This window comes from Sesamum indicum, linkage group LG6 (assembly GCF_026168435.1).
Source record: "Sesamum indicum cultivar Baizhima isolate 11 linkage group LG6, ASM2616843v1, whole genome shotgun sequence".
NCBI lineage: Eukaryota > Viridiplantae > Streptophyta > Magnoliopsida > Lamiales > Pedaliaceae > Sesamum > Sesamum indicum.
Genome location: NC_142662.1, coordinates 3727022 through 3798818, shown reverse-complemented (window position 1 = coordinate 3798818; position 71797 = coordinate 3727022). Strand labels below are relative to the sequence as shown.

Below are 71797 nucleotides of genomic sequence, written 5' to 3'. Positions count from 1 at the left end.
CTGGGCCTGAAGACAAAATAGTATAGTTAAGCTAGTTGAGTTCGTCCCAACGACGACACTCTGATGCTTAAGTTAGTTGAGATCGAAGGAAAAATATGTGATCTAAGTTTGCGATTAAGGTAATTGAAGTGATCCTACCTCTTCTCATTGTGGCCTGGAGTATTCATAGGACTTACATGTATCCCACCACTTGATGTGTGTCGTCACCTGGACTATTCATGCAGCGACTAAGCGTCATCATGTGATTCCACCTGTCCGAGTCAGTTTACAGGTCGGACCTGGACAACTTGACCCGGCTACCATGACCATGACCTAATGTAACCAGCGACCAACTTTGCGACCTCATAATTTTAATAAAATCTCTATCAAACAGAATATGCTTGATCCATTCCACCTGAGCTGCACATAATGTACATTCCCTATTTACATCTGCTCGGCAGCGAGATAGTTCCCCGTCGTTGGGACACCCCCAAATTATAGCCTTCGAATTTGCAGCTTTACTCTTGGAGGAACAACAGGGTGCAGTGGCGAAGCGAGAAAATTGGGTTAGCTCTATCAAAATTTAATCAATTAATTTAAATAAATATTAAATTCAACAAAAATTTTAAGTTACTATAGTTGCTTTACAAATTAAATACAAAATATAGTGACATAAATTGTTCATTTTTCTCTGTGATTGAGCAAGTCAAACCTACGATTTGAGTATAAATATATTTTCTTGTGCCAATATTAGTCCTCTATTTTATAAGTTTATGAAACCAAATAGTCAAGTTCTTTTAATTTTGGAATCATTTTAAAATCTCGTAAAGTATAGGACTGAATGTGCCGAATTTTCTCCATTTTAATACTATTTTAAAAAATTCGTAAAGCAAAGGACTAAAAATGTTGAACCTTCTATTTTATGGGACTAAAACACTCTAAACGCTACAATCATTTCTTCTAGCATCAGAAGGTACTTATAATTTTTTAAACAACGAGAAAGTATTCGTAAATATATCAAATTTTAGAAAGATCGATATAATTTACCTTTATAAATTTATAAATAATAGGTTAGCCCTCTAAAAGGAATAATAATAGACTAAATGCGTTCTAATCCTGACATACTTAATAAAGAGTAGTGATTTTGAGAACTTGACCACATCAGAAACAAGCCTGATGATGATAGGCAGAAGCAACCGCCATTGACTTACTACACTTTTGATTGTTGTGTTGTTTTTCCAAGTCATGGACCTAATGATACATTCCAACGTTGAAGTTACAAATCACAACTGTCCGCCTTTTTCTTTCTTTTCAATATACAGGTCAAACAAGTATCACATAACTTTTTAACAAAAAAAAAAATGATATATGATTAATATGGACGAAAATAAAAAATAAATATGACAGTATATTGATGGTTGAAATATTATATTGGATATTGAAAAAATTAATAAATAATTATCTTGATATAAATATTTAAAAATATAATGTAATAATATTTTTTTATAATAGTATAAATATATGAAGCTCCACATAAAAAACAAGACATCAAAGAAAAAAATAATCGTAAATAGTCATTTTTTTTATTGGTGTAGACATCACGTTATGTTCAACTTTGAGTTGGGTGTGGCCCATTGACATGTGGGTTCAAAGTCGTGCTTTTTCAACTTTTTTTCCTCTACTCTTGTGAGTATTGCTATATATTTACATATTCTATGTATTTGACACCAAATCTTAATTATAATAGATTTGGTTGAATTTTGTAAATTAAATTTGAGTTTAATATATAATATCAATTCCCCATGTTAAAGAATAAAAGATATAGTTATTTGATGTTGGCTAATCGATGCAACAGGTCCAAAAATAAAAATATTTTTGCTAATGAAAATGAAAATACAAAACGCGATAAATTCAACAATGACTTTAAAATATCATTCTAATTGGTATTTTAATAAAATCAATATAAAATAATATTTCAGTGTTTGTTGAAATTACCTAATACTTATGTAGAAAAGTTGCATTTGTTATTAACTCATTACCAAAAAAGAAAAAAAAAATACTTATTCTTTACTCATCTAGAAAAGAGCACTATTGTGAATAAAAAAATAAAAAAATCCTAAATCAAAACATAAAAAATCAAGTTAAATACAATTTTAAAGAACTCAATAAATATCAATTGGATGGGCACCTGCCGACCGAGCCCTTTGATGCGAGCAAAAATTACTTCAAAATATTTCGAGCAAGATTTTTGGACTTTTAGCAAAGTTTTGTGGACTTAAACCTGTAAAAAAATAGGTTAATATTCTGAAATCTAAGTTAATAAACAGATTAAGGGTTGATTGGATCTAAATAGAGAAAAAAGGATGTGAAAGAAGGAATTGAAATGGGGAGGAAAGGGAAAGAATAATAGTTCACATTCCATTGGAAAACTGAACCATCTCATCTCTTCCAACTGGGGTTTGTTGATGATATATTTCTGTTCTGCAAGGCTGACTTGAAATTTATTAATGTGTTTAAATAGGGGTTCGATCTATTTTCATCCTTGTCAGGACTTCAAGTTAACATGCAGAAAAGTCACCTTATTTTTTCTCGGTCGGCTCATGGGATGAGAGACCAGTTACTTGCAGTGCTCGGGTTTCAGGAGGCCATCTTCCGATGCGGTATTTGGGACTTCCACTCTTGTCCTCTAGACTATCATTCGCCGATTGTCAGCCATTGCTTTAGAAGATTGATCAGCGCATTAAAGGATGGGAAGGCTTAGCCTTATCTTATGCAGGTTGTATTCAAATCATTAAATCTATTCTCATGGCATTAAGCGTCTATTGGGCCTCCACTTTTATCCTTCCTAAAGCGGTTATTCAGGAGATTGAGAGGAGGCTGTGCACATTCCTATGGAAAGGAACGACGAATCAGGGATATGCAAAAGTCGCTTAGAGGGATGTTTGTAAATCAATTGAGGAAGCCGGTCAGGGATTGCGTGATATTTCCACCCTAAACTGTGCACTCATGTGCAAAAAACAATGTGATGTGATACGCTGTAATAAAACATCCATTGGGTAGAGTGGTTGCATAATGGGCGTCTACGAGAAGCGTCTATTTAGAAAATCCCCGAGCGCGGAGCTTCGTGGGGATCGAGAAAGCTCCTCCACTTGTGTACTTATTGAGGCCGATGGTGGAGTATCACATTGGAGATGGGTCTTCAATCTATCTTTGGCAGGATCTATGGCATGCGTTTGGTTCTTTAATTCACAAATTTTTTCAAGGACAGCGGTACCTGGGTCTAGGAGTTCAGGAAAAACTCAGTTGTGTTATTTTAGATGGGCAATGGCACTAGCCCATCAATCCATGTTGCCTTGAGTATTTTTAAATCCTACAAACGCTACGTACTATTCATGGAGGGAATGATTCCATTATATGGCGGTATAAGGATGGGCTAGCTACTATAGAGTCTCTTTTTCGATACCTAGACCCACCAGGACCCAAGGTAGGCTACTCCTCACCACTTTCGGGTTCCTCGAAGATTCCGTGACATACCTTCATCCTATGGCTCGCAATCCGGGAGAAGCTTTCCACGGTCGATAAACATGGCTCTCCCACACAGGCGTCTGTATATTGTGTGATGAGGGAGTGGCCGAATCACATAATCATTTGTTCTTCAGGTGTCGGTATTCTAGATGATGCTTACAAGTCCTTAGACAGTTTGTATGTTTTTGTTGGCCTAACCGTAACTGGCTAGGGGATATTACTTTGGCAGTAGCTAAATGGAGAGGGAAACACATCATAAATGTAGCATACAGGGCATTGCTTGCTTCTTGTGTTCATCACATATGGTGGGAATGCAATCTAGAACGATTTGAGCAGACGGATCGGACGGCTGACTCGCTAGGTTTCCTTATCTTAGAGGATGTTCGATAGAGAATATTGAGTGCTACACTACCTCCCTCTGTTACTTTTTGCGTGCTTTATAGATTATGGCGTATATCTTGGTCTGTCGAGGGAGAAACCACACTTTAAGCATTGTTGTATTGTACGGTTGTACCATTTACTTAATGAAATTTACATTTATCGGGAAAAAATAGAATAAAATAGTTGAGAAAAAAGGAAGTAGAAGGAGGAGGAGAACTGAAATGGGGAGGGAAAGGAAAAAAGTGATAATTTTTTTTCAAATTGTTGGTATAATTGGAATAGGAGTAAATTTCAAATACTTCCCCTTGTTTGGAACTAAAAAAACATATTGAGAAGAAAAAACTAATTTGTAATTTTACTAAACAACCCTTCTCATTTTTTACAAAAAAATAAATAAATTAATATTATACTAATATAATTTTAGTATATCAAAAATTTTAAAACTTTATTAATAAAAATATTTATCAAATAAGAATAAGAATATTTTTATAAAAATATCTATTAGAATGAGTATTATTCATTTATTCTAAACTGTTTAGTTTAATTAAATAAAAATTACTAACAAGATTGCTTATCTGATTGTTGACTTAGATGCAGTAGTTTTCCAGCTATTTTGTTATCTTTTCTATGGCAATAAAAATAAAAACTGGATTTTTTTACCTTATAGTTTCACTTTTTCGCCCAATTTTGTAGAAACAAAATTGGACTCTGAAGGGGTTTCATATCCATCGAGTTTTACTTCATCGCTATCTCTTTCTCCTAACCAAACACCAAATTATCTCTTATACATTCATTTTTATTTCCACTTCTCTGATACTTCTACCTTTCACCACAACCAAACACACTCTAATAATAAAAATGAGTTTAAAAAAGCAATGAAAATTGACAGAGTGAATTTTATGTGTTTGATGTATCCACAAAGAGAGATTGACTATATTTGTAATCTGGGGGCGTGATTCAACACACTTCACACTAGAGTTCTTCTAAAAAAATTTTCAGCTCAACTAATGAGAGAATGGGATGGGGTATTTATACTAGTAGGAATTTGTGCTATTTAGGATAGGTAAGGATAAAGTACTACTTTATCCCTCACCTGCCCCTATTACATGATTGAGTTTCATTGACTAGGACTATTTTGGTAATTTGTCGTGCCATGTTGATTTGTTAGGTTGACCTTGAACCTTCATTTCTGAAAATATCCTTCTTTCCTACCATCAGTGTAATTTGTTTATCTTCCATCGACAACCCCCCAATTCTTAAAATATCTCCTGGGATATTTATGCTTTATAGTGAATTTTGACTCTTTTGTGGGCTTAGCTTGCCTTAAGGACTAATTAGGTTGATGCATGTGTATTCTTGATGCAACAATTGTCTGGTTCACTCTTGTGAATTAATTTCTTTCTCTTCTTTGTGTAAACTATCTTCATGGATATGAGAGGTATATCAAAAAAAAATTTCTCTTCTCCTTCTAGCATTATTATCGATTTCTTTCTTTATGTTGCGTCGTGTCAATTCATCTTCTTATAAAATCAACGTACTTGGGGATTTCTTAGGTATCCATCAGGGTTGGATCGCAATATTTTGAAGAAAAATATTAAGAGTGGAGAGTTGTCGTCAAAATGGGGTGTCGTCACCGCTGGAAGGAAGGGAAAACGTTCGGCCTCTTCTCTCCCCTTGAACCTCTCTTTTTTGCGACGCCTTGTCTTCAGGAAGGGAAACGCTTATCCTCATTTATCTCCTTGGGGCTATTCTCCTCGAGATGACACACTTCAAGGAAGAGGAAGTTCTTGGCCTCCTCTCTCCTCTTGATCCTCTTTATTGTGATGGCTCATCTTCAAGAAAGGGATACTGTTGTCCACCTTTTTCTCCTTTGGGTTTCTCCTCAAAAAGGAGGAGACATTTGACCTCCTTCATCTCCTTAGGCCATCTCCTTGAAATGACATGCTTCAAAGAGGAGAAGGTGCTCAACCTCAGCTATCCCTTTGAACCTTTCTTCTTTACGATGAGTTCTCCTCCAGGAGACGGGGGGCAGGGGGTAGGGGTGTTTAACCTTTTCTCTTCTTGAAGTCCTCCTCTTCGAGATGATTCTCCTGCAAGAGGAGGGCCTGCTTGACCTTTTCTCCTCATGAAACTTTCTTCATGATGACTCTCCTCCAAGATGGGGGAGTGCTTAACCTCCTCTCTCCTCTTGAGATTCTCCTTCAAGAAGCAAAGGTGTTTGACCTTTTCTCTCCTCTTGAGGTTTTCCTATTTTTGATGACTCTTCCTCTAAGAGGGGAAGGTGCTTGATCTTCTCTCACCTCTTGAAATTCTCTTTGGTGACTCTCCTCCAAGAGAGGGAGGTGCTTAACCTCATCTCTCCTCTTGAAAGTCTCTACCAAGAGAGAAAGGTACTTGACCTCCTCTTTCCTCTTGAGGCTTTTCTTCAGAATGACTCTCTTCCACGAGGCCGAGGTGCTTAACCTCCTATCTCTTCTTGAGGTTCTCCTCTTGAGTTCTCCTCCAAGATGGTGAGGTGTTTAACCTCCTCTCCCCTTTGAGGTTCTCCTCTTCCGAATGAATTTCCTCCAAGAGGGGGAGGTGCTTGACCTCCTCTTTCCTTATGAGGTTCCCTTCTTTTGGATGACTCTCATTCTAGAGGGGGACGTGCTTGACCTCCCCTCTCCTCTTAAGGTTCTTCCTCTTCCGGATGACTCTCCTCCAAGACGGGAATGTGCTTGACCTTTTCTCACCGCTTGAGGTTCTCCTCATCCATTCTAGTCTTGAACGGTTGTAGGACTTCTTCTTGGGGTGCGTGCTCAAAGATCCCTTCAAGTAATTTCCATTTCCATCACATTACCAATAAGTTCCATATGTAAAACAAACTCACCTGAACTTACTTTATAGATTATGTGAAGCTTCTTTTGGTCCAGTCCTATCCGGTTAAGGATTCTTCCAATTCCTCCAATCTTAAATCCGTCATATGGGTTGATCTTGTTGCATGATTCTTTCCATAGTTTTGTTTAACACTCCCATTTTGGAAAAGAATCCTGACAGGCTTTTAGAAGTTTGAATCCTATCTCCCTCGTTATATTTATTTTGACTCGATTGAAGATCTATCCAAATTAGTTTCTATTTCCTCCTCATAGATGCTTTCGAATTGGTAAATGGGTACCAAATCTCCATAGTAGACTGCATCTAGAATGTCATCCGTGACTTCAGATTTTCTCAATTCACCACATTTCTATAGGCAATCGGGAGAGATATGTCCTCTTGCTCCACAGGTCCAGCAATTGCAGTCTTTTGAAACTTTCATTGGCTCGGGTATAGGTCCGTCTGAAAGTTATCCTTGTAGGGGTTCTTCCTATGGATCTTGCATCTGTTCGTCTAGATCCTTTGGATGAAGCCCTTGTTGGTCCTTTTTTCTATCTAGATTTGTATGATCAGGCCTTTGACTTGGACTACCATAATCTCTACCGGGAGAAAGTTCTTTTGGAACTCCTAGAGTAGGAGACACTATTTTGCTTCCTCCTCTTCCTTGGCTTGCTCGATTCTCTTATAGTAGTTGGAAAATCATTGTTATCATAACAGAGAGGATTTTGTTTGATCTTACCTCTCAGTTTTTTCATGTTTTTGTAGATAGATGCTTGATAACCCCAATCATTCAGTTTGTCTGTAAGGAAACACATCCTCCTTGCAACTGAATCTAGTTGTCCTTCAGGTACTTTGTATGACTGGATCAATATTTCCCTCCATGGACTGCATTTCTTTGTGAAAAATATTGGACCTGCTATTTCTGTTGCTACTCCATTCTGAAAAAAAATACTTGTGAAATCAATAGATATATTCGTCTATTTCCCAAATACTTCTTAATTTAAGGATGAAGAGAGCTTGTGCATGTCGCTTCTTTTGAATCTTTGGTAAGAATGCTGGCTTTGGTATCCTCTGGGGTATTATCCCGTTCAATCTTCACAAATCCCTCCAAGCTTAACTCCACAAGTTTTATGAAGTTTTTCTTATCGAGTTCTAAGGTAGTTGCTGCTATCTTGATGGCTGCAACCCATTCATCTATCAATTTCTCGGTATTCCAAAAATTGATAACATCCGGTTAAGTATAGCGACAATATGGATGCAAAGGCTGAAGCATGGTTCTTGCCCAAGGTGTATTTTCAGGCACTCTTCTTGAATTTCTCTTCGTGGATTCTTTTAGCCTGATTTTCACGAATGTTGGAGTGGCGTTAATGTGAAAATCCACACTTTCGCTCATTGGATGATCCTATGAAGGATCATTGAAACATGTGCTTTCCTCCAACTGTGGTTGTGTTGGAGTGATTTTATTGGTTTTGATATTGACTAAATCCACAACCCGAGTTAGGAAAAAAATTCCGTCAATTCTTGCAAATCTGATAGATCTGCTCTCGTCACCTCTATTACTTTATAAATCTAATGGATGCGATGATCAAATCTTCTCTGGTCTTCAGCTTTGGAATCTCCGTGGCCTTCCCCTTCTAATGTAGAAGCAGTACTGTTCCAAGGGCATCCCTGATTCATTCTTGTCCGGATTTTCATATCTCAAGGCTCTCCCTTTGATTTCTTTTTAGATCTGCAATTTTTTACTTTAGATCTGCAAGGTTCTTGTGTAGATTGGGAAGGATCTTGAGGATCTCATCCACCTTCTAAACCAAGGTTTCTATTTTCATAGGTATATGATTTAACCTATGTCCATAGTCGTGAGTCGTCTTTTGTATTTCTATCAAACCTTGGGAGATTTTCGAGGTATTCGGCTCGAATTCTTTCAAGTCAGTTCCTTTAATCATAATTTTTAGAACTGTAACTAAGCAGGAATTTACCCGTTCTGCCTCTCTTGGCTGGGATTCTACCATGGACTTCAGTGGTGTATAAATGCCTCACCCTACTTCCTAGTAGTATCTGTCGAACTTGAAAATTCCTTAACCATTCTTGTTTTTCTTCTGGCGTGAGAAGATTTGGGTCAATCCTCTTGGAACCGTTGTAACATTTGTCAAAAATATCCATAAGAAATTCCCTTCTTTGTACTTCCAAAATCTGAAAATATTGTTGTTTTCATCGTAACTCGAACTTTCGGTCGATTTCATTTTCTCTCAAAGAGTTTCCTCCATTAGTGGATAAATAATATCTAAATATAATATAAACATACTTTCAATAAACCTAGGCTCTGATACCATTCTAGACGAGCATGTGCTAAGATTGTGCATTAGAATACAAATAATTGAAAATTAGGAAAGGGTGAAACCATCCATAATTTTGCCAGATTCGTGCAGAGGACTAAAATTGTGACCTATTTTGGAATTTTCTGGACTAAAATTACTAATTGAAAAACGCCTGGACCACGAGTGCCACCACCACTAAAAAACTGGACTAAAATTGCATTTATCCCTTAACAAAATTATAGCTACACACCTTAAGCGGTGTTAGTATAATATTTTTCAGTGTAAATTATATTTTGACATTCAAACTATGCCTGTTTTCTTCATTAGGCATCTAAATTTTTTAAAATTGAGATGATAAGTTGAAACAAAAAAAAATTTATATATCAAAGTGTAAAAATAATTATAGTTCGAATGACAAAAATGATTAACCCTATTTTTTAAAAGATATTTGTGTAAGTTTTGCATTTGAATAAAATATGTAATTATAATTGCAACTATAATTTCAGGGAGTATAACTATAATTTTATTAAAAAAAAATGAGGTATTTGCATATTTTAACTTAATTTTAAAGAATGTTAGTATAATTTATCATTAAAAATATATATATTAATTATTGTAGTAATATGAAAATAATGTGGTAGCAATAAATGAAGGGGTAGCCATTCCTAATGTTTTCGTTTCTTGAATTCAGCACAGAGAAAAGCATGATTGATTTGATTGATACAAAGAGTGGAGGACCACTTCTTACTTCTTAGTTCTTTGTTTGTTTGTTAGGGTTACCGGTTTCAATAAAAAAACGGTTGACAAAGTCTAAATGAGACGTGTGCTTCTCTCACGTACTTCCCGCCATTTCTGCCGCTCATTAATTCTTCAACATCCAATTAATTATATTGACAACTCTTTTGGTTCAACGGGAGGAAAGACGAAGTGAGAATGGAAGGAAAAGTGAAAAGGTCATAGGAAAGAAAAAATATAAAAGTGAAGTAAATTTTAAATATTTTATTTTATTTGGAAATGAAAAATGGATTGATAATAAAATATTAATATTTGAAATTTTATTAATTAGCCATGCTCTTCATTTTATACTAAAAAAAATAATCAAGTTAATAAATTACTAAAATAATTTAAAGTTAGTAAGAATTTAAAAATTAAATTTTAAAACTTATTAATAAAGTTACTTATCAAATAAGAATAAAGATATTTTTTGATATGATTATCTTTTATCTTTTGTCAAAAAAAATATGTAGGTGCTATTAGTGAGAAAAGAAAAAAAAATTAGGAAAAATTATATATATGAAACCGTTGCATGTTTTTTGGTCTTCCAAGAGATCGGTGTTGCTCCCAAGAATATACAAAAACCAGTCAAGGATTTTCTGGTTTGCAAGCATCCTCCCCAATTTGCATCAGAGACGGCCATTAGTTTTAAAACATTATGAAATGAAAAGAAACTTGTGTCTGTACACCCCTTCAAATACTTCACCAAATGCACAACTGCATCCCAGTGGAGCTAGCAAGGTGCTTGTAGAGGCTGGCTAAGTTGTTGCACAACATATGACACATCTGGTCTGGTGGGGTTCAAGTATAACAGCCTTCCAACTAGCCTACGATATCTGGAGGGATCTGGCAGAGGATTAGCACCCTCTGAATTGAGCTCAATACCTATTAGCAATGGTTTATTCTTGTGTTTAGCCTGCATCAATCCCATATCCTTTACATGTCATTGACATACTTACCTTGTATAGCTAACAATCCTTGTGAGGATCTAGTTAACTCAATCCCAAGGAAATACTTGGTTGTCCCCAAATCCTTAATAGTTAACATATTATGCAGGTACTTCTTGACATCAACCAAATGCCTTTCTGAAAGGTGTTGTGAGTAATATGTCATCTACATACACCAACAACACAATGAAACCACTCTCTACAGATTTCTTGAATAAGCAATAATCATGTTTAGATTGCTTAAAACCAAAAGCCTCCATTTTTTTCTGTAAACATGTGGTTCCGTTCTCTTGAAGTTTGCTTCAATCTAAAAAGGGATTTCCTTAACTTGCACACATAACCTGGTTCTATCACGAATCCTTCTGGATGATCTATATATATATATATATATCTTCGTTTTAAGAAACATGCAAAAACACATTATTAGCATCTAAATGATGTATTGGCCACCCTTTGGATACTGCTATTGCCAAGAACACCCTCATAGTCACAACCTTGACCACTAGTGCAAAACAATCAGTGTAGTCCTCCCCTTCCACTTGGCTATATCCCTTGGCCACAAACCTAGCCTTATACCTCTCTATTGTGCCATTAGGTTTTAATTTCAACTTGTATATCCACTTTCATTTGCCCTTCTGCAGCCTTAACAATGTCCCACGTTTCATTATTTTCAAGTGCATTGATTTCTGTCCTCATAGCTTCTCTCCACTCCTCTGTGTGCTGAGTTTCTCAGTAATTTTTAGGCTCCTACAAGACAGATAGAAATTCTACAAATCACCTATGTGCAAGTGCTACTGAAGTAATTTGAATAGGTGGGCATTCCGTGGATGATGTGCATATAAAATCATTCAGCCAAGCAGGTTTGGAGGTGATTCTACCTGATATCCTTATCTATGGCTCATGCAAGGCTTGAGGCTTTGTTTTAGTGGGTATACCAGCCTCATTTTCAACATTTTTATGGCTCTCATCTTGTACAGCAATTAGAGGTAAGGGACAGGCTAGATCACTGCATTCTATGGAGCCAAAACGAAATATATTTTCATGAAATGTGACATCTCTAGTAACAAAAGTAGTTTGAGTTTCCAAATTATAGACTTTGTGCCTGAAGAAGAAGATGGAGGCAGCTCGTCTGAAGTCACATTTTGAAGAAAACGTTTTTATTAATACGTTTCTTTAAGTTAGTCAGGGTAGTTAAGTTAGTTGGATTTTTTTTTCTCTCTGTCATGTTCTTCAGCTAATTAAGTTGAATTGTTCAGTTCTGTATAATCTGCAAAAAGGATTTTCTCCCTTGTTTCAAGATTGATTAATAATATCTTCTTGCTGCTTTAATTAGTTAGAGTTTTTGTCTTGGTTTCTTGAAGTTCTTCATCAGTTCTCAACCATAAATTGGAAAACACCCTTTGAACTATTATACAATAAATCTGCAACATACTCACACTTAAGAACTTTTGGATGTTTATGCTATGCATCTAATAACTTGTCTAATAAGGGAAAGTTTGACTTTTCATTCTTAGGTTTAGTCATGGAATTGTATCGTATACACATTAGAAAAAAAAATGAGTATTGGTAACAATTTTAATAGTTATGAATTAAAAATTATGGTGAATAATTTTTATTGATCACGGTTAAGTAAAATTGATGTAAAAACATAAATTTTCACCAAGAAAAAGTTATTTGCTATGGTTAAGAGCCATGGTTAAAATATTTGACATGGCAAATGTTTTAGTCATCCTTGCAGATACCATAGCCAACAACCATTGCATGGTCGTGGTCAATGACTATTTGCTACGGCTATTTTATTTTTAACCATGACAATTAACCTTGATTAAATGCTGCATTGTTTGTAGTGACATAAATAGCAACAATTTTTTTATAAAAAAATCAAGGAATGTTCGCCATAATGTTATAATCTCACTTAAAATTATAACGTGGTTGAACTGATTTCCGTTCTACCTTTAATAATAACTAGGATAAATTATGTTGACATTATTTGAGATAAGACAAAATATACAAAATAATTACTGCTACACCTTTTGAAATTATAGTTGTATTATACAAACACTTCTTAAAAAGCACCCCTGAAAAATATTACACTTCCTCAGGAGGTGTAACTGTATTTATAAAAAATATAAAAATATTTGTATAATTTAGCCTAACCTTAGGGGCCGACAATATAACAGTAATCACACAAAATTTTTTATATGCATGTGTTTATCAAATCAAATGAAGTGATTAAGGACAAAGTAATTGTCAAAAATAGATTGGTACATGACTATATATTTATAGAACTAAAATTGCAACTCATCCATATTTATAAAACTAAAATTATAATTTTTTTCTAAGAAAGATGGTTTTTTTATAAAATAAAATGTATATATATTTATATTTGAGAATATTTTAATAAATATATTTATTTGCCAACCCAAGTTAGTTGTATTAAGTCACCAACACTTAATGGCACATACAACATAAAATGAACAAAATGCTTCTTTTTTTTAAAAAAAAAAAAGTGTCTAAAATTGGGATGACAATAGAGCAGTTAACGGAGAACTGCAGTTTATCTATGTGATATGATAAATGAGTAAAATATTTTTCTGTAAAAAATAAAATAATAATTTACCTCTCTATTAATACTATCGATAGGGGATAATTTGCTTTATCTTTTCAAACACAATGGGATAATTTACTATTTTTTTTTTATAAAAAGATATTTACTCATTTTACATATTACGAGATAAATTACTTTTAATTCGGCAGTAACTATGGAATAGAGTTACTACAACAAACATTATCACATAATAAATAAATATTAAAACTTATTATACAAAGACAAAAAAAGGATAACAACTCCAATATATATACACACACGCACGGTGTCATTATTGAAGTACTACCAACTTATAAGATTATTGACTTTATTACTATTTATTATTAAGATCCAACTTTGCAAGGAAATTAATTGCGTTTATTTGGAATTTCATCTTCTCTCATTTTATCGCATTTTAAGGGGGGAAAAAAAGAAAAGAAAGAGATTAAATGACTTTGGTTGAAATATATTATTTTTTTTAGTATATGATTGAAAATAAAATAATAATGTAATATAAATAATTGATGATGTGATTGACCGTAGTTAATAGTAATTGAAATATTGCTTTGACATCAGAGTTTTTAAATTTTTATACTTGATCAACACAATCAAACAAGAAAATATGTGAATTATTTGACAGATAAGGATAGTCTAAATACTTGAATTTTTTAAGATTGAGTATTTGTTTCATTTTATGTAAAATTATTGCTATCAGTAATATAATATTAATATATTGAATGAAATATTAATGTATTAATTAATCACTTAATTTATTGAAATATTAGATATTATTCGGGTGAATAGCAATTTATTCCCCTGTGATATTGAAAATGAACACATTACCTCCCTATGAAAAAAAATATAGCAATTTACCCCATATACTTTTAGAATTAAAAACATAGGGAGATAAACTATTGTATTTTAAAAAATACAGTGACGTAAATCGCTATTTATTTTTTTCATAAGAGAGTAATTTCTTATTTGCGGTATCATAAGGGGTTACTTGCATTTTTTCGGATATTATTCTATACTTACAATTTTGAAAAAAAAAAAAAATTCCATTCCTTTTCTTTTATTATTATTATTTGGAAATTTCATTCCTTTTCCCGATTCAAATGGATCCAATTAATTCATAATTGTCATCACCTGCAACGCTCCAAGAAATGGGTCATTGACGAAAACCCAACTACAAACCAAACTGCACGCACATTCAGTTATCTTTGGTCAAAACCAAAACTGATTCTCGGGAGTTTAAAAGAAGAAAAGATCAGCTGCGGTTCGAGAAATCAAAATCCAGTCCGAGTGTTCATCGATTGCCGCGGAAGAAGTGAACAAGAAAAGGAGAGGACCCATTTTTCAGAGAAGCATTTGATCGATCAGTTACAGGACAAAAGATTGAAAATTTGTGATTTTTGGAAGGATTGGGAGAGAGCCCACTCGTGTTTTTTGATTGAGAAAAGTATGGGCAGTAAGGAAGCGGCGGTGAAGTTAGACGACGAGCAGATAGCCGACCTGCGAGAAATTTTCCGGTCGTTCGACAGAAACAACGACGGCAGCCTGACGCAGCTCGAGCTGGGATCCCTGCTGCGATCGCTCGGGTTGAAGCCCAGCCCTGATCAGCTGGAGGCGCTTATTCAGAAGGCGGACACGAACAGTAATGGGTTAGTGGAGTTCTCTGAGTTCGTGGCGCTGGTGGCGCCGGACCTCCTGCCGGCGAAGTCTCCGTACACAGAGGAACAGTTGAAGCACCTGTTCAGGATGTTTGATAGAGATGGGAATGGTTATATCACTGCGGCCGAGCTGGCCCATTCCATGGCTAAGCTCGGGCATGCGCTGACGGCGGAGGAGCTGACCGGAATGATAAGGGAGGCGGACACTGACGGCGATGGGAGGATAAGTTTTCAGGAGTTTTCCCAGGCGATTACTTCTGCTGCCTTTGATAATTCTTGGGCTTGATTGATTCGAATTCGGTTTCGTTAGGTATGAGTTTGATCATGTGGAGTTTGGCTTCCTGGATTGAATTGTTTCATGTCCTGATATTTGTTTCAAGAATTGAGATAGATTAATGTTGTTATATGTTGGACTAAACGAATTTCTTGGCTGAAAATGTTTGAAGAAGATGATGGAAATTTCTACATAAAGTTACACTCTTTTTATCAAAAACGACTACAAGGAAATAGAGTTTGGTGATTAGAATTCTGTTTTATATTTAATTTGTGTACAAAATTATATGATTATTAACAGATGTTTAGGCAATTGAAAGAACATATTATATGATGATATTCAAGTTAATATTTACAGCCAATTTAGTGTAAAGGGTTGTAAGAACTTGTTGTGTTTGCTGATGGATGTGAGAGAGCTGATGTTTCATTCTAACCTGCCAAGAACCTGTCTTTTTCTGGTAATCATAATCTATTACGCGTTTCATGAATTCAGATCTTGGGTGGTTAGGTTGTCTGCATTTGCTGTTGGTTTAAGGACGTGTCTGAGTGCGACCAAACAACGCTCTGGATGAAAATGCTTGAATTTAGTGAACGAGTTTAGCAGGCAAAAATGCAACTTTGCTCCGATGGGTATTGGAGGATGGCACTTTTGATTTCTTTCATATTTATAATTGAGGCAAATGCTAAATTCATCGATAATTAGAGCATGTTTGACAGATGACATCTTTGATTTGCCGACTAGTTTTGCTTGACGAAAAAATTAAAAAGACACAAAATTAACTAGATTACGTGTAAGATATGTGATAATTTTTCAATCAACTGAGCTTTTCCCATTTTATAGTTGCATTTTTCCCATTTTAGAGCGGTGTTGGTGGATGTGAAAGATGATGTTTTGTAGTTACGTGCCGATTCTGGCTGGAAATATGTTATGTATTTAAAGAGCTTAAATAGGCTGAGCTCCTTAGATTCTCAGATTTTGTTGTTGAAAGACTCAGATAACATACTTTCTGGTGAAAGTGTTGAAAGATAATGATGAATTGATGTGTATTTTGTGGATGTGAGAGATGTGTCGAATTCTGAGCTGTTGAATATCTGCATTCAGAATGGACAATAGATAAAAAGGGTAAAAAGCAATTTAGCCCGTGTGTTCTCAGAAAAGATTAAAAAACCCTTGTAATGAATAAATTATTAAAAAATCTCTTTGTGAAAAAAAAAAAAAACAAAATACCCCTTTGGTTAGGATTTATGATATATTCGCCCATTTTTAAGTTTTTTTTTTTTAATTTGAATAATTACATTTATTCCTTTTATTATAAATAATTAAATCTATACTTTTATATATATGTAAAAGCATGAATATCTTATGTGTTTGTCCTTATTGTAAAAAGACGTTTATATTCTTATTTAAATAATTTTTTAAATAATAAATTAAAATTAGTTCTAGAAGATAAAATTCTATCAAAAGAAGACTATTTAAGAGTTCTCATTTCTCTAAATTATTTGACACTAATAATAAAATATATCCATCCAATGAAAAGGCAAATACTATTTCTACATGATTAATTTTTAGAATTTACTTTTAAGGGTAAATTACAACTACCTCTATTGAGATTTGACATAATTACGAATACCTTCTCGTTGTTTGAAAAATTACAAATACCCCCCTCAAATGAAAAATAATTATGTAATTCCTAAATGGTGATATGGACATTACTATTTCCCCTTGTTGTATTTTTAACATAAAAAATATTTGAAAAAATGTAAAAGAATTTGAGGGTATCTGAAATAAATAATCTATAGGAATTCTAATTCATAAAAATATTTTTAAAAATTACAAAATATATATAAAATTATAATTTATAATCTAAAAGAGCATTTTGCTCAGTTTCACTACAAAAATTGGATGAAAATCTAATGAAATGGAGTCATTGTTAGACGAACGTTGAAATCAAGGAGTATTTATAATTTTCAAACAACAAAGTGGTATTTGTAATGATGCACAATCTCAGGGGAGGTGGTTGTAATTTACCCTATTTTAAAATATTAAAAATAGTAATTTAGGCACAGTAAAATTTAAAGTGAATGGCATTATAATTATATATAAAGTCCCAATATAAACTTCAACAATTAAATATATATATATATATATATATATATAAAATAAATATTCTAAAATTTTAAATAAAAATTACCAATCCAATTAAATTAGAAATACTTTTGAAAATATTGGAACGGGTGACTTCTAACTAATTGATTTAGAAAAAATTATACTTTTTTATCCCATATGTTAGACTTGGGTGACTTGTTAGGTTCACCATTAGCTAGACCTGAATGTGTGTGACTAACATAATTAATTAAATTTATTTTAATTATTTATTTATAATTAACCTATAATCAGCAATAACATGTTACCATGGGTGCCCGTCTAACAACAATCCATGACACTAGAGATTAAGTGAATACTAGCATAAACATTTAGGCTTCAAGTTTCATATGGGTACTGTCTTACTGTCAACCGTCTCCTCACCTTAGCTTAGGGCATGGAATTGGGCATCGATTCCTATTATTGACTAGGCATCTATATTTCATACTCGATATGTGTTTACTCTACAGTTTGTTGTAGGAAATCCCTTCTCACTAAATCAATCATTGTGGCCATAAATTTAAAGAGTCTAAACAATTTCAAAGAGCATAGGAGATCTCGCTGTCACAATACTTACAGGGGAGAGATCCTTTATTGAAAACCACCGTCATGGCTACATAGTTCAATTGCACTGGACAAAGCTTATGATGACTGATACAGTCATCACTCGCAAGGTCCAAGATTCAGTCTTCGTATGCACGCAACTGTCATGATTCCTCAAGTCCAAGGACAAAATTCCCGTACTTCATAACCAAGAATTCCAATCATACGGACCAAGCCCTCAAGGTTCCATATGACAATTCTCGCGAATCAGTTCAGTCAGTCGACTACCTTACCAACTAGCCTACTGAAACTGCATAGACAACCTACATCTCTTGCCGACGAAACATGATTGCAATACTTAGTGAAAGTCTCTATAAGTCACTCGATACTCTGTCTCGAGGTCCGCGACTTGAAATATTTCAGATCGACCTATAAAAGTTGGTTTGATAGCTGTCAACCTATGTGCAACCCAACTCCATGGGTTTTAACCTTTCGGTCTGCAGGTATTCTATTATGACATTAAAACACCGTTTAATGTAATGAAGGGAGTGGAGTCGACCAGGGAAGCGCGGCGAAAGCGCGAAAAATAAAAATAACGATTCAAGCATGCAATAAATGTAGCACTCTCCAATGCTACTAGGGCTATATCTTCCCTAAATTTCATACTTAAAGTAATCCCTGTGTTTATATATCAATGCACGTAATCATCTAATCAATATGCATACATAATCCCAATATCATAATAGGTATAATCAACCCACAACATTATATATACATATCAAATACCACAAGTAGTCCATCACAATTAATCCCCACGCTTATGTTCTCTTTATATAAACAAAATACGATTTGTACTGTAACTGACAAAGAGGAGAAAACTGCATACTGGCCCGACCTACCTGAGTATAGTGTGTAGACCTAGTCTTCCACAGGCAGACACCTCAAAGTCTACTCCTGAAAGAAAATGTCAGCAGAGGAGTGAGCCTACCACTCAGTAAGTAAATAACCAGCCCTATCTATATATGTATTTCAAATATAGCCTCAAACAAGATAAGTAGGCAACATGCATGGAATATAGTTAATTTAATCCCAACATAACCATCTTTATTACACCACATAGCTATCTCGCAATAAAACAACCAAGTAAACTCCATTTTTTTAGTTTGCTTATCAGAAGGTGATATCGTGTTTTTCCCGTCAACTCAATCTCACCGTTAAATAAGTTCAAGTGGATCCCCTTGACAGCCGGTTCATCAATCTCATTTCACATCATAGCTCTTTCAATTCGCATCATAGCTCTTTCATTTCGCATCATAGCTCTTTTATTTTCAATCATAGCTCTTTTATATCGCAGCATCGCTCTTTTCATATCACATCTTTTCATATCGCACAAAAGCTCTTTTCATTTCATTTCTTTCTCATTCTCAGACACTCAGAACACATCAAACAACAAACATAATGTTTCAACGTATTTTCTCATTCCACGTACACAATAGCATCAATCAAATTAAACCATTCACCACTCATATATTTTCAGATAAATCAACGTCAGCATGAACCACAAATTTATATAATAATAATACCACAAATAAGTGGAACATATATAGATAATACTAATTATTTACTTACCTCGACTTCACAATACTTTTATCTACTCAATCGATAATTGTCAGTCCTTTTACCTTACCCCCGTATCCTATAATGAGTTATACCACATACAATTAATATATCGAGAATATCATAATTCTTTTTAAATATAATATTAAATATTATTCGTACAATTTTTAATAATTCTTTAATATTTCATTTCTATCGAAATACAAATCTTCGTTCTAAGTCTTCTTAATAACTAGACACTCTAGGCCTCATAAAGATATTTATAATTTATCAAGTAATTTATAGGACTATCATTTTTAATAAAATTTCTAAATTAGGTTATCACTAAAAACTTCATTTTTTCACTTTATTAGCATAACATTTATTAAATATAATTTTCAGAATATTTCTATAAATTTTCTATCAATTTCTTGCTATTATATAATTTAATTAAACAATACATAGATTGCATATCTAGTTAATAATAAGTTTAATAATCTAATTAACCAACAATTTTATTTTTATATTCGATTTGATATTTAATTCGACACTATTTTAAATAGTCAAACTCATAAAATATTCCAATTAAATTGTACATCGCTTAGTATAATCAATATTTAATAAATGAACTAAATAAATAATATAATTATATAAATTAATAGGAATTAAAATTGCATTTTCGTACCTCGATTTCTCTATTTTTTTTCCCGCCGGGAGAATTGCAAATTTCACAATTGTTTGTGTTGTGTTATGTGTCATGTGTGTAGACCAAAAACAAGGAAAAAGAATGAAGAAAAAAGAGCGAGGCGGTGGGGGGTGATGGCCCCACCTTCCACTCTCAATTCTCTCTCTCTCTATATATATATATAACTTACTAATATATATGTATATGTTATATTACTTACTAATATATATATATATGTATATTATTTATATATATAATATTATTATTATTTTATTTATTTAATCAGACTTTTCTAAAAATACCCATTACGTCATTTCTAAATTTCTTGATTAATATAAGTTGCTTCCAAATATTATAACGAACTCCAATTTAATTCATTCAAGTTTTATTATATTCCAATTATGACCTATAATTTATTTACTAATCACTAAATTTCATAAGAATTTATCAATTAATCCTTTTGTAGGGGACGTAGTCCACCCTCGAGGCATGGTTTCACTCCCATTGACTCTAGGTACTGGCACCACTCAGAAGACTTGCCTGTTGAAATGTTTGTAGTGGATACCCCCTCAGCCTACAGCGTTATTTTAGGGAGACCCATCCTCAATGCTTTCCAAGCTGTAATTTCCACTTACCATATGAAAACCAAATTCCCTAGGAGAACTACAAGGAGACCCCTTCCAATCCTGCAAATATTACGTGGGAGCTGTCGCAGAGGGCAAAAAAGAAACAAGGATGAGACGCTTAAGGAGGCTCCTCACAGCAAGCGAGAGAAGGGGACTATAGAAGATAAAAAATGAGGGAACGTCCCCCAAGGTTCAACCAGTTGATAAATTAATGAATGTTGAACTTGTGACTGGAGATCCGAAAAAATTTACATGGATTGACTCTCAAATGGAGGATGCAATACATGAAGAAATAATTTAATACTTACGTCGCAATATAGACATCTTTGCATGGACCCCGCAAGATTTAGAAGGGATCGACCCTAATGTCATAACTTACCATCTCAACATAGATCCCCGCATCAAACCGGTGAAATAAAAAATGAGGCACTTCGGACCTGAAAAAGATAAAATAAATCAAGCTGAAGTTGACAAATTATTGGCGGCAAGACACATCGAAGAGATACAATTCTACGGATGGCTATCCAATGTCGTGTTGGTACCCAAACCAGGGGGAAAATGGAGAATATGCATTGACTTTAGGGACCTCAACAAAATGTGTCCTAAGAATTGTTATCCTCTACCTCGAATTGATCAACTGGTGGACTCCATATCAAGATCTAGATTGTCAAGCATGATGGATGCATCCCAAGGATATCACCGAATAATGTTGGCCCCAGAAATCGTAAAAGAGTCAGCTTCATCACTTCTACTGGAACGTTTTGTTATGTGGTCATGCCATTCGGTCTAAATAACCCTGGGGCCACCTACCAACGTTTGGTAGATAAAATATTTCGTCCACAAATTGGAAGGAACGTCAAAATATATGTGGACGATATGCTGGTTAAAAGCTAGGAGACCAAAGACCATGTTGCAGACTTAGAAGAAATATTCTCTGTTTTGAGGAATTAACGAATAAAGCTCAATCATGGAAAATGCGCCTTCGGCGTCAAAGATGGACGCTTCCTAGGATTTATGGTTATCCAGAAAGCAAACGAGGCTAACCCCCTCATGATCAACATTCTTGACATGAAGGCCCCACCACACATTAATGAAGAACAAAGACCAACTGGAAGAGTGGGGGCACTCAACCGTTTTATCTCCAAGTCTGTGGAGAAGAGCCTACCCTTTCTCAAAGTCCTATGGAAGGCGAAGAATTTTGAGTGGGACAAGGCATGTCAGCAAGCTGTTGAAAAACTCAAACGATATTTAGTAAGACTCCCTCTACTAGTGAAACCATCTCCAAGGGATACCTTTATGTGTACTTATCAGACACCCCCCAAACTATCAGCTTCGTCCTTATTCGCGAAGATAATGGAAAATAAATGCACTTTATTAAGTTAGCAAAGTACTCAATAGAGCGGAAGGACAACATACCCTTATTGAAAAAATGGCCCTAGTGCTCGTCATCACTGCTAGGAAACTACGTCCTTATTTTATCTCACATCCCATTTGAGTAAAACCTAATCTACCTCTGAAACAAACACTGGGTAAGCCAAATACATCCAGACGAATGGTAAAATGGGCAGGACAAATAAGTGAGTATGATATCTCTTACCTAACCCGGACTACTATCAAGGCCCAGGCTTTAGCCGACTTCGTCTCTAAAACAGCAGGGATATCTAAAAGAGACACTCCCCAAGCTGAAAAATGGCTATTACATGTAGATGGATCGTCTACCATTCAAGGTAGTGGTGCGGGCATAGTCATCACCTCACCTCAAGAAGAAGATTTAGGATTCGCCATCAAGTTCGAATTTAAAGCCTCCACCAATGAAGCTGAATATGAAGCTCTTATGACAGACCCGAAAATGGCATGAGAAGTGGGAGCTAGACACTTGCTAGCTTAGTCAAAATCACAACTAATAGTTAGACAAGTAGAAGGCTCATATGAAGTTAAAGAAGAAAATATAATATAATACCTACAATAGATAGTAGAGTTAAAACGGGATTTTGAGAGTTTCCAACTTATTCAAATCCCAAGGAAGGAGAATGTCAAGGCCAAACAAATTGGCTAGTACTTTAGAAAATTGCAGGACAAAGCATATTACCTTACACTACCTCCCTAAGCCAAGATCTCCAATCCCTTGTTACGTTTTTATCCCCGTCTTTTGACAAGATTGTATATATAAATTGATACGCTTTTAAGAATTGATCAACACATTTATAATTTATAATAATTTATAGTTTAAGCACAATTGCATTCTCAAAAATAATTTAACACAGTTGCATTATGGGAATTAACGTGATTAATTGATGATTGTGCTGGAACTTATTTTAACTCGGTTGAAATTTTTTTAAACGATATTTAATTTTTTTTTGTACATTCGAAATAAATTTTAACCCAACTAAATCTTTTAGAGGCAAAATACACCCAAAATAATTTTACTGGAATAAATAATTCTTAAAAGTAATTATTTAACTCTTCAAAAATATTCTGAATTTTTTTTTGACAAATTAGCGATGAAATTTCATTAAAAAAATCAAACCAAAACCAGCCACGACAAAGCTTTGTTCACAACAAACTGAAGACATCAGAAAACATAAAAAGCTTTAAACTAACCGCCAGCAAAATGAACCAAACCAGCAGTAAAATACAGCCCAACAAAACATTTGACAAACAAATCAACAACTGAATAGCACCATCTTATTGACGCCCTTGCTGGTCACCAAGAACGCAACGCCTGGCATTGTGAGAACTCTCGTGAAACATTTTAGCCTCATTCATCAATGCACAGTGGATCACTTAGCTTCCCCTCCATGGTCCTTCCGGGAATTGGAATCAATTTTTAAGTTTCAACTCTGTTGATTCTGGGAATTATTTAATGTTGATTCCAACTAATAACATATTAACAACAGTTTTTTTAAGAGCAATTTACCTTGATTTCAATTATTTTAACTTCCCTATGTACAAAAAGATTAATGTTTCAACATTCAATAATTTTGATATAATTTTTTGTAGTTAATTAGCTAATCAATGAACTGTTCAAAATCTACAGTATGACCATAAGGTTATTTTTTGGAAATTAACATGTAATACCCATAAATTATCCTACAATGTAACATACACCTCACAAAAAGGATTTATAAATCAGCCATGAAAACAACATTTACTACACTTGATAAAACTTGTGTATTTATCCTATCCTTCATTTTTATCCCAACGCGCCCAATCCACTATTTTTTCCATTCTGAAAAGTAAAAGACCCCTAAAACAATAAGGATATGTATGTATGTATGTATGTATGTATGTATGTATATCTACAGATACATATGGGAAATGATATTTGAAAAGGTAAAATGCATTTTTTTTTTTTTTTTTGGCTTTTAAGAATGGTTATGAGATAAAAACTTGTAATCAAACATAGGCCATAATTTCTTATGGGGAAATGCATGATAGTAGCAAGTGGCTCCAACTATCATCAAACCATATTTGAAGAAAGAAGCACAACACACACCTAAGGAGGAAAGGTAATGAGATAAACATGTCAATATACTCAACCTAATTAGGAAGCATAAACATTAGGTGCTCAAAGTTCATTTGTTAGCATGCATACTCAAGGACATCTCAATCTTTATTACTTAGACAAACAACCCGTGCTGATCTCATCATTGGAAACAAAAGAGTACAGTAGACAATATATTATTGGGTTAAAACTATCAAAGTTCAATCAGCTAAGGTTTCTTGGTTAGAAGAACAACAGGAGCCAGGGCAAACTTTATGCAAGCATATATTTGTACCATCCACTAAGGTGAGAAATTACGTCAAGTAAATGCAGAATAAACTCAATTCAATCAACATACTTTTGCTCAGGTTTCATCTCATGCCTTTTTCTTTTTGGATTTGAGCATCACATATCCAATAAACACAGAAAGGAAGCAGATGAGTCCCACACCAGCATATACGGGAATGAGAATGGCGTATTCCTGAGGCAGAAAGTACTTGTGCACAAAATGGTCACTGTCAACAAAAGGCTGAAAGACAAATAAGTTGCAATATCAGTAAAAGAAGTTTAAAATATCTTAACTACATCTAATAATTAAAGGAGACAAAGTAACTAACCAGGATTATAACCCAGAAGGTATAATAAGTGAATATTGACAAGCTAATGACCGACAAAAGCAAGCCAACTGCTCTATCTGCTAGTTCCATAATAGATTATTCCTCCTGCTTCTGATAAAAGTAGGCAAACTTAACACTTGGTATACACACAAACACCCAAGCACATACACCCACAGGGAGAGAAAGAGAGAGAATCGAGCATCAAAGTGTTGAAACCACCAGCAATGTCCTAAAGCCAGCGTACAGGTCCGAATGAATGAAGTCAGACACATAAAAAGTTAAAAACAGAAAGATATAAAATCTAAGTGCAGGGTGAAACAGACAAAAACAGAGAAGTTCTGGCCCAGTAGTAGTTACAGGCGATAGATGAACCATAGAATACTAACAATAGGAAAGGATAGACAGGATTGAGATACAAATTGCACTACGCCTCTTACGTTCAATCAAACAACCAGTTTTGTGTAATCATAATTCTAATATGAACGCTAGATAAACTGTAAAAAGATAATCCTAGAAGGAACAAAAAGTGTAGCCACCCATTAAATTGGGATGACACCTACATTACTGCAAGAATAAAAGATATGCCTTATGCATCCTTCTTCGTAGCACCATCCAGGCAGTGTGACACTTTAGTTTTCCTTGAATACTTATTACTTACTTTGTAAGTGTAAAACTATAAATATCAATGAAGTTCATCAAACATTATGCCATCCTGACACTAAAATTACTTGTCAAGAATTTTTATTATGCATGCACATATACATTTACTTTTCTATGTACATAGACACACATACATACATACAAACAAACAGCTACATATATATATAGAGAGAGAGGCTGCAGCAAAAGCAACAATGTAAAACTGGTAGCCCACTTTTAATTTTTCAAATTTTCATTGATATTGTACATGGAAACAAACATTTTTACTTGATGTCACTTATCAACAAGAGAAAATCAGTTGCAGGTATTGTCAAGATATTTTAGGTCTCATGACCTTCACTAGATATTTTGTGCTCCACCTAGAAACAGATAAGATATGCAACTTCATTTGATGCAGGAAATTAACCTGATATTTTTGGTCTTGGGAATCAATAAATATCCTAAAGCCAAAAGCAAATCTCAAAAAATTGAGAGTCCCTGTCCAGTAACACATTTATTGTTAACAGGTGTCATAAGACATGCATTTTTGTGAGCATTTTCACATTTTTGAAATCATCTCTTGATTTGTCCCTTTATAGGCATTACTATGTTTCTAAATTAAATTTCAACTCATTAGAAACCCTAAATTTACTGCCATTATGCTACTATTTCGGCACAGCGACTAAGAACTTTACTTTTGGAGATTTTGTGATCCAATGAACAGCATGTCTCATTTAATCATTTCTTCTATTGTTAGTATGCTATAGTCGGAAATTTCTCAATCAAGGGCATTCCTTGTCTCAACACTTCTTTTTTTTTTTTCTCCGATAAAGGTAAATTTCATTAAGTGTAAAATGTACAAGCTATACAATTATATGACCGAATATGTGTGCCATGAAATTCACCATAATCTATACAATGCAATCTTACTAATTCTATTAGGTAGCTCAGCACTAAGTATGCATATTCTAAGTTCATCTAGAATAAAGCGAGTAAGAGTCGATGCGTTTCGCTCCAATTGTTGACTTGCCTCAACATTTCTTCTTGGCGTTAGTTATCCCACATCTATTACAATAGGTGTCATCATGAAGAAATTGGCAGTTAAAAGGTGGAGTCACAATATCTGCTAAATAGAGAAATGTGTAGAACAATTCTATAACTATACACTATCTTTGGTTTCATGTTTTGGCATTTCCCCAGACAAGATAAAACACAATTAATGTTTATTTTTGTGTTTTTTACACTTTATCTGTGTGCTTTTTTGTTTTTCAACTTTCTATATAAGATATATATACTTATATATATATAATATAAAAGAGACATGATTTGACAATGAACACTGCTTTTTGTCTCCCAAAAATACAACATTAAACATACAATATTTATATATATACATATTTATATACAAAAGAGATATGATTTGACTATGAATACTGATTTTTGTCTTACAAATTCTAACATCAAACCTGCACAATTTATTTTAAAATATTTTAAATTACCTCAAAACACAAATCTAAACATACCATCTACTTCCAACACACACTTATTTATCTTTATTTTACTCTCTCTATCTCCAAAACACCAAAACAAAAACTCAAAATACAGATCCATACACTATGATAGAGTCTAAAAGTATGGAACAATATGATGTAATTTTCAAGATGCATGTACATAAACCAACATGGTTTAAATCATTCAACTTACAGAAACTCAATGCGCTTAGAGAATCATTCTCAATATGGGTCCAAGAAAAGGTGCTAGCTGTTGTAGTCTTCAACATAAACATACATAAATCATCAAATAGGATAAGTTATGCCACCTGTAGAAACTTTATCAAAATCATTTCCGAAAGGGTCCAAAAAATGGTGCTAGGTACTCCCTTCAACTGCTTTCTCAGCATAGCACTGCTACAAACTATCACCCACATTTTGTTGGTTCTATTTATGAACTTCATGTACTTGTTGCTCTTGCATCACGTTAGTTACATGATGAATTTACGCTTATTGAGACTAATGCATGCTACAATTTTTCATGGTGAAAATATTGTTAACTGCAGCCAATTGATTTAGTTACTCACATCACATTAGCTTATATAGGGTAATGCATGCAAACATGTCCATTTTATGAAACATTTTATTTAGAATGATACGCATTACCCAATGTTAAAACTTCCCATAAATAACATAAAAATATGAACATAATAATTGGAGGTGACTCCTAGAAATTCTAGAGGTAGTATTCGTGTGCATTTTGCTCACTGAAATTGTAATACTAAACCAAAGAACACATGATTAAATGGCATGCATGACACATGAAAGATGAAAGTTTTCCTCATGTTACAACATTCCAAACCTCATAGTGCAACGCCAGTTCTGCCCATAATTTCAATGATATTCCAGTGGTTAAGCTATGCTACAGTTACCAGAGGAGTCAATGTCTACATCACAATTAGCCTCTAGCAAAATTCACACCAGTTCTACCGTTCTTACAGTAACCAACTTTCTCTCCAGAGGAGTCAACGCCTACATCACAATTAGCCTCTAGCAAAATTCACACCAGTTCTACCGTTCTTACAGTAACCAACTTTCTCTCCTGTTACTCCTCCTTGTCACTCTTGAATAATCTAGCCTCAGCACCTTATACCGTCTCCAATAGGATGCAGTGTCCAACTGGCCATACCCTAAGACTTTGTTGAAACTATTGAAACACTTCTGCACTAGATAGTTTGCCTAAGCTACCTAAGCCTTAAATACTATGTTTCCAAACACATATGGCATTTTAAGCTTTCTGAAGGAGTCAGCAAGCAGCGAAATGTGTATTAAACAATAGTTAGTAAAGGTAATATCTCAAGCCTTCACTGCTTGAGATCCTAAATCACAACACAAAAGGTGAGAGATACCGCATCTAAAGTGTGACAGGAATGTCGAGATTTTCTCAAGTGAGAATTTGAATGAGCTAGCAACTCAAGCCCATAGTTCTTGCAACAGAATCATGCAAAATTACCAAATTAATTGAAGGGCCTAGCATCAGCACTCCGTTTCCTCTATGTCAAAATTTACAACAAAAATAATGGATTGCCTGCAACAACACAAAAGTTTCAAATTGTATCTACCTGAAGGGCGGAAATTGGCGGAATGGCCAGGCGGAGCGCGACAGCTCTGGCTCGAGATGGATTTGCGGGATGTGTGCGTGTGCGTCCGGATTGATGAGAGGATTGACGAGTTGTTTGCAGATCGATCATCAACTAATGAGGACGGAAGCTAGGGCGAAGGGGAAAAGGGAGAACATAAGGAAATTTAAATATAAATATATATTTTTATATATATTGAAGGTTTTGTTTTTTTTCATATATATATATATATATATTGAAAGTTTCTTATAATATAATTCAATACTTAAAAATCATCACACAACTTTTTAATTAAAAAATCCTTTTCTATCAATTTTCATTCAAATACTTTTCCAATTAATTCTTTGATTAAGTTATCTTTATTTTGTTAGTTCATTTGTTTGTTACAAATAATGCTTGATTATCATTAAGTATCATAGAGAAACAATTATATAAGAAGGACAATAATTTAAATATATGAGTAAATTATAAAACAAAAATAAATAAGTCTAATATAAAAAAATTTAATCAAATTAGATTTTTGAACACGTTATGATTCTATTCTTATGCATGTTGTATCAAATTAACCAACATGCTCCACCGCTTGTGCAGGCCCCATCAATTCCTTTGAGTTTCGGTCTTTCCGACCATACTCCCCAGGTGGAGTGTTTCATGAGTTAGCCGGGCCCCTAATCCGCGACAAAGGTTCAAAACACTCTTTCTAGCAGACTCGTCAGCGACTGACTCTCCCTTCTTATTGCATAAATACAACTTGCTATTTTTATTTTCTTTTTATTTTGTTTTTGTCTAACTGTATGATGTAGTCATGCAGTGGTAAAGGAGAGCGTCAAAGTTGCCCGAAAATGAGAATGGTAGTGAAATCCGTTGTCAATGGATTCTGTGATCGAAAGGCCGAGTGAATGAGCTAGAAAAGAAATCTAGCCTTACTTGCGTTCATTGTGGTCCCAATTGATAATTTACATAGTAAAAAATTTGCTGCATGAAAGAGGATAATATCATACAGTCAACATACTAGTATGAATTACTTGACCTATTATAAGCTCTTTGCTCAATATAGGGTGTTCATGAAACATGCTTTTCTAAAATGAGAAGTTGGATGAAGAGATTGTACATGAGAATCCTATTGGATTTTGAATGCATTGTGGAAGAAAGGAAGGTATATGTGTAAACTGAGAAAAGCTCTTTATGGTTTAAAACCATCTCCAAGAACTTGGTTTGAGAGGTTTGGCAAAACCATAAAGCAATGTTGTGCTTGTCTTCAAGACAAACTAATCATAGTCTATCTAGAAAGTAGATGCAAAAAGACCTAATTATCTGTTGATGACACTGAAAATAGTGCCTATAGAGCTCTTGATCAAAAGGTTTTTTAGGTATTTGGGTAAAAGTAATTGGTTAACTATCTTAAAAGTTTCTTGACGTACTAAGATGGACCTCTATGGTGATAGTAAATATGGGATTGGTAGTTTTTACTATTAATCATAATAGGATCAAATACATTGAGATTGATCGTCACTTTATCCCAGAAAAGATTAAAGAATGGCCCATTAATCTATGTTATGTGTCAACAGAGTTCTAAGAAGCAAAGTTTCTAGGTAAGCCTATGCCTAAACTAGAAATTGAACTTTGAAAATTGAAAATGTTTGATACCTACAACTAGCTTGAGGAGAAAAGCTGAGAAATTAATGTTATTGCAGATGTATTGAGATTATTATAATTTAAGCCGTGTCTACTTTATTAGACAAGGCCTGATATCCCATGGTATCAGGCCTTGTCCTATGTTTACCGGCAAAGGGGCTGGTCCGATGTTAATTAGGCCGGCTCGTGATAATTATGACTAAAAGAGGGATTGCTATCCCATCCGATTTCATAGGATATTTAATCCCACTAGGCTCAGGTAGGCAGACTAAATGCAATTTTGCCTTAGTATCCGTGCTAATGGCTTGAATCTATAGCTCAAGACAAGAATACATGAATAAATCAAATTAGTGAGAAATTGAAGAAAATAATTCTAAAATATATTTCATTATATATGTACAAGTACTATATATATATGCCACTTTATGCAACCATACATAATATTCCCACTATTCTATTTTCTTTCTTGAATTAAAATGTTTATTTTCTTTGGAAAGGGAAAAGCCAAAATCAAACTTTTGCATTTTCCTCATCCATCAATTTATTCAAAATTCCACTCCTTAATATTCGTTCCCCTTTTCCTCTATACCCTGAATTCTCCACTGGAAGTAGTGATCTGACTCGCAATTGCAGTTGGAATTCTAAATTCTCATTATCTGTGATTGTATTGAGAATTTATTAGTGGGAGTTTTGAGTACAAAAAATATATAGAATTTGTATTGAATATAAATGAGTTTTCAAGATCTAGGATCTGGTAGGGGCAGTGGGTCCCGGAGGGGGTTTGTAAATGGGAAGCAGGATCCCACCCAAGCGGTGGCCTCAGGAATATTTCAAATCAACACGTCGGTTTCCACCTTCCAACGCCTCGTCAACACCCTCGGTACCCCTAAGGACACACCTGAGCTTCGTGAAAAGCTGTTAGTTTTTTGTGTTATTTCACGTTTTCATTTTATTGAGGTTTTTCGAATTGTGGTCCTAACAATTTGCATAAATTTATTTACTATTACTGGAGCTGGTGTGGTTCCGATGCATGGTTTGAGGACTCATATGTTTCCAATATATACTAACATGGGTCAACTCTACTATATCCATTATATGAATTGTTGATAGAGTTGTGACATGTTCACCTAATGCCCCAATTTTTATTTGTAATCTTGGAGTTGCATGTTACATTAAATAAAACAGATAATAATACTTATGCAAGTCAACAGTATTAACTTACTAAATAGTCGAAACATGAAATTAATGGCCAATGTAATTCTATGAAAGTTAAGTCTGAGATTTGATAAAATCTAATAAATGTGTAGGAAAATTTGTTTTATCATTCCTATTGTATTTTCTTTGTTTTACTCTCCATTTTCTATTAAGATAACACGGAGGCCTTTCCATGGCTGGCGCCAATTGAGTCACTTTCTAAACAATGCAAAAAGGTTTACTCTCGTGACGAGTTGCAAAAGTGAGCATATCTACTTCTGTGAAATGTAGCATCCTTATTCTACTTGATAGTCTTAAGTAAGGAGTAGGAGTTGCATTGTTGTTTTTGAAGTTCTCAAATAAAGGATCATCCAATAAAGTAAGTCATTAATGCAAGGGGAAAAAGATTCCAATAGTTCTTTATTTATGTTCTAAAATCGTTTTAGTCCTTTAACTTTGATAATATTAATTTCAGTCCTGTATCTTTTCATTTTGTTTAGATTTGGTCCTTCAGCCAATTTTATGATCATTTTGCCATTCTTTGATAATAAGGCCTAATAGTCCATTATAATGCTCTAAAAATGATCCAACATGCTTTCGAAATAAATTAAGACCCCATAAATTCGTATCTTGCTTTGACCGCTCTGTTTTCGGGTTCTCCAAGTCCTCGGTTGTACGGACTTCCTCCAACCACACTACCATGATAGATGGTTCGCAGGCACTTGACTCCTTCACTAACAAAACAACACTACCCTATTTCGTTTTCTACCTTAGGGTGTAAAAGGGACTTCAATATAGGGGCTTAAAATAATTTTAGATAAACAAGTTGAACAAAAACCTTATTTTTATTGAAGAAATATAGAAATATTATATAGATATTATTCCTCCATTGGAGGAGACAACTGTTTAGCCTCTCATATGATAGAGGACTTGACTTGTTGGGGAAACCCACAAAAACTGAAAGATTAAAACATACAAAAGATTGAAAAGACTTAGAACTCTAATGGAGTAATGGTTTGAACAGTAGGAGAAGTTTTCTCATAATCCCCATATGTTTCATCGCATCTTTATTTACAAGAGTCCGCGGACTTCAATTTCGAACTGAAAACTTAATTTTGATGGCGTCATTGCATTAGTCATCTTCTTGTCTCTTTTGAATGACGTCACTACTTTCGTCATTCCCTCGCCCTTTTCAGCTGTTTGTCATAATGGCTTGCTGGTCATGTGATTTCCAACTGTTCTCCCTACTTTGTTGACTGTTGGCTTTTGTCGTTTTCTGCCGACAGTCTAATTCTTGATTTTTTACATCATTTAATTGTTACTTCTCCTTGTAAAAATTTTTCTTTTTTCCTTGTCCTGGTGTGGTTCGGGTTTATTTTGCGTGACCCAAACTTTTGTCCCGACCAGGGATTTTTCTTATTTTTCACAGCAAGGGCATAAATGGTTATGCAATTGCCCAACATGCAACATGTTGCACGTCTTCATTCTTGTTGATTCGGTCATTGCTAGCTTATTCTCCCATATTAATATCCTCTTCTTTTCGATAAGCTTTCTGTGAACTCAATATTTTTTCCCGTCATGGATTTAACAGGAACGATACACTCACTTTGTTGGAGAAAATTTTGAACGGATACTTGACTTTGTCCATCTCTATGAGACAGACTCATAATTCCCTAGCTCTTCTAGTAGAGATACTGTTTTCATTAATGGCTGATACCAGGGGAGCTTCTCCTGAGGCACCTTTAATTGTGTTGAAAGCCACTATGTCTAGGTTTGCAGCTTCATGAAATGAAATACTGGATCAGACCCTTTTCTTGCAGTTTCTGGAGCAACTGACACAAATTTTATCTCCACAACATCGCCTCTCTTTAAGTGGAGGTTATTTTGCTACGAATGAAAGGCTGCCCCACTTATCTACTCTGGAAGTTTAGAAATCTCCAGAAAACTTTGTGACATAGTATGAACTGAAGCAAGAGCTCCAAAATTATACCATTCTCGGACATCTTCTGGTTTTGACCCTTCTAACATCTAGACTCTGTTATATTTTCCAGATGTTTTAGTAATGGTCTTGCCTGGGTTCACTCCTTTGCGGGAAATTAATTTTTTCCACATGCACTGATAGTCCTACAAAGCATAAGAAGATATCAATTCGTTAGTATTAACCTTTGAGGTGTCTTTCATTGGCCTAAAGCTAATCTCCCGTCTTTAACCTCAGAAGTGCTAGGTTGACTTGAATCTATATGAATTTACACTTCCTATGACTCAATTGTTGCCATTAAACCAGAGTCTAGTGATGGGCTTGTGCAATCAGTGCTTGAATCTGACGTCATAGGCTTAGAGCCCTGCACTCTAAAGGCATGTTTAGGGTCATGTTCCCTCAACTCGTGAGTCATCCCTGAAGGTATGCCTTCTAAATTGGTTCTCGTAAGTCGTTCCATATGTAGATGCTAATAAGGAACTCCTTATTGCATTCTGGACTGTGTCTAAATCAGCTATTTGAATTTATCCGGCAACTTGGGCATTCACCGCTAGCTGTCCGAACTTCTGTCAAGCTCCTCGAGGTTTTCCCAGAGGTGTCTGAGTCTCAGCATGATGGAGTTTGCTTCAGATGCCTCTATATCTTGTCAAGAAATCTACAAGAATATTTTCATGAGATTTTATAACGACAACATTATAACAATAATATTGGCATTTAGCTTGCCATCGGATAATACGAGGTTTCTCTATCTTTGGTTCTAATTTATGTTTTAAGAAAGCCCTGACATTAGTTTTATCGACCTTAAAAGTAAATTCTTTAGCAAGTAAAAATAAAGGTCATTTCTCAAAAGTCTTCCAAACCGCAAAGAATTCTTTCTCGTTAATAAGCGAAACTTTGGCTTGTTGTTTTGAGAACAACCCTCTTGTTCATCTACGAGGTTCTTCCCCTGTAGCTATCTTCTTCATGAGCATTGCAGCCCATCTATAGTCATTGGTGTCTGTGTAGACTACCAATTCATCTCCGTCCTGTGGGATAGCAAGCTTGGCAGGTTACTGCAAATCTGTTTCAACTCACGAACTCTTTTTGTGTGGATTTCTTTCTATTTTCACTTTGAACTTTCCATTTCTTTTAGAAGTGGTGGAAATCCTTCCTTTATTTTGCAAGATCCTTAATAAAGATACCTGCAAAATTAATAACTCCCAAGAAGCTCTGCAAATGCTTCTTGTCCTTGAGTACGTTTGAAAAATTGTGAATTTTCTCCACAATATAGTCCTGTAACTCAATTCCTGTTTCGTCAATAAGAACTCCTAAAAATTCAATCTTATTGATAGCAATAGTAGCTTTCTTTTCAAAAAGTACTAAACTTTCTCTATGGCATGCATCAGAAAATATTTTAAGATGTTTAATATGTTCTCTCATATTCTTAGATGCAATCACTATGTCGTCAGTATAGACAAACATGAATTCCAAGTAATCTTTAAAAAGATTATCCATTTTTCTTTGAAATATCTGAGGTGCATTAGTTAAACCATTGGAATCACATTCCAGATATATTGTCCTTATGGTGTGGAGAATACAGTAATTTTTTTTTATTCACTCTCTATCTTAATTTGATAAAAACCAGATTTGCAATTGAATTTGAAAAATATTTTTGCTCCTTTAATGCAATCAATTAAGTGTTCTCTACTAGGAATGTAATAAACATCAAACTCTAATTATTTTATTTATACCTTGATAGTTAATTACCAATTTGGATTTACCTCTCTTAATCTCACCATAGTTTTCTTACCAGAAATCCAGGGCTGTGTAGGTAGAGATTCCTAGCTCGATGAGTCCAAGACTGATATGCTCTTTGATAATTATCTGCATATCTTTCTTGTCTTCCATGTTCATCTGGATAGGTTTGTATCGAACGTACTCGTATTTGTATTATTTCTTGACCTTCAGAGTAATTCGATCTTGTTCCTATCCCACCATACCAGAGGGTTTTCACTGTAGTGCAAACTCATGTAGATTTACTTTTTCATAGTAACATATTCCCTTATATATAACTAGCATCACTTTTTCTGTGTAAGGATCATATGTTACCAATAAATTCTCATTGTTAAGTAGACTATTGATGTCAACAAACATTTTATTGCCTCATTGTACTATTGTTTTGTTGAAACAAACCTAACATAGAGTTTGTAAATTTTACTTTGCTCTCGTCCTGTTTTTAAAATAATATTTTCCTCGTTCTTAGTTTTTTCAAGGAATGTTTCTTTGCCTACTTCAAATTGATATAGTGAACTCTTTTATTCTCTTTGAAGTAAGAAAATATGACTTACTTCTTTCAAGTATTACTCATAGTTTTAGGCTTTGTTTGTCCAATTTTTTTGCACAATTATATTATTTGGGCTAAGATTAGCTATATATGTTATGATCTTGATGAAATTCCTAACCAAGTTTTGGTCTCGTGGTTTAGGGATTTAAGGTTTTCCTTGAGGTTAATCGGATTCCAGCCCAAAACTCGTTAAAAATTAATGCATAAATAATGTTTTATTATCTTTGTGATGAAGCAGTACTTGGTCATCAGAGTTTGGTTTTCATAAAAAATGGTCTCACATGTTATTCTTTCTAAACCAAAAGAGTTTGGTTGGAATTTTGTTGTATGTCTATAGGACAATGGTAGGGTCTTTAAATAAAATGAATAATCTTATTGATATTCTATAAATTTTGACTGGCCAACCTTCCATTATTTAGGATTTCTCCTTGGAGTCTTGATGATGCTTAAATTGTTATGGACCCAAAAGTTTAAGAAAAAATTGAAAAGAAGTTCTTATGTTGATGTCACTCAATTGCAGGCATAAAACGCGCTTACATATTGGACAATTGGTGAAGGATACGTCAACGAAACTTAAGCAAGCTAGTGAAATAGATCATCATGTTGAAGTCAATGTAAGTTAGATTTCTTGGTGGTTCTATTTATTATGTTGATTTTCTTTCTTCTCCAGTTTGTCATTCATTATATAAGTGCATGGAATGCTAATCTCATTGAAAGAATGTCCTTAGATTGGTTTGTTGAGAATGAATCAACGCTAACGATAAAAATTGCTAGTCTTCAGTTGTTTAAAATGAATGAAGCAATGAGTTTCTACTCCAAAACTCATCTTATCACCAATCACTACATGTATTGCGCGGTCATGGGTGTTATCTTTGCTTCCTACAGGCAACCAAGAAAATAACAGATGCTAAATTAGCAAAAGACTTTGAAGCAGTTTTAAAGGAGTTTCAGAAGGTTCAACGTCTTGCAGCTGAGAGGGAGACATCATATACCCCTTTCGTTCCCCAAGCAGTACGGCCTTCTAGGTAACCGTTTCTACGATTAAGGGTTTGGTTCTAATACATTTTTTTTGTTCCTACATTAGCTGTAAAAAGATTAATAATGGCAATGCATTAACCAGTTGTAAGATTGGGTCAAAACTTAGGTATTGTAGTATTAGGTTATGTTTTGCCTGCAGTCATCTACTGACATTACTATATTTTGTAGCTATACAGCAAGTGAGATTGATGTAAGCACAGATAAAAGTCCAGAGCAACAAGCTCTTCTTATGGAAGCAAAAAGGTACATGGAGTTGTGATTTTAACATAAAACAAATGTGAATGTGCTCTTTGAATATATCACGACCATAAGCAATTTCTCTTAGTGAACGATCAATCTAATCTAGTTTGATTTTTATTTACCCCGTATTTATTTATTTTATTTATTTTCTATTTATTTGTGAAATCATACATTGTTCTGATTGATAGTAGTTAAATGGTGAATAAGTAATTTACCTCCTGTGATATTGAAAATGAGCACATTACCCTCATATGAAAAAAATATAGTAACTTACCCCTTTGTACTTTTTAAATTGAAGCGATTTACCTCCTTATACAGGGAGGTAAATTGCTTCATTTTAAAAATTGTAGGAGGGTAAATTGTTGTATTTTAAAAAATACAGGGGGATAAATCGCTATCTTTTTTTTTTCATAAGGGGGTAATTTGTTTGTTTGCGATATTACAAGGGGTTGTTTATGTTCCTTTTTTTTTTAAAAAAATTTAAGATTATTTTTATTGATTTAACACATTTATTTATCACACATAAATTCCTTTTCTTCTAATAAATAACATCGTACCATGACCCAGCTAGTGGAATATAGGTTAAGACGATTTGAATGGTAATGTCATGATTTTGTCTACTGTGACATAAGTACCTATGTTGCAGACAAGATGTTTTGCTATTGGATAATGAGATTGCTTTCAATGAGGCTATAATAGATGAAAGGGATCAGGGAATACAAGAAATACAACAGCAAATTGGTGAAGTTAATGAGATTTTCAAGGACCTCGCCGTATTGGTTCACGAGCAAGGAACTATGATTGGTAAATGATTTAAAGTGTATTGAATTTGGACATTCTTATTAAGGAAACTAACATTGGATTCTAATTTATCTTCCCAGATGATATTGGCTCCAACATTGAGGGTGCTCATGCTGCGACTGCTCAGGGAAAATCCCAACTTGTCAAAGCAGCTAAGACACAAAGGTCAAATTCGTCTCTGGTACGTCATAGAGATATCACTACATATCCATCTAGAAGACAATATAAATTATAGGGCACTTTTGAGGAGGTTTCTTTGGACTTGATTTTACTTTTATTTGTATTTTGAGTTACTTTTATCTGTAGCTTCAAGTATTCTAAATAAACGTTCTATATTAGCTTCTACTGCGGGTGAATAGCAATTTATCCCCTTGTAATATTGAAAATGAACACATTACATACTTATGAAAAAAATATAGCAATTTACCCCCTTATACTTTTTAAAATGAAGCAATTTACCTCCTTATATAGGAAGGTAAATTGCTTCATTTTAAAAATTATAGGGGGTAAATTTTGGTATTTTAAAAAATAAAGAGAGGTAAATCGCTGTCATAAGGAGGTAATTTGCTCATTTGCAATATTACAAGGAGTTGCTTGCATTTTTGGCCTTAATAGCATTATACTAATACTTTGCTTGGATCTCATATTTTAATTTTCTACTTGCAGGCTTGCTTGCTACTAGTGATTTTTGGCGTTGTGCTTCTCATAGTAATTATAGTACTTGCTGCGTAATTAGGAAGAAGTCTTCTAAATATGGTGAGAATTTAGAAAGATGGTAGGACATAGCAGTATTATTTTTATGTCAACTTGACCCGGCATTGCAGCTATTGAAGCGTGTTGTTATGCTCTTGAACCAAATGATATATGAGAAAGTTTATGTAGTTGAATAGGAAGTGTTTTTTCTATTTGGAACTACACATTTTGTTTGTAAATTCTATGTGTTGGTCTCATTGTGTGCTACTTGTCACCAAATTCAATGTTTTTAGCATCTCAAGAGTATGTAAGGATGTGAGAATTGTAAGTTTTCAATTTCCCATGTAATGGGAGCCTATTAAGGGGCTCTGCTGCAAAATTCGGATATGTTTGGTAAAATGCCTTCATACCTCTAAATTAGACTGATAGCACATGGATCCCTCCTTGGTCTGATGGCTGGTATCCACATTATGTGCTCGACAGTCACTTCCTAAGCATACAACTTATGCAGCCGAGGGGTAATCGGCAAGTACCTAAGAGCAGCATACAGGGTCTTCTTGCGGTTAGGATTTCGCTCTCTGATCGGCTTGTACCTAGCTTATCAACAACGTGCAGTATTCCATATCAATATCGTCCTTCCAGTACAACATGCAGTCATTCTTACAAGCATCAATCTTCTAAATAAGTAAACCTATCTCTCTTATCAACTTCATCGTACTATAGTAACTAAGAGGTAGGGTGTGATCGCGGAGCAATGTATTATTGACCCATTGGGACATGTAATCATATGCTCATTTTAAAAAATTATTTTGAGCCTTGATATTCACCAAAACAACAACCTTCGCCAACTTAGATTAGGTGCAACAGTTCCACAACTGTTGGTCGATAGCATGCACTACATCAAGAAAACGATATGAGACCCAGACACATAATAATAGGGCCCCATCGTATTATGAACTAGGCCGGACATCTGTAGGATAGGACCTTGTACCATCATCAGCCACACCCTCGTGGTTATAATTAGAAGACCACAAAGTCGTCCTGGCGGCATTGAAAATCATCCTTTATGCCGAATCCATTTGCGCGGCATCATCCCAGTGCGTACTAGTACCCTCCTGCTAAGTAGTTGGAGTCTGCTCCTCATGCGCAGGGGGAGCAGCCACGGCATCAAAATATTCCTACACCCTCTCCTCGCCATGGGAAGTTTAATTATAATACTTCGGCTTAAGTCTTTTCATATACAAGTCAAAATTTACTTCGTCCAGTTTTAAAGACATCGTTATTGCCCTTCTGATAGGGACACGTAATCTTCTCACCATCCTTATATTTATGTTAAGACTTGACAAATTCTATAAATGCAATAATACCATCCTAAAACTTCACGTAAAAACCCTCCTTAGCAAGTTCTTCTCATACATCCATATCCTCTATTGTCTTAACATGATGAGCCCTACATATACATATACTTATATATCTTATTACAGACATTAAATTTAATCAACAAAAGTACAACAAATATAACCAATTAATAAGTACTATATGCATTTTAATTGACCAAAAAGGATTCAAGTTGTTACCTGAACAAAACAGCTTCAAAGATAAATGAAAATTCGAGAGAGATTGACAAAAGAGAAAGAGAGAGTATAAGGATGCAAGAGAGATATTCAGAGATTAGTGAAAATTCGAGAGAGATGGAGGGGAGAGAGAGAGAGAGAGAGAGAGAGAGAGAGAGAGAGAATAAGAGTGAGATTAAATAAAATGAAAACAACATATATATATATATATATATGAAAAATTGGAAAGGGCATTGTAATCATGTTTGGAAGTCCAAAATAATTGTTACAATATAGTCATTGCAGCACATTTAGAAACGGGTACTAAAACACGGGTTGGAAAGGCAAACTAGCAATTACGATTTAGCTATTGTAAAATAGTTAGAATAGGTATTGTAATACAATATTTTCTATCCACTAAGGTTGTTTCAAATTGTAACTCACTTTGGAATGGCGCTTGAAAAACATACAATTTCCCTCAAATACCATATTTATGAATTGTAATAAAAGTTTTCTTAAGTATTTAAATCGTTTTAAATTGTATATATCTAATTTTAGAATAGTATTTTCAACTGTCCCTTTTTTCAATGAACTTTGGACCTCATTTCGGAACGGAACTTATGTGTAGTTGACAGGCCGTTCCAATGTTTAAGAATTGTTCAAACCATGTTACAATATTTCACAGTTCTAATTTTTCGCATGCCGTAGGCACACTTGTAATACAAAATGTAGAATGATGTTCATAACGAGTTCCAAAAATAAATAATGGAATATAAGATGACTGTGACATCAACGACCTCATTCCATTTCTCAAGAGTACCAAAGATCGTCCCAATTAGGATTACTGTTTAGAATGATCTTTTTATCCACACCAAATTTCGCTTTCTTTTGTAGTGTCTATTTGCCATAAAAAGTATGTACTATAATTAGAACATGTCGATTGCTATTTCATTTTTAATAGTTTTATAGGAGCAATCGGAGGTTACTTATCTCGTATTATATAGCTATTGAGATCAATTATTTGTCCAAGATCAAATTGTGAAAAATTTGAGGTCCTAATCTATATTCTAATTTCAACAATGTGTAGGTATTTGTCTACTTATATATATAATATATTTCATGCGCTGCACTCACTAGTTTTTGTATCTATTTTTTTAACGTAGTGACCAAACATGTAATAGTGTTGATTAAGAAAAAAATATTTTTTTAATCCACTAACTATGCCCAATATTAATTTTAATTCAGTAACTATGTCCATTTTTTTTAAACCCTTTAAGTCTAATTAGGATTTTATATGGAATATTCCGGTAGATTTTGAAAAACTAGCTGAAAATTGCCTACGTGGTACTAAGTTGTTGAACTTCCGACAACTTGGATACAACCACATGTAACGACATGTGGTCATTAATGCTGATTGGATATTATTTTATTGTCAAAATTTAAATTCTAAAGAAATATACAAGATTTTATAATTTCAAATTGAAATTATATTATAATTTTCAATACAAAAATAATATAATAAATTCAATTTTTAAATTAAATATTTATATGACTAAATATTAATTAATTATAAATTATATTTTATTAGTTAATTTGAATAATTATTTAGTTTAAATATATTCTAATAAAAGTTATTATTTACTTTAAAATTTTCTAATTTCTTTTAACTACTTTTACTCAAATTAGTTACTTTCAATACTTTTAGTCAAATTATTTAGTATAAAATTAATGAAAGTTAAATTAATTTAACTAGACACTGTCGTTGCCACAGAGAAGAACAACATCCCACCCCCCTCACCTTTGGGGAACGACATTGCCTACCGCGGCGGAGGGTGAAGCCATCACATCGCCCAAACTAGAAATAAATCTAGGTAATAACGTTGCGCAAATTGATCGTCATCCAAATCAATGTTGTCGCCCCTTCGGGAGGAGGGGGGGTTGTGTTGCCAGGGTGTGGGGAGAAGAGTAGGTGACAGCGGGGCAAGGAGGGGAAAGAGGTTTTGGAGACGAGGGAAGTTGGGGGCAGGAAAGAGGGTAGGCAGGAGTGGGAGGAGGGTGTGGGGGCGGGGTGGGGGGTTAATTTTTTTGAAGAAATAATTATTTTAGTTTTATTAATTATAATATTATTCAAAACATGTGCAATGTGTTTTTCACCTCATCTCAATTGCTACATAAGTTTAAAAATCACCAAAATATATTCATCTGGCTTACCATGTAATATTTCTGATCATGGAAAGAAAAAACGTCCATCGAGACATCATTTTTAATCAACTTTTCAAGTTGCTAGACTTAAAAAAAATAAGCATAATTATTAAACTAAAATAATATTAGACATACTTAGTCGACTAAAAAGAATAATTTTAGCGAACTGAAAGAATAATTTTTATGTACTATATTTATATGTATATAAGACTAGTATAATTATTTATTTAACGTATACCAAAACTTGCATAACATCCTGAATAAATAAACCGCCATGTGCTTTTTTCTGTCCAAACCTAACAACATGATGAATGTTGCAATGACGATATTTTCTGGGAGTATACTTTTGTGATTATTTTAGAAAATTTGGACGATGTTTGTCTTCACTATGAAATATTTTTAAGATTATAGAATATATTACCACAAATAGATTAGTACAGGATTAAAATCGGGAAGTTTTTGTATTTACAGAATTAAAATTGTAAATTTCCCAACAAACATACCTAGAGGCAATCGTGGCTGATCCATCTAATTACAAAGATTTGAGTTCATCAAGAGATGAATGGTCATCAGAGAGCTAATAGTAGAAAATAGTGGCTTAATACACATAATAATTAGAACTATCTTAATATATACAAAGATATATATGTGATGTACGATGTTTAGGATGATCAATTTAGTCACTTGAATCGATGCAATACAGAAGATCCTCTACACCATTAGTGTCAAATTTGTGAAGAAAAGGGTGAACAAGAAGTTCCTCCACAGTCCCTCTCTTTCTCCAGTCCCTTTCCAAACACCTTCCGCAGAAACTCTCAAACTCCGGTGATGCCATTTTCACCGCACTCTCCACATTCTCTCCGAAGCAAATGGCACACATTAGTGTGACCCAATCAAACTTTTCGCCCGGGCCGACAAATGGAAAATGGCCGACGTAGCACTCCATAGCCACCACCCCGAGCGACCACACGTCCCCGGCATAGCCATCGCAGCAGTCTCCGACATCCCACCTCTCGGGATCCATCCTCTCGGGGCTCATGTACGCGCATGTTCCTTTACATGCATCGACGTTGGTAGTGATGCACGTTGTTGTGCGGTCTCCACAAGCACTCACTAGCCAACTGGCCCCAAAATCGGCTATTTTCACCTCTCCTCTTGTGTTCACCAATAGATTTGATGGCTTTATGTCTCTATGGACTACTTCAAGCCCGTGTAGATATTGCAGCCCTCGCAAGACGCTGCGTGTTATGCCAGAAATGGCATGCTCTGGCAATCTCTTCTTCCTGCACAATATATCATGCAATGATCCAACATCCATATACTCCATCAGAAAGCACAAGTCACCTCCTCGACCATCAATCTCCGAGAACCCGTCATTGAATACTCCGATGCACCTCACAACATACTCTGATGAATCAACTCTCTGCAGAATCTCCGCCTCACGTGTAACGGATCCCATGTCTTCATGAAACCGGACGACTTTCAACGCGTAAACGACACCACTTTGCATATGGGAGACCTTATAAACCGTGCCACCATTCCCACGTCCGATGACTGAAAGTTTCTTGAGGTCCGAAAGGGCACCAATGCCCGGCGAGCTCGACGTACTACTTGATGATGACACCGGGGACGGGTTGAGCGAAAGACTTGGTGGAGGCAACGTCAGCCTCAGGGCTTGTTGCTGTCTTCTTTCTCTCACCAAAGTCATAATTTGTTTTCACACTACACACGGTAAGTTAATAAGGTGACTTATAGTCTATAGTGGCTGCATGTGGTATTGAGGAAGTCTTGCTTCATATGCCTATATATATATGTGTTTGATGAACTTGTGGTAAGGGGAGAAAGTGTGAGTGTGAATGGGGATCAAGATTTGTGTCGTGGTGGGGGACAGGTGAAGGTTATGTGGGAGGGATGAAATATTACTACTTCTGGCTGTGAGTGGAAATAGGTATTCCTTTGAGTTGAGAGTTGACATGTGTGATATTTCAGGTATCTAAAATCTATTTTTATGGCTATCTTCTTTGAGGATGTGTACAATCAATAATACTCTACTTTCAAGTGAAAACTGCTCTGGTTTCAGTCACTAACAAAATTACTAGTTTGTATTCGGCCTGTCTGCGATCCACCAATTACAAGTCAAGACTACATAACGTGGTCACCTGATTAGTCACTTTCTTTTAACTAGTAAACTTTACAAGTCTTGCGTTCGGATAATTAATATTTTTTTTTTGTTTCTATTAATTTTTTAAGAAGATAGCTATAAATATATTACAAAGTTTGAATTGTTCTGGAAAATATAATTAATAATAGTTATTTGTTAAGTAATACTGTAATAATTATAATTATAGGGATTAAATGTAATTTACCTTTTGTGATATGTAAAATGAGCAAATATCCTCTTTAAAAAAATATTAGCAAATTACTCTCCTGTATTTTAGAAAATGAAGCAAATTACCCCCTATCAAATGTTCATATGGAGTTTTTTGCTCATTTCTCTGGGAAATAGGAATTTTAGTTTCATAAGTTAGACCCATGTCACTTTTGATCACATTCATTATGGAATTAGCACTTTTAGTCCCATAACTTAAAAATATTAGCAGTTTTTATTCTCTGGACTTTTTCATCTACAATTTAATGATATAGGTCACATGTCTAGCACAATGTATTTAATTATTTTTTGTTGGAGGAAAAATTGACCCTTTTTTCAATAGTAGCATATGAGTGCTTCATTTAGCCTACTTAATTCACTTGTGGAAGACATGATCTTTCCGTTGCTTCTACTTGACTTCAACAAAGGAAATATGAAAAACATATAATCCAAATTTTTGCGAAAGAAGTGAGAAATCGGATGCTTTTTACCCTAATTTCCTTCAAAAAAAAAATTCCATCAAATTTTAATTATATTTTTCTCCAAAAATGGTCCCAAGTTAGAAAACAAATCAAGTTTCGTTCCAGATAAAGTACTTAATGATCATATATTAGGCACATGCACTACACTATTAAATTACAAACAAAAAAGTGGAAGGGGATTAAAAGTGCTAATATTTGTATTTCAATTCAATTTGCAAAATCAGAACACTTATGAAAAAAAAATAGACAAACAACCCCCTTATAAAAAAAAATAAAATAGCAATTTAGTTTCATACATTTTAAAAAATGAAACGATTTACCTCTCTACCTAAAGAGGTAAATGACTTCATTTTGTACAATACAGGAGGATAAATTGTTTATTTATTTTTTATTAGGGAATAATTTATTCATTTCCATTATCACACGAGGATAAATTATTATTCACCCTATTATGTTACGTAGAATGTGTTTAAAGTGGCAGAGCCACAGAAAATATGTATTTTATAAATTTTTCTATCAGACACGTCTCTATGCTGTCTGAGTCGTGTCTCACATCTCTGTGTCCTTTAATTCGCACACGATCAATATTGTCATAAATGAGTCACTAAATTGTATACAGTGAAAACTTTGAGTACATTTTTCTGTCACTAATTCTTACTACCAACACTTTTTGTTAGAAGAGCTCTAATTAGATCAAGAGAGGCATGGCTGGCTTAGGACTTTACCGCTTGTTTCGTCCTTTCAGGTAAAATAATCATGAAATTCATTATCGTGACAAAATACATATTTTTGCCATTAAATATATATAATTAATGACAATATTAAAACTGTGACTCGATTTTTTTTTATCACTAATTTTACTTTTTATTTTAATAGTGTATCTTAGATACGGACAATCATAACTTGCAATCCAAATTTTTGTGTCTGAATAGGTGAAATGGGTTAAATGCAATTCGGCCCAAATGCTATTTGAAATGAGTAAATATTTTCTGTGAAAAAAAAAATGATAAATTATTTCTTTGTATTTAAAAAATGAAGCAAATTACCTCCTATTAATAGTTTAGAATGGGGTAAATTTATTTTATTTTTCAAACTGTAGAAATATTTTTCTATTTTATTTTTTATAGGGAATTTTTTGCTCATTTTTTATATTACAAGGGAGTAAATTGTATTTTTTCCATGGTAAAAATATTACGAATCCGCTATTCTAGCTCAAACCAGACTATCCACGAGAAAATAGAGCTCACGAATAAGGCAGGCTTTCGTTCGACTAGTTTGTAGTTTGAACGTGGGCTATTTACTATTTCCACCGGGTCTTGACTCACAAGGAATAGTTAGAAGAAGAAGATGAGGTGCCCCGGGCAAGTTGCTTTCGTCGCAGACTGCCGAGTAAGGAAAAGAGCCTTTGGGAAAGTTTAAAATCGACTTCTGTTTAAGTAAAAAAAGCATTGGCTATGTTTGATTTTTGGTTTTTTTTTGCTATTAAAAAGATGAAAATTAATTAAATATTTATTTATATCTTTGTAAAACATACAACTTATCTTAAATTATTTTATATCAACACAAAATGTAAGAAATTTAGCTCTTATTTAAAACATAGGTAAAATAGACCCAAACAAAGCTAATATTGTGCCTCAATTCCACAACTTTTGGCGGGAAAGACAGAGGTGCAGACGGGATGAGCTCGCCGGCGGCGGTGGACACGGAAGCGGAGGGTCCGGACTTGGTGTGCGAACTGGACAGCGTCCAAGGCATCGTCGACGCTCTCACCTCCGTGCGATGGAAACGCCACCAAGTAACTATTCCCTTTCTTCTTCTGCGTCTCCAGCTTTTCTTTGTTCTTCCTCTTCATTTCTTATTACAACAGTAAAATAACAATTCGATCTTCGTACAAATTCGCATAATTAGGACGCCGTGGTAGAGTTATCGGAACACGGCATAGTGATAATCGTTGAGGAAACCGCTTGTCTTCAGGCCAAGGTTTATTTACAACGAGAGGTAACTTTGCTTGTCGTGGGATTTAGTGCTGTTATTAAAAAGGAGGTTTAGTTGTATCACTTTGCAGACTTGTTTTCTGTATGTTTAACTTTTTGTAGTTGTGTATATCTGTAGTTATTCGTCAAATACGAATATGGGGCGCACGGGCGGCCGCGGTTTGGGGTGAGCTTAGGACTGTTTGTTGATTGTCTGAATACGTTTTCGGTTCCTGGGCGCTCCAACATTCTCGAGCTCCGGTATCCAGGGCCTGATATGCAACTTCTGCTCAGGTTTGAATTCGCTTTATTTTCTTTTGGGTTACAATTAAGGGTTATCTACAAATTCAATTCCAGATAAGCCGGTTTTATTACAGAATAGGTTATAAAGATTGTGAGTTTGTATATCAATGTAATTCATATATGCTAAAGAGGGTGTGATAATTTGGGACCGGAAGTGTGTTTTGGGAAACAACGGAGTGCTGAGCGTCTGTAAATAAATGGTAGCACTGTGTCCTGGGTCTAGGGAAAGTATTCGATTCTCATATTAGTAGCCAAATCGTTGCTAAGAAATGAAAATTGCAATTTCAATTGTTCAGAACATCACAAGAACAATGAATTGGGCACCCCGTGAAAATGCAACAAGAGGATAGCTAGGATCATAGTTGAACTATTGATGATGAAGACTTATGTTTTATAATATATTAACAGGGGTGCTAGTTATCCCTCTAATATCAGTCAATGGATTGCAAGCAGAAGATGTGAAATCTGATCTCTTACTCTGATGTCATTACAGGATTAATAATTGAGCTTATGATATTTGGAAGGAACTGCAGATCCCAATTTCTAAAATTTGGTCTTTTCGGAAATACCTGAGGAAATCTTCGCTTAAGAATATCCTCTTGCTCGCATATTCTGCCAAGTTGTTTTTTGTCTCTTGGAAAATTTACCCTAATATGGCCTATTTATGACTTCTCGTGCTAGATCTGTTGATTGTCCGGACTCCTGCATTTACGCAGATATTAGGACAAGGATTCCCGAGACCATCTCATGGGACTACAACTTTGAACCTGCTGGAAGCACCCCTATCAGTTTTACGGTTAAAGTATGTTCAGTCTTATCAGTTCCTTGTTTGCTTTGTCTTACAAATTTACTGGTGAAAGGAAACTGCAGCCTTTATAAAAAAGCTACAAAATTGTTCATGTTTTATGGATATTGGAATCTATGTTCAAAATTAAAGTAAAAAGGATGATTTCTCTGGTTTTAAATGCGAAAATCTCATTTAATCATTTACTATTCCTTGGATCAGATCATGTCTGACATGGGGCACTTTGTTGCTTAGAAGTGCATTAATAAATTTTCAACTATTTTGCTCTTTAACTAAAAGGATTATCCGTTTAACGTTCAAGGTGTTTAATGTTTTATGATTTTTTTAAATCCTTTTTGCAAAGCTACAGAAAACATTTATGTGATTGATCACATAAGCAAAATGTTCCATAGGAACTAACAAATGAGTTTATCTATGGCTCTTGTACCAGGTGCTTTTCCTGTTTATCTTTTGTAATTTTATTGATTCTTGTGTAAAGCAATTCTTGGTAGTATTTTGGTAAGAAAGTAATTCTGGTGGTAAGGATATATGCCTCTTGAAAGGTATAAGATATTCATTTATGCGAGATTTCTAATGGATTGCTAACTATTATTCCAAACTCTTTTCTCTGCCCCAAAATTCATGTGAATCCACCTGTAAAGTCTAATTATGCTAATGTAATGATGGCGAGATTATGGGACATAGCTCATCTCTTTTTGTGCATATATGTTGAGCTCCAGACTCTTACATACTCTCCTCCACGAATCCATCTCAACCACTTACCTCATCTGTACAAGCTGCCATGAGGCTTTATGCATGCAACCAAATATTGAATAGGACCACCTATACATAATTGGAACTATGCCGCATTATTTTATTTGCATTGGAATTTCGTGGTCGAACTTGAAGACATGGATTATTACATAAATCTCTTGTAACATTTGGTTCAGATATATGTAAACGTCCTCAAGCCTAAAATATGTGCACCTCTCCCAACACTAATGTCCATGAGGAAATCCTAATGTTTTCAATGAAATGACTTTTTGCCTTTAGTAATTTACACTTTGCCTATTGATCTTCTGAATTACGCTTGGAACCCCTCCAAAACCATTCCATTTCTAGACCCAAGCTGAGTCCTTCAATTATCATTTTGTCCTTGACTTAAAAAATTAATAATAATCAAATAATAAATCTATTAAATGATCATTCTGCCCCGACATGTGTTAATAACTTTCATATTTTTAGAAGAACTTTTTATGTTTCTATAGTTGAACTGTTGAAGTGTCTTAATTGGAGTCCTTTTCGTTGTTTGACAATATTTAGAGAATTTAATCAGGAGAATCTTTATACTTCTAAGATGGATCACCGGAATGTACATCTCCTAGGCTTTATTTCTTTCTGTACATTCATGCTTATCAAGTATGCACACAGTATGTTCAATTAACTATGGTTTTGATTTGCATGCGTAATGCTAAATGGTGTTTGTGTAAGATTTCAATATTTCTAAGATGGTGGTCTTACTAGTAGGGGCGTGCCTGTGATATTTGGAAATGGTGATGGATGTATATGATGTTTATCATTTTTTAAAAGACATCTTTATAAGACAACAATGATATATTCTTCTTCTTTTTTTTTTCAAATGTAGAGGTTAATTAGGCAATCAATATTTCGTTCATATTCTGATCATTCTATTAAGCCTCCATTTTTTGGTGGTGGTTATAATTCTATAGATAGAGAGTGAGGTTGCCATCTATTGTAGCCCTGTTGCATGGTTTTAATCATTTGTATATGCCGTACATTGTTATGGTCGATTGCAATAAGCATTTTAGAGGACTCTAGATGTAGTTTTCAAAGTAGGTAACTACTCCTAATAGTTTCTTAAAAGAGGATCTAGATTTACCGATGTGAAAATAAACCAGTATAGATTTTGAAGTTTATTATTCACTAAGTGTAGCTGCTTTTGTGGTGCCAGAACAATCTTAAATGTATTGATTTTTAGTAGTTGATACTTGATACCTGGGCAGTACCCATGTAACCTTATGAACTGTCAGCAAACTTGAATTGTGAGGATCAACCAAACTTGAGTACTTGCTGACAATGTCTCTAGAAATCATGTAAATCAACTTTCTTATCAGATCTTGATTATTTTACATCTCTGTTGCTCCTGTTACGAGCAGCATCCTGTAAAATCCTTAAGCTGTTATATGTCTTCTGTATAGTTCCCATCTGTCTCTGTAATGCTGCCTGACATAAAGAAGAATCCAACATTATTTCCTACTTCTCTAGTCTATTGTACGGCCAATCCTCATCTGCTCAATTTTGTTAGCTTACTTGTCTTTTCCCTTATTATACCGATTGAGATTCCCATACTGAAGGATATCTTAGAATTGCGGTCTGTTTATTTCATTTTTTGTTCAAAATCTATTTGAAGACTTAATTAATCCACACCTAAATACTTGTCAAACTTGGCAAATGCAGACTAGTTCTTTTTTTTCTTCCCCTGTGCGCTCCAGTACAATGGCTAGGCATAGTCATAGAAGATACCTAACTGGTCTGTGTTCATCCTTACGTCTTAGAAGTATGCATTGTTATAACTTATAATTGATAGAAAATGTTGCGTAGTAATAATTGATTGAAAATGTTTATACTCATTTACTCGTTTTTAGATGCCCTCCTATTAGTGAATCGAAATTCCATCAGCGTAATGATTCTTAGTCTACAGTCTGCAGCTCTGAAGGAAGCTATTGATGATCTTGAATGGCCTGGTTCGAGCATTCAGATAAAGTTACAGCCGGCACCCCCATCAGTCATCTTCAGAGGTGAAGGCCATGGGGACTTGCAGGTAGGCCGTAAATAATCATTACCAAAGAATTGTCTAACAGCCTCTTCTTTATTGGTTATGATGCATCACTTAATGTGCAGATTGATTTCAATTGCTATGCAAATACGGATCTCCTGATTGCGTTCTGTTGTGATCAGCCAATTTCTCACAGGTTTGTTGCCATCTATCCTGCCCCCTGAAACTACCTTCCACACCCATGGATTCCGAACTCATGCTGATTGCTTCTTCGATGGTTTGGACAGGTACAAGTACAAATTCCTTCGAGCAACAACTTCAAACATCCCAAGCAGTGTCATAAGAGACAATCGAGGGAGCAAGTTGACAATTGGCAGGGGTGGCATGCTGAAAGTTCAGCATCTTGTTTCGGTTGCCAAACCGTCTACTCCACATCCTCACATCGATTCAGCCGGCTATCAGCAACCCAGCCGGATTGCTTACATAGAGTTCTTTGTGAAGCCAGAGGTAGAAGAAGATATTGTAAATGATTATTAGGAGTTGGGATCACCTGTTACATCTTGCATGTCCATTGGGTGTTATTCATCCAACACAAAGTAATCTTATATGGATGTACTGCTGTTTGCTACCCGAAAACTTGTATGGTCCCGACTCTTGAGTACTAAATATTACCTACCATACCTACCCCATCCCCTTCTGACCTCAAACTTTAAAAGATAGGGAAGGGGAAACAAGAAGAGACGGAGATTCTGCTCAATTAGGTGCCTCTGTAAAAAGATTTCAGGGATACAATTGAATCGGGGGTTTTGAACCCGACGTGAATCGAACACGCAACCTTCTGATCTGGAGTCAGACGCGCTACCATTGCGCCACGGATCCCTTTGTTCTATCTTTCTCAAACTAATATTATTGTTCGAGTGGTAAAATGTTCCATAAATGATAAATCAGTAGTCCACCAACAATACAATAATTTAGGAGTGATCCAAAAATTTTTAAACCGTCCAAAATCGTCCAAATGAAATCATTTTTTATAATTTATTATTCAGATTGCAATTATAAATTTAGAATGATAGTGCACCGTACTATTAATTTGGTTATAATTTAGAATTTAAAAAAATTGTCAAAAATTGAACCGCAACGCTAAATAATTACAATAATTATTATTATAATTATTCTTAATTAGCTAAAAAATTTAAATATTATAATTATTTAAAATATTTTTAATTAACTAAAATATATTCTACTTAATATAATTAAAATTAATTAAAAAGAAAAAAACTAAACGATTTTGCCCCTTTTACTGAAAACTTGTTTCTAGTTTCCGGCTCTGTCGGACAGTCCGGACGAGTTTTCGATGGCCAATGGTACCATTCGAATCGTTTCTTCAAGACGAATATTCAATTTGAGTTTTCGTAAATAAGAGAGATGGGTTCAAGCCACGACCGCCGAACATGTTGGCCGTCAGTTCGTCTCCGTCCGATCGAATCTTGGTCTCAGACCGCCACCATCAAACTCATCTCTTCAAGATGATTTTAACAAGACCTGCCTCACTCAAGTTGATAAAAATTTACGGAGATACGATGATTTTAATAAACTACGCCGCCGCGACGAGATGATGGGTGGGTGGAAGGGGGCAGCAGGGGTAAACGGGTGGCATGGGGTGGGGTAGTTAGTATTTTTTTAATAGATAATAATAATATATTTTTTTAAAATTTTAAATTATTTACATATAATTTGTTGAATCTAGATGTTTTATTTTTTTAAAATCTAATGGTTGAAATTAATTGATTAGATCAAACGATCAATATTGACCAAAGAAGATCCAACGGTTATTAAAATAAGTAATAATATATATTAAGTAAGGGTATAACGATCATTTTCTAAAAAATTAACACCGTTAATTGAATTTAGCAGGATGAAGCGATTGAGCTGAGTTTTACAAAAACACAGGGGAGCTTTTAGCCTATTCTCATAACAGGAGAGCTTTTTACAGACTTTTAAAACACATGAAAGTTTTATGCATTTTGTCCTTTTTTTTTCTCTCCCTTTTCCTCTTCAGTCTTTTATCTCTTACTGCTTTATTTTTTGTCTTTTTGTCTTTTTATCTATATTCTCTCTAAAATCAACCATTGACCTCTGTTGGATTAAATGTTACCTTATTGAATTAATATATATGACCTTATATTTTAATCTACTAAAAATTGTGGAGAGTATTAGTGTCCATTGGGCATAATGTTTGGTTTTTCTTTCTTGCTACATACAACCATGCTTGTTTCATTTGTTATTTTTAACATCTTATTTTTGTTATAAGTATTAAAAGCGGCAAACCGCCCACAAACGTACAAAACTGCACCTTTGACTTTAGTTTTAAAAGTGAAAATTAAAAAAATTATTTTATAAAACCGTCGATGACAATTCAATCTGAAAATAGATTTAAAAAAATCGAAACCGCACCGTGAGCAATCCTACAATAATTTGCTCTTTAACGTATTTAAAGCCTAGGAAAATTAGACTAATATAATTAAATACTGTGGTAACTTGATTTCGTATAGTGCACAGTGAGTTTGAGCGAAATTGATGTTTTGGCAATGTGATTTGAACATAGAGGATAAATACATTTTTATGGGGCGTAAATGCCGAAAGAATCAAATGTTTGTAGTGGAATATGTGTTGACGTACACAGGAACAGAGCTTTCATCCCTCCATGTGCTACAAACCATGCTCTTCTTGTTGCCAATTCCAGGTTTATTAATTTCATATAAAAGCCATACCTCCACAGTCATCCCACTGTGTGCTGCTTGCAGCCCTTGGGACCATAATGCTGGGTGCTGCGCCTCACCATCTTCCTACATAAATAACAGTAATGGTTTTGGCAGGCCCAACAGAATATGTGGTTGTTATTTCCGGCCTGTCAGAAACAACGGATCAATCAAGCACACTAATTCTTGAGACCTTTTATGATTACAAAATTTAACAACCTAATACTTTGCTCACCTTCACATTGTGCTGACCACAATTAGGGCATGGATGACCATTATTAAGAAGCATTTGTTGTTGAACAGCAGCAACTTGGCCAGCATCCATCCTCGCCTCCCATCTCTGAATTTCTTCTGCTGGGAAAAGTTCACAGTTCCCATCCCTTCAATGAGAAAAGAAGCCCATGAGTGGACAAGTGTGAATTACAATTATTGTCAGTCAATTCTTTTGTCAAATCAGAAATCGAACCTGAAATGCTCATATCCAGAGATTGCCTGATTACAACGGTAGCAGAAAAATGCCCCACAATTATCACACACCATCTTATTGCAGCCTTCAGTTCGAGATATGGCCATCTTACAAGAAGGACATTGTTTCGCAAAATGATTTATCTCCTTCACACTAAGTATCTGATTGATCATATCTTGCTCACGACGCCTTTGTTCATTTTTCATTAATTTCGAATTTTGTCGCTCCTGATATGGAATTCAAGAGACCACCTTAGCAGTTAAGGCATTTACAGATGAAAGAATGCCAGAAAAGAGAGATTAAACAAGTAATGTTGACAAGCAAGATTTGAAGCAAATATGCAGAGGTCAGGAACTAACTGATGACATTAATCCATAGGACTCTTTGAAGCTCAAGTTTCATTAGGTGAAAAAAAGACATTAAATACAACACAATATTTTGAGTGATGGCAACTCAAGAACATCAAAGTTGTTATGAGACAGGAACCTGGTTAAAGCACGTCGAAATATAATTTGATGAACTGATTATATCATTATTAAAAGCAAAGCCAATTAGTCGACTTCTACAAGACAATATACAAAGCCGGAGTATACAAAGCTGTCATCTACATTCATCAATACTCTCTCTAATATAAATGCAAAAAAACAAAGAGGAGAAACCCCCTTTTGCACACATAGCATAGCACGATACAAGGAGGACAAGTACGAATTAACATACAGACATCTAACAACAGACCTAAACCTATGTGCTGATTTACTTGAATTATTATTCAGATACCAACTACAGACCTAAAAATATAGCTGAACCAAAATCAAAGTTGTGAAATATATGCGAGCTTTCAATTTCCACTTGACTTAACAGTTCTATTTTTCACTAACCAAATCACCCATGTCAATGCTTTGAAACTTGCATGGGCTATAGAATAATAGCTGTTTTGAGATCGAACAGATAGCCATTTTTGGTGATTTTTGTATTTTTATGTTTATAAAGTGAGGTTACAACCATTCTTGCATTTACCACATACAAATGCCTAACTCAGGCACATTCTTGATGTTGTAGAATTGAAATATAGAGAAAAGATGTAGTTGCAGAAACACTATATATATATAAATTAGTGATTGTGATGATTTATAAGATGGCAAAAAATCCTTGAACACGGGGATACTACTGCCTGAGCATGGTTCGCATTCATGCATGACATACAGTGATAAAGAAGGTGAGGATGTCAATATGCCTAGAAATAAAATAATAGTGAAGAAACAAGCAATCCTTAGTGATTTAGTATACAGTTATTCTAGTATACACGTTAGTGATGCTTAATTTAATGATATTAGTGATTTTGTCCTATATCAACATATAAGATTGTTTCATGAGTAATAAACTGAATATAGTGATCACAATAGGAACTAGTTTATCTGACTGCTTCAATTCTCTACATAAAAAACTATATGTTTTATTATTTTAAAATAACATGTTTCTCAGCATTATAAAAATAAATATACAACCACCACCATGCATTTAATCTACTTTAGCTATTTCTGAGGGGTCTAGGTGTGACTAACCTAAAATCTATTTAGACACGTTCTTCCATGCATTGTACTTTCCAATTATTATTAGGTCACTTGCATGATCCCAACCCTGCTATTGCCTGCTCCGAAATTTAGTACATACTTGATGAAACGTCTTTGAATGATCAAGTAATAAGAATTGAATTGTAGAGTGGGATACACATCAAATGTAGACTCCATACCTGAAGAATAACTAGTTTCATCTCTGGTGTAATACATGCTAGTCCAACATGGCGCCTCTCTTGACAAAGTGTACAAAAGCTGTAGTAGCACTTTGAGCATTGTGCATGGTCGTCCTCATCTTCTAGACATGCTGTTTCACATCTTGGGCAGTAAACCACATCAGCCATTGATTCTAACGATCTTTGTAATGTCAAGGACTCCCACTGTTCAAAGCCTTCTTCACCTAGTAATCTTTTAAGTAAACCAGGTGGGATCATACCATCGCATTTTGCTTCTGGGCATTTAAGTTTCAATACTGTTCCTTCTGTCATATGCATGTTAGAAAAAGTTTTCATGCATTTCTCGCAGAAGAAGTGCTGACATGGCAGTCTAATGAACTCTGAACCTAATGACAGAAAACAAAGCCAATTAATAGCTATTTCCTCATAAATATCAGAGGGTAACATGAAAATTTTATATGAAATATATGATTCTGCTGTAGATCTTCTGACTTAAAATTGAACTCGTAAAAGAATTCTTGGAATCCTAGTGTAAAATATGTACTACTAGTTCTAAATCATTACATCACCAAGACTTCTATGTTTTACCAAAGCCCTTACATTTCTTCAGGATATGAAGTGTACTTCTCATGAATGACTTAGACTTTTCTTAATAACAGCACATGGAATAAGAATTTTGCCCTTCACCATAGCAAAATGATGACTTCCATTTATCAAATATGTGTTGTTTCTCTGAGAATACATGTCCAGAATCAATAAAGCTATATGTCGACCAGGTGATAAAGCTTTAGATATCAAACGAATCTATGTTTACGAAAAATTGTCAATCTCGAATTAGATTCTCATAAAACAACAAATGAAGGAGAAAAGCATGATATGTGTGTGCAACTGAGCCTGCAATTACAAAATAAGAAATCAAGCATAAGCTTGAACCTGATTCAAATATCACTTCGCTACGTTGAATACATCTATGAAACAGATTGCACAGTTAGAATAGCATTGTTATCATACAGACAAACCAATAGACTTTCTTCGAACGAGCAAAATAACAAGATGAACCCAACCCCAACAACCACCTTCCCCCACCCCCGAAAAAAAAAAAAACGGAGAAAGAAAAATAAAAAGAACCTCCACAAACCAAATGAACCCCAAAGAAGAATGGATTTAACAGGATTGCCCTTTAGAGTCAATGACGTGAATTCATGAAATGGTTTCTAAGGAAGACAATAAATTATAATCATTTGGTGATTTTACAACTGAAATTTCAGGTCTGATTCTGTGCTTTCCTATGCTCAGGGACCGGCACGTAATTTGAGAACCTCAATCACTCGCCCAGTCTCTTGTGCTGTGAATAAATAAATGACTTACCAGCAAACTCACTAAAACAGATGCAGCATTCTTGCATGTTTCTGCAGAATCTCTCATGGCGCTGTGCATCATTGTAACTCTTCATCGAAGAAATGTCAATATCAGGTGAGACACTTCCTGAAATTGCCCTTCTATCTTCATCATGTCTTACAACATAGGGTCCAAGAATTATCTCATCATCAAAACCAAGATAAGAGAGGGAACAACCCTGTAACCATTCAACCCATTGGTATATAACCTCCTGCCCAACCTGCTCTTGCCAAATTGAGTTAAGCTTACAACAGAGATCAGAAATTCTAGCAGATCCCAACCATTGGGCAGAGATGGTAAAGTAAGGAGCTTCTAAGCTTGGATAAGATTTAGGTAATAGACATGTCAAGATAATTGGTGGCAGATATTCGACTTGGAAGGAGTATGAGAAATCTGAAGAACCATCATCTCTTGTCTCATGGAAACCAGAGGAGTTAAACTTTGCAGTAATACGAATTCCTTTGGGCACTTCAACATGAATATGTGCCTGTAGAAATATAATAAAAATTAGAATTTTCTTTCCAGCAAAAGCTAATAATCTTGATCTTCGAATTTTCTTTCTAGCAAAAGCTAATAACTTGATATCTTAACTACCTGAAAACACTTCAAGCCACTCTTGTGTTCTAGAATGAAAATGTTATCTCCATAAATAGATTCCAGAGCTAGCATCTGCGAAACAACAATAGGAGTGAGATGCACAGAGAGAGGAGCCAACACATGCACCACAGCCCGATCAAGCATCCGATCACTTCCTAGTTCTGGTGTTATTAACTACTTATGTCTGCAGAGTGCATGAATAAAGTACAAATCACTATTCATATGATGTGTACACTGTACATGCTATTCATAAGCTTGATGCTGGTGCTTAAACTCTAGCTCGGAAGCTATTACATTCATCTTCTTAGGTTATTCTCAAAACACATTATCGGGTTATAGTCTTTTGCGATTACATTTTACATATATGCTGATCTACAACATTTGGTTCTATCCCTGGAGTACTGAGTCTTAACGATGATGCTGTTCAAAAGCCCCTTCAACAGCCATTCTCGTGTTCTTCATTTAATTGGAGAAGAGCAATTGGTGGCAAGCCAAAAAAATTTTAAAAACTCTTCAACCTTGTCTGAACTTCAAAAATTTCTATCAGAAGCTCAGTTGTCCAACAAAGAGATACATCATACAATTACATGACAATACAAGGTAATATTTATGGTGCCTACTTTCCATTGACGCCGGATGTCCGGAAATCAATATTTAGGTGGGATATCAATGTCCAGAAGCTATAGATCAGCAATTAAACTCCCAAGTTCGCGATAGTCAATTGCACTAATGCTTGAGTTCCATACCCACATCAAACCACCAGCAAATAACATCTAGGTGGAACTAAACTTATCATACATTTCACCAAGTCATAACAAGCACAATACAAAGCACCATAAGGATACACTGGGCAGATAATTAAAATTCGCACTGTTCCATATAACAAAAATTAAACAATTGACAACAACCACAAAAACACATTGCATTCTTCAAGATTGAACAAAATCCAAACATTATTAACTAATACCTCATCCTCCTGCAGCTGTTTATTGATGCTCAGCATCTCCTCCGACAACTCGGGCTCGTCAACGTTCAATCTTAACTCCTCTAATCTTTTAATACTCTCATCCTCATCAGCTTCATTACTTGAACTCAAACCTTCGACTTTTTCTTCCCGTTTTTCACTGTCAACATTCAATCCTGAGCTCAACCCACCAGCAGAACCCTCCTCTTTTCCGTTTAGATCACCAGAACTCGAATCAAGTTCCGGTCTTGATTCCGACCCACCATTGAGATCCTCCTCTTCTTCCTCGGAATTCTTGATACACAGAGAATTCCCCCCCCGACTCCGAGGCGCCCATCTATTCATGCCAGTTCGAGGGCGTCTTTGGTCTATACTCTGTGAACCTGGAAAGGGTTCCGGCGCTGATGCTGAAGAAGAGGTTTCATGGGTTTGAACTTTGTGGTCAAGAATGGGTCTGAGTGTCCAATTTTCTTCAGTTTGGTAATTGCGTTGCCGATAGGAACCTGTGCTTCTTCCCCTTGTGGAGCCGCGTGCGCCACCTTTTCTTGAAGACATTGCCAAGGTCAAACGTGGCTCAGAATCGAATGTGATGGTTGATGAATCTGTTTCAGTGCTGGGATTTTCAGAGGTTTAAATAGCCATAAGACGGTCGGGTAATGGTAACTACCGTACGTGGTGCACGTGACGTGTGTGCTCTCTGGAAGTGTTACCTAAACCAACAACCAACTTATACTACTTGTAGGTATCAACCAATTTGTAATAGTTATGCAGGGAAGGAAAACAAATTTCAATAGAATTCTTATAAGAAATAAATACACATTGTAAATAATAAATAATAAATAATTAAATTGTACCTGGAGCTTAGCAAATCACAACTTTTTATCTAGTATAGGAGCCTTTAATTTGTAGGAGGGTCATTCACCCCTCCTCGTTTTTTATTATATCAATAGCTCCGTTAATTTTATTGTCGTTTGATTTTATTAACAATGTCCGGGAACTCTAAGGGTACACCATTTGAAATCATGGTTTTATTGTGATTTTCTTTTATTTTATGCAATTTATTTTAATCGCTTCCGTTTAGGCGTTCCGTGGCCGATCCACTCGCACCTCGGGTGCCTTTCATTAACGACATCCCTAAATTATATTACCACTAAAAACCTCATTTCCCTTTTTAATAATATAATATTTTTTTAAATATAATTTTTGGAACATTTTTATGAATTTTCTATCAATTTATCGTTACTATATAACTTAATTAAACAATATTATATAAAATTACGTATTTGGTTAATCATTTCTATGAAATTGTGTAAATTAAATATAATAATAATTAAATCTAATAATTTAATTAACCAATTATATCACTTTTATATCTAATGTGATATTTAATTCCACACTGATTTAAATAGACAAACTCATAAAATATTTCGATTAAATAGTACATCGCTCAATATAAATAATATTTAATAAATGAACTAATTAATAATATAATTATATGAATTATTAAAAATTAAAATTCAAAATTCCATAGCTATGTTCTCCGCAAATATCTGTATTCAATTTTGTGATCTGTGTGTGAAGTGTGTGTACCAATTTGAGAAATTAATAGGCAAACATATATATATATATATATATATATCACAAAATGTAGGTGGGGTGATGGGGTGATGGCCCACTGCCCTAGTCTTGTCTTTTTTTTTTCATTTTTTTCCTTCTTTTTTTAATTATATTTTATATTTTTTTATAATTATCGTTACGTCCTTCCTAATTTCTTAATTGATATAATTTGCTATCAAATATTATAATGAGCTCCAATTTATTCCGTTTAAGTTTTATTATATTCAATTTTCAATCTATAATTTATTTACTATTTAACTAAGTTTCATAAAGATTTATCAATTAATCCTATAATTATGTATTATAATCTTTGGGGCGTCACAATTCTTCCCTCATAAAAATTTCGTCCCCAAAATTTAACTAACTTACCCGTTCAATGGAATAAATATGGATATTTCTCTCTCATATGCTCCTCAACCTCCCAAGTCGCATATCTCGAAGAATGGTGACTCCATCTCACTTTTACCATTGGTATCTCCTTATTTCTCAATTTTATTATGTTTATGTCCAAAATCACTATTGGCTCTTCCACATATGTCGACTTCTCAGAAATCTCTATCACCGATTGATGAATAACGTGGCTAGGATCAGACCGATATCGTCGTAACATCGAAACATGGAAAATATCATGTATTTGTGACAACTCTACTGGTAACGCTAGTCGATGTGCTAGTGGTCGGATTCTTTCAATAATTTCTTACGATCCAATATATCTCGAACTCAGCTTCCCTTGCCTGCCAAACCTCAAGATTTCCCTTCAAGGAGATACCTTCAGGAAAACCTTATCACCTGCTTCATACTTCATCTCCCTTCAGTGTTTATCAATATAATTTTTTTTGTCAATCTTGTGCTGCCTTCAAATACTTTTTAACTACTTGTATCTTTTTCACTATTTCCTGCACCAATTCAGGACCTTCAGTTGTCTTAATCCTTCTATAACCCAACAAATTGGACTGCGACACCTTCTTCCGTATAAAGCAACATATGGGATCATATCGATACTAGAGTAAAAACTATTATTTTATGCAAACTCCATTAGAGGTAGATGATCATCCCAATTGCCTTTAAACTCCATTGTACAAGCTCTCATCATATCTTTAGAGTTTGAATCGTTCCTTTTGACTGTCCATCTATTTGAGGATAAAACGCGGTACTTTAATGTAATTTTGTGCCTAACGCCCTTTGTAAACTTTCCCAAAAGCGTGAGGTGAATCGAGGATCTCTATCTGACACAATAGATACAAACACTCCATGTAATCTCACTATCTCAAAAATGTATAACGCAACTAACTTATCCAAAGAATCAGTTATTCGTACCGGCAAGAAATGAGTAGATTTCGTCAATCTAACCATAATTACCCAAACAACGTCATGCTTCCCGAATGTACGTGACAACCCATGACAAAATCCATAGCGATCTTTTCCCAATTCCATTTAGGTACTGATAGAGGTCGGAGTTTACCTGTTGGTGCCTGATATTCTGCTTTTACTTGCTGACATGTCATACACTTGGCCACATCCTTCTTCATTGTTTGCCACCAGCAGTAAGGTTTTAAATTTCGTTATATTTTTGTAGTACCAGGGTGCATCACATATGGTTTATTATGAGCTTCTCGCAAAATCTCTTCTCGTAATCCATCTATGTCAAGCACACAAGCTCGTTCCCCATTCATTATCACTCCATCAGCTCTTATTGAAAAATTTGATTTCTTATCCTGTCTTATCATTTCCAACATCCATAATAAGAAAGGATCTCGAGTCTGTGCTTCTTTGATTTGATTCACAAAGTTTGGCTTAAGTTGCAAGGCTGCTAACAAACCCTCTATCTGATTAACCTCCAATTTCGTATTCATAGACCTCATCTCTAATAGCAACATCTGATTGTGACTCCCCAAATGGGCTAATGTACTTAAACTCTTTCTACTCAAAGCATCTGCTACCACGTTTGTTTTCCTTAGATGAAAGTCAATAGTGCAATCATAATCCTTCAGCAGTTCTATCCATATTTTTGGTCTCAAATTCAATTCCTTCTCTGTCAAGATATATTTCAAACTTTTATGGTCAATAAGGATCTAAAATTTTTCTCCGTACGAATAATGAAATCTTCAATGCATGTGCAATCGCAGCTAACTCCAGGTCATGCGTGGGATAATTTAACTCATGGTCCTCCACTGGCGGGATGCATAAGCAATTACTTTTTCGTTTTGTATTAACACACATCCCAAATCTTGTTTAGAAGTATCCGTATACACTACATATCCACAGCTACCAGAAGGAAAAACCAAAATTGGAGTAGAGGTTAATTTTTTCTTCAACTCATTAAAATTTTGTTAGCGTTCTTCCGTCCATTAAAACGCTACCCTAGGGGTGTCCAATCCGGTTAACCAAACCGAACCGAACCGAATTTTCGGTTAACCAAAAATTTGGTTTGGAAGTTTGGAAAATCGAACATCGAATCGAATGTCACCGGTTCGGTTCGGTTCGGTTAAAACCAAATTGAAGTTCCATTTTTCGGTTTAAAAACCAAAAAAACCATATTTTTTTAAAGCAAACACATACTAATGCTGTAATTAGTAATGCAAATTAACCAATGCAATTAGAAGCACAAAATGCAAATTAACTTAGGCATTTCATCAAACACCTTCAAAGCAATATTGTTAAATTTTTTTTCATTTTTATGTAAGAGTCTAAGAAACCAATTAACCAAACCAGAAAACCTACCTGTTATCATGACTCGTTTGAGGTTGTCTTTGCAATTTTTCTGTCTCAAACTCTCAATCCGTCAATCGTCGGTTTCAGTTTCCTTTCTTTCTTTCCTTTCTCTATTCTCTTTCAGTTCAGAGTTTCTCTCTTCTCTTGTTTTCTTCTTTCTTCTATAAGTATCGTCGCTGGTGCCAAGGAAAGGATTCTCTCTTTTCTTTCTTTCTTTCCTGTTTCTCTATTCTGTATTTCTGTTAATCTGTTTCAGTTTTCTCTCTTCAGTCTTCTCTTGTTTTCTTCTTTCTTAGTTCTGTAAGTAAGAGTCGTAATGTGTCAAGTGTGAGTCAAGTCAATTCTTATTCCATATTAATATATATTACTAATATAATATTAATATATATAATTATATAATTTATATATGTGTAAAAATAATTTTTTTTATTATTTACAAATTCAGTTTTTTGGTTCGGTTCGGTCACCGAATTGGTGACCAAAAACCGAACCGAAAATCAATTTTTTTTAAAAAAGCCGAAAATCGAATTTTCGATTTGGCCGGTTTTTCAATTTTCTGCACACCCCTACGCTACCCCCTTTCTCAGCAACTTGATCAGAGGACAGACAATTATAGAGAATCCCTCAACAAATCTTCTGTAATATCCAGCCAACCGTAAGAGACTTCGGACTTCAGTTTCATTGTTTGGTACTCTCCATTCCATAATAGCTTTCACTTTTGAAGGGTCAGACATAACCCCATTACCAGATATCACATGCCCAAGAAAAACCGCCTGATTTACCCAAAATTCACATTTTCTTAATTTAGATACAACTCATTCTCTTTCAAAATCTGTAACACTACCCTCAGATGTTGCTCATGCTCTTCCCTATTCTTCGAGTACACCAAGACCTCATCTATAAAAACAATAACAAAATGGTCCAAATATTCCTGAAATGTATGGTACATCAATGCCATGAACTCCGTTGGTGCATTTATTAACCCAAATGGCATCACCAAAAACTCATAATGACCATAACGAGTACCGAAAGTTATTTTTGACATGTCTTTCTCTGTGATCCTCAACTGCCAATACCCACACCTCAAATCGAACTTTGAAAATATTGTAGCTCCCTTTGACTGGTCTAGTAGGTCAACAAATATTTAATCTTCACTGTAACCCTATTTAATTGACGGTAATCGACGCAGAACCTCATACTCCCATCTTTCTTCTTCACAAATAGCACTGGTGCTCCCCACGGTGAAGTACTCGGCCTTATAAACCCTTTCCCAATAATTCTTCGATTTGTTTTTTGAGCTCTTGTGATTCGACTAGAGCTATTCTGTATAGCGCAATAGAAAATAGGGCAACTCCTTGAAGAGTTTCTATGGCGAAATTCACTTCTCTATGCGGTGGCAAACCTGGTAAGTCAACAGGGAATACTACAGGGAAGTCTCTCACTATTGGATTTCCTCCAATGTGGGATTAACCCTCTCGGTATCTACCACATGGGCTAGATATACCTCACAACCTTCTAACATCAATGTCTTGCCTCTATGGCTAATATTACGCGAACTGGTACTACTTGACGATCCCCTACAAATACCACTTTTGGTTCGTTGAAATATTTGATCATCACTTTATTATTATAACAGTCAATTATTGCTTTATATTATGCTAACCAATCCATCCCCAAAATCACATCAAACTTCTCCAAATCCAACACTACAAAGTCCATAGGTAAATATGCATCTCTGATTCTCACTAAGCTCCCTTTCTAATATTATTCACTACCACACCCCCTCCCACGGGCAAATTAACCATCAAATCATATCCCAAAGGGCTATTCTCACCAGGTATTTTAGAAGCAAGTTTTGATGATATATATATAAATGCGTAGAGCCAGGATCAATTAAAACATAAGCCTCAACATCAAATAACAAAATTGTACCTGATATCACGTCATTTAATGTTGGAACTTCCTCCCTAGTCATATTTTATATCTTTGCTTGGGTCTCCTCTGAGTACCTTGTGCTCCAGTCCCCCTCATACTGCTACCAATAGCATGATCACTATCTCTATTGCTAGTACTTCTACCTCTGCATTTGCCTCTGCCTCTCTCAGCTCTTTGCCACTACTTCCAACACTGTTTGGTTCTGGGTCCCACTAGCGACACTTCCAACCACACGTATAGTCTGACTAGGATAATTCCTGGATCTGTGTCCCCTACCTCCACAGTGACAGTAAGTTCTAGCTATATCATCTCGTCTCCAACATGGTCCTAGATGTTGTCTTACACAAGTAGAACAACTTGGAGTGAAAATTGGTTCTCCATCATAACTCTGTCCGGCTCCCCTACTCGATCTAATTGAAGGCGTAACAAATGAGTTGCGTTCTAATGAACCTCTGTTAAAGCCCGTGGATCCACCGAACCTCGATCCACTACTTCCTTGAAAAATGGGACCACCACATGTGAAGTTCCCACTTCCCCCTGAGACTAAATGGTCGGTTCTGCTCTTGGTCAACCTACCCGATTCCCCTATTGTGTGCGTTGATTTTTCTTCTTCCCCCTTCTTCTTGTCTTCACTTACTGCTTCTTCCATCCAGACCGCTGATTCAACATTCATAATTCTAACTGCGAGGCCTTTTTTGATCTCCGGTCGTAGCCCCTGCTCTTAATGGTAACAACGATCCTCTTGTGTCGCTATTGCTTCTGGTGCATACTTGGCTAGTGCGGCAAAATGGAGTTCATATTCTACCACCGTCTAATCATCCCCTCGCACTAAATTTAGAAACTCCATCCTCTTCCTATCTCGGTATATCTTGGTTCTGTATTTATCATCAAACTCTATCTGAAACTCAGCCCAAGTTATTTCTCTTGGCTCATATCCCCTCTTTACAGACCTCCACTAAATCAAGGCATTCCACACAAACAAAGAAGCAACATACTTGAGTCAATTCTCTACAGTGCAATTCACTAAGTTTGTCACTTCTTCGACTTTTTCCTACCATCTCTCAACAATCTCTAAGTCTAAGGTACCCTCAAATTCTGTAGCTCCCATCTACCTCATTCTTTCATAATTACGATCAATTGTAGGAACTACTGGTGCTGGGCTAGAGTTCGTGCGCGCGCTTGCGCATGTAACTGTGCTTGATCTTGTGCTTGGGCTTGAAAGACCATTTGGAATATATGTGCATACTCTGGTGCTAATCCTACCACTGGAGCACCACCAGGAGGAATTGGAGCATCAGCACCAAAACCCTCTCGACCTACCTCCTCCCCACCTACACTTGCAGGTGCCACTGAGCCCTTTACGGACTCCACTGACTCTTCCCTACTAGCTACTAAGTCAGTACGTGCACCTTGAGAAGCAATCCTACATTCAACAATTCAATCATTAGGCAAATCTCACAATCAACCTATTACCCTAAAAATATAAACCTGCCTAATGTAGCACCCCCTACTCACTATATTCCTTTTCAACCTGTAAAATAAATTCTATTTTATCAATATAATATATAAGTATCATAAAAGATAATAGATGTCTCCAAAAGTTTATATTTACCCTCACCAGATGTCCTCTTGTACATAACCTCAAAGAAAAATAGTACAAAATTTTAAACACAAATCCGATAAAAGACTAAAATATATAACAACCAAACAACCAAAATTCCAGTGACAGATATCACGGCTGACCCACCTAATAAGAACAATGGCACGACTCAAAGTCCGATGTGGCTAAACAGTGCGACCTATCTCTTGAAAAGTATTAGATAAAGAATGAGCTGTCTACTCAGTAAGTATAGCTAACCAGTATATATATATACACATTGACCGCAAGTTACATACAATGCAATCACATCAACTAACAAATATTCGTCATATAACAATAATATATGTAAGGAATAATGCATACCGACGACTGTAAATCAATCTACCACATAATATTTGATGTTATCGTTTATTAACTAAATGCCCTATTTACTCTAATTGGAGTACATCCGTCAATGATTTTTTCGCCCACTATCATCCCAGTCAATGTCATATCATATACAACACAGGATACCCGTTGTATGTGATATCTCCATACTCTCTATCCCAGTGTGTAGCAATATCAGCATAGGACATCATAACAAACATGACATCCTCACACTACCCCAATGTATAGTTAACAACACAAGATATTCGCCGCTACCCGAAATACCCAGGTACCCTACACGCCATGGTACCTAGCTTAATTAATTCATTTATTTTTCATATTACATCATCAACCACATCATCATCAATCACATTATCGTAAATCATTGACTATGTTCCCAACTAGGTAAACATTATCCTTTATTCAATTCACAACAATACTATCACTAGCTTCATCATTTATTCTCTACAATAATTACTTCCTCAGTAATAACTTCCCAATCTGATTTCATGCAATAATATACGATCATCACATAATCATACCTCTCACATCCATACTTTACAATCACATATAACACATAATAATAATTTTACTGACATTAAGACACTTCAACAAATAGCCCACGACTAATTATATAAACAACCAATATACAACATCCATGTATATAAATATAAATCCAAGTTCATGATCAAATATAAGAAATCAATATATATAATATATAATACTACGCAAATCAATATATATAAATTCAATTAGCTATACTTATCTCAAATCTCAAAATATTTCAATTAACACAAGAGACTACTCAATCCTCTATTTTGTGTCACGTCCTATAATAGAATATTATACGTATAATCAATATATATAGAATATCATAAACTCTAAATAAAATATTATGTAATGTTCGTACGTTTTCCACCAATCTCTTAATATTTCATCTATATTGAAGTCCAAATCTCTGCTCCATTCTTTTTTACATTATTACATTTTTTAAGTTTCTCAAATATATATTTAATTTATCAACTGAGTCATAAAGAATTCATTTAATTAAACCCCTTATATATTTATTACTATTGTTTTTAATAACATCTCTAAATTATATTACCATTAGAAACCTCATTTCTCTTTTTAATAACACAATATTTCTTAAATATAATTTTCAGAATATTTCTATGAATTTTCTATCAATTTATCGTTACTATATAATTTAATTAAATAACAATGCACAGAATTACGTATTTGGTTAATCATTCCGTCGGAATTGTGTAAATTACATATAATAATAATTAAACCTAACAAATTTAATAATTTAATTAACCAACTATGTCATTTTTATATCAAATTTGATATTTAATTCGACACTAACTTAAATAGCCAAACTCGTAAAATATCCCGATTAAATAGTACATCTCTCAATATAAACAATATTTAACATACGGACTAATTAAAAAAAATAGTTATTTAAATTATTAAAATTAAAATCCAAAATTCCATAGCTCTATTCGACGAAAATGTCTGTATTCAATTTTGTGATCTGTGTGTGAAGTGTCTGCGCACCAATTTGAAAAATTAATAGGAAAGCATATATATATATATATATATATATATATATATATATATCACAAAATGTAGGTGGGACGGTGAGGGTGGTGGCCCACCCGCCCCAATCTTGTCTTTTTTTCATTTTTTCCTTTTTTTTTAATTATATTTTATATTTTTTATAATTATCGTTACGTCCTTCCTAATTTTTTGATAAATATAATTTGCTCTCAAATATTATAACGAGCTCCAATTTATTCCGTTCAAGTTTTGTTATATTCTATTTTCAATCTATAATTTATTTACTATTTACCTAAATTTCATAAAGATTTACCAATTAATTCCACAATTATGTATTATAATTTTTGGGGCGTCATAGAAAGACCCAATTCAAAAAGCCATGATCCCCTAATATGATTAAGAGGCCTTATCAGGCGTACACGAGTAATGGTTACTGCTATGTCACCTAGCGACATCCTTGAGGTCTGATGTACTATATAGATAGATATGACGGATTGATATTGATAGGGTATATGTATACCGATTTCCAATTATATAGTTGAGAGTAACCTATTAAAATTTATGTTGTTTTGTTGAACCAAAGGCTGGCATTCAGAAAGGGTTCTAAGTGGGATATAACATGCTCTAATAAAAGCCTAGAGAGTTGCAGTTTGTGAAATTGCAAGGATGTTATTTGGACAAAATCTGCATCCAAAGGTTAGATGTGGCTCCTAGCACTGCCAAGCCCGTAGCTATATGTTAACAATGGGGCTATTGCATAAGTATGAAAGTGAGACCTCGTCACAAACTCAAACGAGGTTATGATAGGATAGCATTGCATCGATATAGAAAATAAAGCAAACCTTCTAACCTAGCCAATTGGATTGTCCATATGCTATACTTTGAGAAGGTCTGTAAGTCCACGTAGGTAAATAGCTTTTAATCAAGTGGGAGATTGTTGAAATAAATGATCGGTAAGTCAATTGATTGGCTCCTATCATCTATGGGAGAGGACAATATTCAATATAGTAATATAACGAATATAGTAAAGTTCATTTGGCCGCATTTGTCGTGTTTACTACATATAAGCATAGTTGCATGTCACGGATAAAGCCACAATAGTTATAACCAATGAAGTTAGATTACGAATATTATGATGACCATGAAACCAACTTTTGAGTGTTGGTCTATAACGGTTGAAGTTGAGAACTCTGAGAATGGACCTCGAGGGTTTTATTGGGACTTGCACTAATGAACATATCCATATGATGGGTGTAACATTTTATTAACAATAGACATGAGATGTCTATACATTATTAGTGGGTTGACAAAAGATTGTCAAGCCGACTGAACTGACTCATGGAGAGTCATTATATGTAAAACTCAAGTAGCTAATTGGTATGACTGGAACTCCTAGGCTTAGATAGTATGGGATTTAGTCCTAATACTTGAGGACTTAGAGTAGCCTCATTCGTGGACGGTTATATCTTGGTCTTGCGAAAGAGAACCACATTATTGACATGGTCACTATAAGCCCCATGCTAGTGCAACCGAAACACATTTGGCTAGTGAGTTTCAAGATAGGATCTGTAGCCTATCATGAGATAATACGGTCTAGTGTCTGAGCCGATTGGTCAAACAACGAGTACTTCTTAGGTTTTTATTATTAGCCTATCCCAGATGGTAGCGATCTCTTGTATTCTCACAAACATGTCTAGCTCCAAAAAGTCATAGGCCATAGTAGTTAATTAAATAGGAAAGGGGTTTCCTATGTCGATTGTTGGAGTAAATGGATCAGAGTTGATACACAGTTATCTGGTTTGGGATGGGAATCGATATCTAATTTCATGCACTAAGATAAGTCCAAGTGATAGGAGATGGAAGTATCGTACCCATATGTATTTAGGAGTTTATAAGTCATGGATTCTTCACCTGTCTCTAGTGTGATGGCCCTTACTAGACAACCACCCATAGAAATGGATATTCCGGAATCAAATATTAATCAGGAGTGATTAACTAAAATACATAGCAAAATATTTATCAATTAAATTGTATACTGACACAAACTCAAGTCTAACTGAAGGTGGACCTATAGAATCACACATAAATCACTATAGGTCTGTTAGAATTAATTATAGAAGAAAATAATTAATTTGAAATGTTCAAATTGACTCTAAAAATTAAATGATATGATCATTTAATGAAAAACTCATGTCACGGTAGCCCAAATTTTAACTAATATGATCAATTGAAATTGGCTTTGTCTTATTAAGTTCATATGAATGATTTAATTAGATTGAATTTGATTAATCAATATTATGAATTAATCAAGTTGGACATGATTTATTTAATGTGATTAAATAAATTTAGATTGGGCCTAAAAAATTAATGAGATTAATTTTAGATCTAAAGTAAATAGTGTTCGGCTTAATTAGAATAATTTGATTGTTAAATTAAGATAAGCCCAACCCACATTTATGTCAAAACCTAAGCCCATAATCCCATATTGAAGGGGTTGCGGAAGTTGCAACCTCCCCCCCCCCCCCCAACCCTCCCCTTCTTATAGTAACCGAGTGGACGGCCCTACTCAGCCACATAGACTCATGCACAAGAGCACATCTCTTATGTGGCAAGGAGTGTACATATTTGAGGATATGTGGTTGTGTGTGTATGTATGTGATACAAAGAAAACACGTTCAATAAGCCTCTCATCCCTTCATCACGATGGTCGTCCAATCTCTCCTACCTTCTATAAATTCTCTTTGTGTTCTCCTAGCATCAGTTGCAAGTTGAGGACAAAAGAAACCAAACAACTATATTAATTAATACTATGTATTGCTTTCGTTTTCTTTCTTCTGTATATGTTGGTTTTCAGAAAAGCCTTATGTACGAGATCTGTGGTGTGGTGTGGACAAAATAGAAGGAGGTTATGTTAGTCCTTGTATAAAAGCCAAAAGAAAAAT

General features: G+C 34.7%; 6 protein-coding genes and 1 non-coding gene across 11 annotated transcripts; 3 read left to right on the top strand and 4 right to left on the bottom strand.

The window, feature by feature from the left end:
- The first annotated feature begins 14476 nt into the window (after window positions 1–14476).
- On the top strand, window positions 14477–16323 carry LOC105165145 (putative calcium-binding protein CML18). Of its 2 annotated transcripts, none has more exons than XM_020694401.2 (2): window positions 14477–15341; window positions 15813–16323. In XM_020694401.2, the coding sequence occupies exon 1, from the start codon at window positions 14823–14825 to the stop codon at window positions 15315–15317; it is 495 nt and encodes a 164-aa protein (XP_020550060.1). In that variant the 5' UTR covers window positions 14477–14822; the 3' UTR covers window positions 15318–15341; window positions 15813–16323. The 2 variants fall into 2 exon arrangements, with proteins under 2 accessions (XP_020550060.1, XP_011082347.1); XM_011084045.3 differs by having other exon boundaries at window positions 15798–16323.
- A 2350-nt stretch (window positions 16324–18673) lies between these two features.
- On the bottom strand, window positions 18674–28931 carry DPMS2 (dolichol phosphate-mannose biosynthesis regulatory protein-like protein). Of its 4 annotated transcripts, none has more exons than XM_088881734.1 (4): window positions 28750–28931; window positions 24999–25227; window positions 24740–24910; window positions 18674–18944 (listed from the first exon to the last, which is right to left on the bottom strand). In XM_088881734.1, exons 2-3 carry the CDS (start codon window positions 25086–25088, stop codon window positions 24758–24760), a joined length of 243 nt encoding a protein of 80 aa, XP_088737860.1. In that variant the 5' UTR covers window positions 25089–25227; window positions 28750–28931; the 3' UTR covers window positions 18674–18944; window positions 24740–24757. The 4 variants fall into 4 exon arrangements, with proteins under 4 accessions (XP_088737860.1, XP_011082348.1, XP_088737859.1 ...); XM_011084046.3 differs by lacking the exon at window positions 18674–18944 and adding an exon at window positions 23405–23737; XM_088881733.1 differs by lacking the exon at window positions 18674–18944 and adding an exon at window positions 23405–23701.
- A 2200-nt stretch (window positions 28932–31131) lies between these two features.
- On the top strand, window positions 31132–38708 carry LOC105165147 (syntaxin-22). The gene is made up of 7 exons (XM_011084051.3): window positions 31132–31319; window positions 36418–36511; window positions 36783–36922; window positions 37104–37178; window positions 37822–37979; window positions 38057–38157; window positions 38643–38708. Exons 1-7 carry the CDS (start codon window positions 31132–31134, stop codon window positions 38706–38708), a joined length of 822 nt encoding a protein of 273 aa, XP_011082353.1.
- A 4392-nt stretch (window positions 38709–43100) lies between these two features.
- MKK10 (MAP kinase kinase 10) lies at window positions 43101–44132 on the bottom strand. Its single transcript, XM_011084320.3, has one exon. The coding sequence runs from the start codon at window positions 44130–44132 to the stop codon at window positions 43101–43103; it is 1032 nt and encodes a 343-aa protein (XP_011082622.1).
- Window positions 44133–46865: 2733 nt separating this feature from the next.
- LOC105165148 (PCNA domain-containing protein) lies at window positions 46866–52031 on the top strand. Its single transcript, XM_011084052.3, has 7 exons — window positions 46866–47069; window positions 47183–47272; window positions 47387–47541; window positions 48232–48352; window positions 51057–51176; window positions 51257–51327; window positions 51419–52031. Exons 1-7 carry the CDS (start codon window positions 46953–46955, stop codon window positions 51666–51668), a joined length of 924 nt encoding a protein of 307 aa, XP_011082354.1. The 5' UTR covers window positions 46866–46952; the 3' UTR covers window positions 51669–52031.
- TRNAW-CCA (transfer RNA tryptophan (anticodon CCA)) lies at window positions 51939–52010 on the bottom strand. The gene has a single exon. It is a non-coding gene; the product is annotated as a tRNA-Trp (tRNA).
- Window positions 52032–53644: 1613 nt separating the features above from the next.
- NHL8 (NDR1/HIN1-like 8) lies at window positions 53645–59689 on the bottom strand. The gene is made up of 7 exons (XM_011084054.3): window positions 59069–59689; window positions 58099–58173; window positions 57475–57991; window positions 56107–56492; window positions 54357–54583; window positions 54126–54270; window positions 53645–54039 (listed from the first exon to the last, which is right to left on the bottom strand). The coding sequence occupies exons 1-7, from the start codon at window positions 59618–59620 to the stop codon at window positions 53911–53913; spliced, it is 2031 nt and encodes a 676-aa protein (XP_011082356.2). The 5' UTR covers window positions 59621–59689; the 3' UTR covers window positions 53645–53910.
- Window positions 59690–71797: the final 12108 nt, after the last annotated feature.

Excerpts from the sequence above, each read along its gene's own strand:
- LOC105165148 (XM_011084052.3), top strand. The coding sequence starts at position 46,953 with ATGAGCTCGCCGGCGGCGGTGGACACGGAAGCGGAGGGTCCGGACTTG. Across the intron at positions 48,353-51,056 it reads CTATCAGTTTTACGGTTAAA|TCTGCAGCTCTGAAGGAAGC; the intron begins GTATGTTCAGTC and ends CTTAGTCTACAG. Across the intron at positions 51,328-51,418 it reads GATCAGCCAATTTCTCACAG|GTACAAGTACAAATTCCTTC; the intron begins GTTTGTTGCCAT and ends TGGTTTGGACAG.
- NHL8 (XM_011084054.3), bottom strand. The coding sequence starts at position 59,620 with ATGTCTTCAAGAAAAGGTGGCGCACGCGGCTCCACAAGGGGAAGAAGC. Across the intron at positions 56,493-57,474 it reads CTGTTTTAGTGAGTTTGCTG|GTTCAGAGTTCATTAGACTG; the intron begins GTAAGTCATTTA and ends TTCTGTCATTAG. Across the intron at positions 54,584-56,106 it reads TGAAACTAGTTATTCTTCAG|GAGCGACAAAATTCGAAATT; the intron begins GTATGGAGTCTA and ends ATTCCATATCAG.
- LOC105165147 (XM_011084051.3), top strand. The coding sequence starts at position 31,132 with ATGAGTTTTCAAGATCTAGGATCTGGTAGGGGCAGTGGGTCCCGGAGG. Across the intron at positions 31,320-36,417 it reads CCTGAGCTTCGTGAAAAGCT|GCATAAAACGCGCTTACATA; the intron begins GTTAGTTTTTTG and ends ACTCAATTGCAG. Across the intron at positions 37,179-37,821 it reads CTTCTTATGGAAGCAAAAAG|ACAAGATGTTTTGCTATTGG; the intron begins GTACATGGAGTT and ends CCTATGTTGCAG.
- MKK10 (XM_011084320.3), bottom strand. The coding sequence starts at position 44,132 with ATGACTTTGGTGAGAGAAAGAAGACAGCAACAAGCCCTGAGGCTGACG.
- LOC105165145 (XM_020694401.2), top strand. The coding sequence starts at position 14,823 with ATGGGCAGTAAGGAAGCGGCGGTGAAGTTAGACGACGAGCAGATAGCC.
- DPMS2 (XM_088881734.1), bottom strand. The coding sequence starts at position 25,088 with ATGGAACTAGCAGATAGAGCAGTTGGCTTGCTTTTGTCGGTCATTAGC. Across the intron at positions 24,911-24,998 it reads CCTTCTGGGTTATAATCCTG|CCTTTTGTTGACAGTGACCA; the intron begins GTTAGTTACTTT and ends TTTGTCTTTCAG.